At 47.1% G+C, this 72,089-nt stretch overlaps 1 protein-coding gene across 1 annotated transcript; it reads left to right on the top strand.

Annotated features, from left to right (window-relative positions):
- The first annotated feature begins 26,093 nt into the window (after nucleotides 1-26,093).
- Nucleotides 26,094-67,021, top strand: LOC138528295 (pepsin A-like). Its single transcript, XM_069639759.1, has 9 exons — nucleotides 26,094-26,149; nucleotides 34,881-35,037; nucleotides 36,132-36,249; nucleotides 41,218-41,336; nucleotides 41,423-41,619; nucleotides 43,408-43,524; nucleotides 59,040-59,191; nucleotides 59,544-59,635; nucleotides 66,893-67,021. The coding sequence occupies exons 1-9, from the start codon at nucleotides 26,094-26,096 to the stop codon at nucleotides 67,019-67,021; spliced, it is 1,137 nt and encodes a 378-aa protein (XP_069495860.1).
- The last annotated feature ends 5,068 nt before the right edge of the window (nucleotides 67,022-72,089 follow it).

The following is a 72,089-nucleotide window of genomic DNA, read 5'->3' as shown; positions in this document are numbered from 1 at the left end:
TTCTTCTTTGTAGAGTAATTGTGATTGAAGCGTTTGCCGTGATAGTGCCATAGTGTTTTCCATAGATGTTCCGTTATAAATAAATACCTTAATATCTTTACACTGAGCCTCGTTGCGTGTTTGCTTGTCTTACTGTGAAGAATTGCCCTATATTGTATACTCCACATACTGCTTAACTCTTCTTGAGGGAAGTCTGACTGCTCAGCCACAGCTACCAAGTGAATTTGTGTGGTACAGACTGCTACCAAGTGGGTTTACTGCCAAACACCTGTAGTCCTAAATCTTTTGCAGTGGTCCCAGAGGGAACTGCACAGGTTTCCGCCTAACACGACCCACATCTCTTCAGTGTCTAGGGAGCAATCTTGCCTGTACTCCCCACACACGCCACATCTCTTCAGTGTCTAGGGAGTAAATCTCGCCACATCTTTTCAGTGTCTAGGGAGCAATCTCGCCTGTACTCCCCACATGACCCACATCTCTTCAGTGTCTAGGGAGCAATCTTGCCTGCACTCCCCACATGTAGCATATCTCTTCAGTGTCTAGGGAGCAATCTCACCACATCTTTTCAGTGTCTAGCGAGCAATCCCGCCTGCACTCCCCACACGCGCCGCATCTCTTCAGTGTCTAGGGAGCAATCTCACCTGCACTCCCCACACGCGCCACATTTTATTTATGTATTTATTTATTTATTTATTTATTTATTTATTTGTATAGTGCTGACCGCCCGCGGGCATCGGGGCACTCACATGAAGACAGAGGACAATGGCCCTCATTACGACCCTGGCGGAAAGTGACTGACCGGACCGCCACAGCGTAAATAGCGTTTCCGCCATTGCACGAAGGAGCAAAGAGCGGCCCATTCCGACCCATCGGGCACGAGCACCACGGCATGGCGGAAGTGCAAAGTCCGCGATGGCGGAAATGACCCCAAAACGGCCCACACCGCTGCCGTACGGCGCCCTAGGTGCAATACCGCCACCCATCACAGCGGACACCGCAGTGTGCGCCTACCGGAAAGTACGGTGACCGGAAATATACGGAAACGGAAGTTAAAACATGGGCCCGGAACGGGAAACATCCCGCCGTACACCTATAAAACCACTAAAACCACACAACCACTAAAACCACTACCCTGAGACACACCCCAACCCGTCATCCACCCTAGCGAAACCAAGAAAAATGGGAAAAGTAGCGAAGAAAGCGTGCGACCGCAAGCGGCAGGTCCACTTCTCCCGTGAGGAACTCACCGTGCTAACAGAGACCCTCCAGGAGAATGCTGCCGTCGTCTTCTGCACGCAAATGACCTGGACGGCACTTGCAAACAAGAAGGCCATATGGGCTCTGGTGGCACAGCGGGTAAGTGCGGTGGGGACCGCACCCCGCACCCCACAGCAATGCCGTAAGCGATGGGACGACCTGCGGATACGCGTCCGCAGCATACTCTCTGCCAACCGCAACATTGCCACAGCCACCGGGGGAGGTCCTGAATCACCCATCAAGTTGACCCCCTGGGAAGAAATCTGTGCCTCCACCATCGGAATGGAGAGCATAGAGGGAGTCGGAGGGATGGAGAAAGGAGTGCAGACATCCGAAGATTCAGGTAGGTGGCCCAAATAAAACAATGCCAAATCCACAAAGTCCATCCATGTGAAGTACCATGCGTCCACATAGTGCAACAGAAACACATGTCCAGGAGAACGGCCACACACATCGGCCTGATAGCGCACGTTAAAACCCACAATAAATACATAAATAATTAAAAACCCCTAAAACACGCACTACACGTGCAGCAGGCACACCCCAACTGCAGGCTGCCAAACAACTGCACCCTCACTCCACACACAAATGAGAGCACCTCCAAGGCCCCGACCCAAATCACCCTCAGGTACCACCCCAATGCATGTGATACAATGCCATTCCAATTCCCACAGACCCATCAATAACCCTCGCCCTCCTTTACTCCACCACAGGGTCCGATCCAAACGACGAGCTCCAGGACACCCCTACCAGCACACCTGCAAAGAGGGCCAAGACCGACGGCCAAAGACCCTCCACCTCAGCTGCACGCATCAAGACACGGCAGCAGCACAAATCAGGTGGCAGCACAGAGGAGGGAACATCAACAGGCACCCCAGCAGCCAGCATGCCCACAACACCACCACCACAGGTCCCCCCAACGGATGCCACAGAAGGCACTGCCTCCGGTGGCAGCAGCACCATAGGTGACACCCCATTGATGGCAGCATGCTCCGACACAGAAGACGGGGATGTCGAAGTCAGATCCATCCATGACCTGTCCCAATCCCCCTGTCTGTCCCATCCCGTACAACATGAGGATACCACGCAGGGGCACCCACAAGACGACGACTGGCCATCCCCCACAAGCCCTGTGGCAGGGCAACATGAGGACAACAGCCCCTCTGTGACACCACCGCAAATGGCCATGGCCCAGCAGAGGCAACAGTCCCTCGACCAGTTAATCGTGCAACAGCAGCAACTGGCCACGCTCCTCAAGGACCATGCCGATGAATGTGGGGGCACAAAGGCAGACATAGAAACATCAACTGAGACACTTAGGGCAGAAATGGAGAGGAGTACAGAGACACTAAGGGCACAAATGGAGAGTAGCACCGAGAGCTTGAGAGTCCAAATGGAGAGAAGCACCGAGAGCCTGAGGGGGGAACTGCATGCGACGTCCAAGGACGTATGTGCCGAACTTGCCGCAGTGCGCCGTGTGCTCACTGAGCTCTCGCAAACCCTTAGGGACATGCATGGACGTGAGCAGGCAGAGACATCATCCGTTGCAAGTTCCGTCCAGGGCAGCCCCCAACGTAGATCTGGGAGGAACCTGCGCTCCACAGGCAGGGGTGCCCCTGATACCCGCAGAGGGGGCTTGCAATAGCGACTGCCCACTGACAATGAGCATCTGCGGACACTGGTGTTCGGGGGGGAGGTAGGAGGGTGGAGGGGGTGTGTTGGGCTCACTTGGGTGGCGGGTCGATAGGGTGTACAACATGATATCACATATGCCATAAAAAGTGCACGATCAACCAATGAGATGTGTGGACATTGATCTTTGTGTACTAGGCCATCATAGGCGTACAGTCCATATTGTGCATGTCCCAGACACACACAGTGCCACGAGTCCCGTGTCCATGTATCAGCCACCAGGCGTGAGTGCTAGAAGCATACATCAATGAGATGCTGACGAATGTCACGGCCCTCCGGTGCCTCGCAGACTCCTTGAGGTGCTGCCACATCCCCACCCTCATCATGACCATCATCAGGTGCTTGCAGTTCTGCGTCAGGGGGCATGGGCACATTTCTACGTACGCACATGTTGCGGAGCATGACACATGCCATCACCATCTTTGCAACCTTCTCATGGCGGTACAGGAGTGCCCCGCCAGACCTGCTGAGGCAGCGGAAACGACCCTTCAGTAGGCCGAATGCCTGTTCAATGACTACACGGGTACGTGAGTGGGCATGGTTGTAGTCCTCCTCATGCTGGTCCCGTGGGTTCCGGACTGGTGTGAGGAGCCATCTCTTCAGTGGATATCCAGCATCACCTGTATGTGGACGAGAAACGTATGATGTGGAATGCCATTGCTACGTACGCACACCCCCCCCCCCCTTCCTGCCAGGTCATTGCCGAATCACATACCCCACATTATCATGCATGTAATGAGACTCACCGAGTAGCCAGGATCTGTTCCCTGCGTGTCGCTCCATGTAGCGTGGTATTGTAGAGTTCCTCAAGACCATTGAATCATGGGTTGATCCAGGGAATCGGGCACAACAATGTGTAATGATCCTGATGGAGTCACACACCATTTGTACATTCAGTGAATGAAATTTTTTTCGGTTGCGGTACTGGGCCTCCATGGCATGTGGGACGACCAATTCCACATGGGTGCAGTCGATGGCACCAATGCAACCAGGTATGCCGGCAAGTGCATGGAATCCCACTTTTGTGTTGGTAATTTCCTGCTCCGAGCGTGGTAGGGAGATGTAGTCGTCTGCGTGCTGCAGGAGGGCATCGAGCACTTGCAATAGTGTCCGTGAGAACAGTGGCTGAGAAATGCCATGCAACTGTCCGACTGTGTGCTGGTAGGTGCCTGTGGCCAGGAAGTGGAGTACAGACACCACCTTCAGTAGGGGTGGGATGGCGGTTGGGCTGTCTATCATGCTGACAAGGTCAGCCTGTGTCATGTCCACAATGGCGGCTATGGTGTCCCGGTCCAGACGGTAGAGGGTGTGGATCTGCTCATCAGTGAGGTTGAACGGATGTGCTCGGAGGCGTGGGATTGCGGGCTGCCTGCGTGGTGGTAGTGGCTGTGCTGGCGGCCCTTGCTGGCCCTGCCTTGGCCTCCTCCTCCTGCGTCTCCTCCGTGCGGCCGGTTGTAGTTGGTGTTCGTCTTCTTCTTGGAGTTGGAGTACTTGCAGTGCTATCAGGTCCCCCAGGGCCAACATCGCGAGTCCTGCCGGTAGCATTTCGGTGTGGTTGTGGGAGGAGACTGGCTGTGCAATTTATGTGTTTTCAGGCTGAATGGCCTCAACCTGTGGTGATTCATTCCACCTGTGCAAACTCCTCTCCCCTTTGGCCGAGCACGTCCCGCGCACAACGCTGCAATTCGTGGAATGGCATCTTGCTATTGCAATCATGTATTTGTACCCGATGGCCGTGTAACATTGGTTGATATGTTCATTCTGCTGTGGTCCCATTGTTTCACATACTATCTGTGCAGTCGCGAACAGAGTTGTGAAGGGTCAGTGGAACGTAGTACTCGAGTAACGGTGGACCCTCATGCATCACTGTACCGAGGTTCACCGACGGGCGGGGCGTGCCATTTGTGAGTGAAGGCAGTTGCCATTTTCACACACAGCCGCACTAGATGGATTAATTTGTGATTTCAAGCGGCCACAGATGCCTTTTCGACGTGATGTTGCAAATGAGGAATTCGGAGGGCGGCGCTTTCGGTTTTCAGCTAGCGGCGAGGAAATGCCCACAGGTCTGACTGCAAATATAACGTACTATTGTACAATGTCCTTGAGACAGGGGCCATGGCGAGAATGCAATGATTGATATGAATGGTTTGGGATGCGCAATAGCGACGTGGGCGATGAGGCCGGACGTTCCCAAATACATGTTACTTCACTACACTGGAATTACGGGCTGGGGCACTGTGTATTTTGCAGGCTGCATAACGCACAGACTCAATGGATATTTCTAATGTTATGTGAGTAAATATTCAGGCGTTTTTATACCGGGATGAGGGAATGATGAATGGATGCATGGACAGATGATTTGATACGGAGTTTGCCATGTACAGGGCTTCTTGGAATCTGTCCGCCTCCCCTGCGCTATGTGATGCAGGGCTGCCATAGTGGGACCATCGTCTATCTGGCCTTGTTGAGCCCTCCCTGTCTCGACGCGCCTTCAGACACTTGTGTCCATGCACGTTACCAATCCCATCAGATGGATTCTGTATTCACAGACGCATGCACAGGTACACTCGTTTGTGATGGTGTTTACACCTCGATATAGATAGTTATGAGTCGCAAGTGGTTTTGGGGTGGTGATGATCCTTTGGAGTGGGCTAGCATGCATATGGCTGTGGATTTAGTGTGATCATTGCAGTGAGTTGTTGGAATGTAGTACTGATGGCCATTCTGTTCTTTTTCTTTTCTTTTGGTTGACAGGTATCTCCTCCCCTTTTGCCACTGCCATCTGTATGCCACTCCTGCAGATGGGTTTTACTCCCGACACCTGCTGCTTCGTGTTAATCAGTGGAGCAGCATTACGATCTTATGGGACGATCGCCAATGGGCCACATGCCCTTACGCAGTACTGGTGGCTCGGAGCAACATTTTGGCCTTTCAGCTGGACTAGTGCCTCCCCATTGGGACGGCCCTGCGGTTCTGTGCGCTTCCATGTTGCCTTTTCGTACGTGAATGTGGCTCTGTGTACCATGAGGGAACAGGGCGTCACACAAGTAGTGGCTGGTCATTTCTTGCGGATGCAGCCCACAATGGTGAAATGTGTTTTGGAGTTCATGGCCTGATGGCTGTATGGGCTTGGTGATTTTGATGTGCATTAAATTTCTATTCTGATTTGGCCCGTGTAGCGTTCTTCTTTGCAAGTGATGTGGCATATGCCTATTTGGGGGGCGATGTATTGTGAGGAGATCTGCACTGGGTTCCAGCTTCGGAGTTTAGTTGCGTGGTACTGTACTGGGCGCGTTTGCCTACGAAGCCCGTGAGGTCAGGGATGGGGGCTGCCAATATGACAGTTTGAATGTTGTCATGCTCAGGGGCGGGGGATTGGGTTTTGTGTAACAGATGCCGGTCAGCCAGGTGGACTGGTGGAATGATGTGATTTTCGGAATATTGCTGGTCACAGGTGCCTGTGTTTGCGTGCGTTTCTTGGTGGGGGACTGTGGTCATGTCCATTGGGATGGCTTCTGTATTCGTGCCATCTGTGCCCTGCAGCTCCCATTGGCCCCTGTTGTGTTTCTTTTGTTCGTTGGCATGCATGGGTGACTTGTACATTTCAATGGTTGCATTGTGACTTCATTGCACCTACGGGGAGTTGTACTTTGTGGGCAGGGAGCGGTGTACGGGCACTCAGTGGGGCCGTTTACGGTTGATTCGCGATGCCGTACTTCTCACCATGGCGGAATGGTGCATTCCGCCATGCTTGATGGCGTTAGGTACATGTCCGCTAGGGTCGGAATTGGCGTACCCTTGCGCCATGGTGGTGTTTACGGTTTGGCATGGCGCGCGCGCGCGTGCTTGGTGCAGTTGGCGTTGGCGTTCACTACGGTGTCGCTAATGGCATCGTACTTTGCGGTGACGGGTCATAGTCGCACCGAGCGCTATTCGATGGCGGTATTGCATTTCCGCCATTGTTTTCCGGATTCCGCCAGGGTCGTAATGAGGGCCAATGACTCAGAGGGAGCCTAATGTGATGCAACAGGACTGGTACGAAAATACTGGTAACCTAAAATTAAGTGGGTCTCGACAGAAGGTTACTTAAAAAGTTCGCTTTTGAGCTTTTTACGGAATGCAATAAGGTTTGGCTCCAATCTAATGTACTTCGGCAATTTGTTCCAATTGGCTGCCGCACAGTTGGGGAAAGCTCTACCCATACCGAGTTCCTTCTTGTATTTCTGGGGGGTCATAAGTCCATTTGATTCCAATCTTAATTCCCTGGGGGGATGGTAGAAGGTAAGTTTAGACTTCAGATAGGCAGGGGCCTTACCGTATAAGCACTTATGAGTTAGACACATGATTTTGAATTGAATGCGATCCTCTATTTTCAGCCAATGACGATCACGTCTGGCTTCACTAATGTGTTCACTTCTTGCTTTCTTTTTGACCATTCTGATAGCGTTATTTTGGACCATGTGGAATGTTTGGTTGCTTTGCTTACTAGCTCCTACCAGGAGGGCATTACCATAGGCCAGACTTGACATGACAGTCGCTCTTGCTATTGTGGCGCAATTTTTCTCGCTCAATAGGGGTTTGATAGCTCTAAGAAAGCCTAATGTAATAGTTACAGTGTTTGCTAACGTACATAGTCTGAGCATCGGAGTTGAGGGAGGCATCCAGTGTCATGCCTAGTATTTTGACTTTGTCTGCCACTGGAATTTGAGTTTTTTTAATTTGGAATGCCTTATAGTCAGCATAGAGTTTAGCATGAGCCTGAATGGATCCAAAAACCATTAATTTGGTCTTATTGCCGTTCAGGCACATCCAGTTGTTGTCCATCCAATCTTCGATGTTTTCGTATAATGTGTTAAGGGTCCTACTGTCTTTAGTATGATCCCCACTCAGTTCTCGAACCAACTGAGTATCGTCAGCATAATTGGTAAAATATACCTGGATTTTTTTTGTAGTAGCTCACATAGGAAGCAAATGTATAGGTTAAAGAGCAAAGGGGACAGACTGGCTCCCTGTGGTACCCCACAAAAGATGTTAAACTCGGATGAAAATTTGTTGCCCCAGTGTACTCTGGATATCCTGTTTTCCAGGAATTATGATAGCCAGTTTATGGACTCTTTTGAACAATTAGCAATTGCGTGTCGGAAGCGGCCTCTGAAACGTATTGCCGCTGACGAGCAGAGGTGCGGCCTGACACGTATGTGATATGCGACGTACGGAGCAGGAGCGAGGGTCCTCTCCTCTAACTGAACGTGCGGAGCCGAAAGACGCGAAGGAGCAGACGGAGTCAAGCTCCGTGGTACAGCGAACAGGGAGCCTTGTGCTGTGCGGGTGCACCCAGTTCTGGGCGCTGCCGGCTCTTAGAAGGACGACGCGAGGAAGGAGCGGTCCTCTAAGTGTGCGGTGCAGGGGAAGGGCCGCGACGAACTGGGCAGAGCTGGATAGAGTTGCTCTGTGCACCTATTAGGTGAGGAGGTTTTACAGCCAGAAGGGGCCTTGGAGGTGCCTGGTGTGGGTGCGGCACCTCCCTTTTTTGCCCTGTTGGTGTTTCTACCGAGTGAGTGCAGGGATTGACCTGCCTCACTGTATTTTTGTGGGTGACCCCTCCCCCCCTTTTTACCCTGTTGGTGTCCCCGCCTAGTGAGTGCAGGGATCGACCTGCCTCATTGTGCTTTTGTGGGTGATACAGAAGTAAGGAGGGGGTGAGTGGAGGGTGGAGGACTATTGTTGCTCCCTCCCGTTCAGCCTCCGTGTTGGGCTCCGGAGGTGTCTGTACGACGGAATCCTCCGTGTACGAGCCTGTTGGGGTGCGCTGGGGGATTGATATTTGGTGCGCAGATCCATAAGTCCCCTTCTCTACGCCCTGACTAAGATGCGAAAGGGGTATATAAGCCAGGGACTGCAGGCTACGGCCTTTGACCCGGTATTTACTGCTAACGGTCTCCCCCTTATTGGAGGGTTGGCGGTAACGTTGGACAAATCCTCCCCCCCCCGTACTGCAGGGTTGGACCGGGTGATAGCAGTTCTTTCCCCCTTTTTGGCTTTAATTTGACTGGGCAGTGCCTTTTCAGTCGGCTTAGTAATTAGCCGTTCGAAAGAGTGAGACAACGCAGAGATGCAGCGGGGAAAAAGAGCGCAGCATTCGATCTATAACTTACGGAAAAACAGGACCCCTGCTATAAAAGAGCCAAAGGAGACCCACAGAAAGGGAGGTAAAGCTAAGAAAAACTCGAAATATGCTCTACCTGTAGTACAGGGAGCTATTACGGAGTTCTTCCCTGTGAACCCCCCTCCAGAGACCAATTCAACTACAATTGAGGAGACGACTGAACCGGCAAACACAGGAGGCACCTCTCTAAATTCTTCCAACTTTGATGACATTGATAATAAATCTCTTTTGGATCTGTGTTTGACAATACAGAGAGGGATGCAGACACACACGCCACAGATAATATCCAAAGTCTTTTCGCCCCAGAAAGAAAATAACATGAATATTGATTTAGGGGGACATAATATAGCTGGAAGTGGGGAACGTCTATCCCTCTCCCCGAACCTTGCAATGGCCTCAATGGAGGACGAGCCAGACCACGAGATGGTGGAGAGCACTGAGGCCTAGAGACCCAAGCTACTCCTCACTGATGAGCCCCAACAAGGGCGAAACATGTTTGGGGATGCTTGTGGTCTCGTGCAGAGGGAATGTGACCTAGCAGTTTGGGCTGGACTGCCCCTTTTGGGCTGGGGCCAAGCCTGATTTGCATATGGTCTTTTCCCTTCTGTAATGGCTTGGCAGGCGAAGAACGGTGGTCTGGAGGGTTGCCCAGAGCAACGCCAGTGGTTAAGATTCATTCTAAACCTTCCAGCCATCACCTCTTTGTTTTTGCTGTGTCACCCCGAGTGGGACGGGTATGCCCAGACGTGGGTCCCGTGCCTGCTGGGCCTAGAGACCCAAGCTACTCCTCACTGATGAGCCCCAACAAGGGCGAAACATGTTTGGGGATGCTTGTGGTCTCGTGCAGAGGGAATGTGACCTAGCAGTTCGGGCTGGACTGCCCCTTTTGGGGTGGGGCCAAGCCTGATTTGCATATGGTCTTTTCCCTTCTGTAATGGCTTGGCAGGCGAAGAACGGTGGTCTGGAGGGTTGCCCAGAGCAACGCCAGTGGTTAAGATTCATTCTAAACCTTCCAGCCATCACCTCTTTGTTTTTGCTGTGTCACCCCGAGTGGGACGGGTATGCCCAGACGTGGGTCCCGTGCCTGCTGGGCCTAGAGACCCAAGCTACTCCTCACTGATGAGCCCCAACAAGGGCGAAACATGTTTGGGGATGCTTGTGGTCTCGTGCAGAGGGAATGTGACCTAGCAGTTCGGGCTGGACTGCCCCTTTTGGGGTGGGGCCAAGCCTGATTTGCATATGGTCTTTTCCCTTCTGTAATGGCTTGGCAGGCGAAGAACGGTGGTCTGGAGGGTTGCCCAGAGCAACGCCAGTGGTTAAGATTCATTCTAAACCTTCCAGCCATCACCTCTTTGTTTTTGCTGTGTCACCCCGAGTGGGACGGGTATGCCCAGACGTGGGTCCCGTGCCTGCTGGGCCTAGAGACCCAAGCTACTCCTCACTGATGAGCCCCAACAAGGGCGAAACATGTTTGGGGATGCTTGTGGTCTCGTGCAGAGGGAATGTGACCTAGCAGTTCGGGCTGGACTGCCCCCTTTTGGGGTGGGGCCAAGCCTGATTTGCATATGGTCTTTTCCCTTCTGTAATGGCTTGGCAGGCGAAGAACGGTGGTCTGGAGGGTTGCCCAGAGCAACGCCAGTGGTTAAGATTCATTCTAAACCTTCCAGCCATCACCTCTTTGTTTTTGCTGTGTCACCCCGAGTGGGACGGGTATGCCCAGACGTGGGTCCCGTGCCTGCTGGGCCTAGAGACCCAAGCTACTCCTCACTGATGAGCCCCAACAAGGGCGAAACATGTTTGGGGATGCTTGTGGTCTCGTGCAGAGGGAATGTGACCTAGCAGTTCGGGCTGGACTGCCCCTTTTGGGGTGGGGCCTATCCTGATTTGCATATGGTCTTTTCCCTTCTGTAATGGCTTGGCAGGCGAAGAACGGTGGTCTGGAGGGTTGCCCAGAGCAACGCCAGTGGTTAAGATTCATTCTAAACCTTCCAGCCATCACCTCTTTGTTTTTGCTGTGTCACCCCGAGTGGGACGGGTATGCCCAGACGTGGGTCCCGTGCCTGCTGGGCCTAGAGACCCAAGCTACTCCTCACTGATGAGCCCCAACAAGGGCGAAACATGTTTGGGGATGCTTGTGGTCTCGTGCAGAGGGAATGTGACCTAGCAGTTCGGGCTGGACTGCCCCTTTTGGGGTGGGGCCAAGCCTGATTTGCATATGGTCTTTTCCCTTCTGTAATGGCTTGGCAGGCGAAGAACGGTGGTCTGGAGGGTTGCCCAGAGCAACGCCAGTGGTTAAGATTCATTCTAAACCTTCCAGCCATCACCTCTTTGTTTTTGCTGTGTCACCCCGAGTGGGACGGGTATGCCCAGACGTGGGTCCCGTGCCTGCTGGGCCTAGAGACCCAAGCTACTCCTCACTGATGAGCCCCAACAAGGGCGAAACATGTTTGGGGATGCTTGTGGTCTCGTGCAGAGGGAATGTGACCTAGCAGTTCGGGCTGGACTGCCCCTTTTGGGGTGGGGCCAAGCCTGATTTGCATATGGTCTTTTCCCTTCTGTAATGGCTTGGCAGGCGAAGAACGGTGGTCTGGAGGGTTGCCCAGAGCAACGCCAGTGGTTAAGATTCATTCTAAACCTTCCAGCCATCACCTCTTTGTTTTTGCTGTGTCACCCCGAGTGGGACGGGTATGCCCAGACGTGGGTCCCGTGTCTGCTGGGCCTAGAGACCCAAGCTACTCCTCACTGATGAGCCCCAACAAGGGCGAAACATGTTTGGGGATGCTTGTGGTCTCGTGCAGAGGGAATGTGACCTAGCAGTTCGGGCTGGACTGCCCCTTTTGGGGTGGGGCCAAGCCTGATTTGCATATGGTCTTTTCCCTTCTGTAATGGCTTGGCAGGCGAAGAACGGTGGTCTGGAGGGTTGCCCAGAGCAACGCCAGTGGTTAAGATTCATTCTAAACCTTCCAGCCATCACCTCTTTGTTTTTGCTGTGTCACCCCGAGTGGGACGGGTATGCCCAGACGTGGGTCCCGTGCCTGCTGGGCCTAGAGACCCAAGCTACTCCTCACTGATGAGCCCCAACAAGGGCGAAACATGTTTGGGGATGCTTGTGGTCTCGTGCAGAGGGAATGTGACCTAGCAGTTCGGGCTGGACTGCCCCTTTTGGGGTGGGGCCAAGCCTGACTTGCATATGGTCTTTTCCCTTCTGTAATGGCTTGGCAGGCGAAGAACGGTGGTCTGGAGGGTTGCCCAGAGCAACGCCAGTGGTTAAGATTCATTCTAAACCTTCCAGCCATCACCTCTTTGTTTTTGCTGTCCCAATCCAATGCTACACAGCTAGCTGAGCTCCAAACGACTGTAGCTTCCCTCCAATTTGCTTTGAAGATACTGCTACAGATGACGGGACGTATCTTATCTAACACCAATTCTATTTCCACGATATTAAACTCGAAGGATATTCTGCGAGAAGAAGCTGAAGTTAATTTATCGGACGCTCTCCAAATAGCCGAGGAGATGGAAGAACAAGCAGACGAGAAGGTGAGGGAAACGGTGCAAGGGACACCTCATAGCAACATCTTAATTGAAGATACTCCCACAGAGACAGAGGAACAAGATTTGGAACATCGTCCCCAAGCCCCCCTCACGCGTAAACAACGTAGATTGGCCAGAAAGGCCCTCAAAAACAAGTCAGCTATAATACATGCCCCATCTCCTACGGCAGGGTCAGGACCTATATTCGAAACTCGCTCAAAAAAAGCCAGAAAAAGACTGACGAGAGCCTTGCGAGCAGCAACAAAAAAAGGTCCGCTTACAGATTGGTTAATACCTGAAGATAAGTCCCAGGCCATGGACCTAGAGGAAACTGCATTGGAGGACTCGGTGCTTGTCTGTGAAGTAAGCACGCCCTCCCACCTTGAGCCTGCTCCGGAGACACGGTCCTCGGAGGACCCGACTGAGCATGTTCTCTTGGAACAGCAGAAGCAAGTGCCTGAAATCAAGAATAATCGCTTATGCTTCATCAAGAATCTGTACCCCAGGAACAAGAACTCTTGGTTGGCACGCTCTGAGCTATTAACTCGCCTACACCACATTCCACAACTCCGTATTTTAAAATCTGATGACTTTCTTTTCATTGAACCTCTGTCGGGTCCTAATCCTAATGTATCTGCCCTACATTGTACTTTTTTAAATATTGTGCAATTATTGAGAAAATATAAAGAAGAACTGAGAGCAGTGGATATTGATATTGATGTGGACCCGCAGGAGAAGGATCTCTCAGTTATCTCTGAGGAATCAGTTGGGATATCATCTTCTGGAAATGAGTGCAATACAGGAGCAGGAGATAGTCCACTATTGGTAGAAGTACAACTAGCACGCAAGGCCCTGTTAAATTCCTTACCCAAGCTGTTACAAAGTCATTGATATCTATCATTACTGTCATGGAACTGCAGAGGTTTCTCAAATCTTTTGAGGACAGATGGTTCTTCTGCCTTCCTATCGCAACATAGCTATATTTGTCTGCAGGAGACATGGTCATTGGACTCCTTAGTGTTAGATGGTTTTGTTATACATCAATCACCTGCGAAACAAGGCTGTAAGGGTCGCCCTTTTGGTGGCCTACTGACGGGGGTTACCAATACTATCAAGTCCCGGAAAATACAGTGTAAAGCTGAAGACCAGTTATTGGCAGTGGAAGTAGAATATCCTACTGAAAGTGGCTGTAGCAGGTTTCTATTAATTAATCTGTATAACCCTCCCGGAGCAGTAGCAAGGGACACCTTACAAGAGGCCATACAGGATTTACTGTCTACCTGGACATTAAGAACTAGTAATGTTGCTATCACTGTTGTGGGGGATTTTAATTGCCATATGTCTGACGATACTCTTATACCCACCAATTCAGGTCTCAGTGCGAAGTGTTTGATGACCGATAGCAGGAGGGAGAATGAAGGACTTGGGTGGTTACAATTGTTCGAAACTTGGGACTTGGCGATGATTAATGGCCGCACTTTTGGGGACAGACCAGGGAAGCATACTTGGGCAAATGGATCATCACTTAGTACATTAGACTATATATTTATGAGCCCCGAGATGCAGTCCAAAGTAAGGGATATGTGGGTTAAGCCTAATGGATGGAGTGACCATACTGCGCTGCATTGCTCAATATTTATACCGATCCCCCTCACTCCCCTAGCGCATATTGGAGATATTCAATCTAATTGTTTAGGAACTAGAATTATATGGTCAGAGAAAAACATCAGAGTGGCATCTGAAGCTCTCAAACCTACCACCATACAGGGCCTTTACGATGTTCATGATATGACGATAAACGAAATTGAAAACTGGATATCGGGCTTTTCAGGTCAACATGCTTCAGCCAAAAAGGGTCACATGTTAAAAACGGGTGGCACTCTACCCCCTTTTAACAGAGAAATCAGAGATGCCAAGAGAGGGCTCAGAAGAGTGATCTGTGGTTTAAAATCTTTGAATCTTTCTGAAACCCAGTACCGCGAGAAATTAAGAACTGCTAAAACTCTATATAGAGCTGAGATTAAAAATATCAAGAGAATAGAGCGAAATAATAGGGATCAACGACTCATAACGACGATTTGTGCTAGGAATTCACACAGCATTTGGGCACTTCTCAATGAGAATAGAGGGAAAGTCAAAGGCCCTATGGTCAACCCAATTGACGAGAATACTTGGGTAGAGTTCCTATTAAATCGTAATCCGAAAGAAGAAGAGTCCTGGATTATATCTATTGAGAAGGCCCCGATTCATCCCCCTTTTGATGTCTCTTCGGAGGCAATCCTCGATAAAATTGCCTCCCTTAAATCCTCGAGAGCTCCTGGCCCAAATGGGCTAGCGAATATTGTGATCAAAAATAATTCTGTATTCTGGGCGGAGTTATTTTCCTTACTCTTTAACAAGATTTTAGCCCAGGGAACTATCCCCAGTTCCTGGCAAACTGCCATTCTTATTCCAGTATTCAAAAAAGGTAGGTGCTCAGACCCCAACAATTATAGGCTTCTATCTATGTTAGATATCACAGGGAAACATTTTGCCTCTTTACTGTTAACTGAGCTGCAAAAATGGGTAGATAACACTAATATACTTAGCAGATTCCAATGCGGTTTTAGACGGGATTTCTCTACATCACATAATCTACTGGTAATGGATATATTACGCACTAGAGCGCTTAGTAAAGGACAGCCCCCGTTGTATGCCCTCTATATTGACTTCAAGGCCGCCTTTGATTCCATCCCTCGTGAGCGGCTTTGGGCCAAGTTGGAAACAATGGGATGCCCATCAGGATTATTATACTATCTTAGATTACTCCATCATGATACCTCGGTGTGCCTTAGACTTAACCAAGAGGGCAATACGACTAGAAATGTGCCTCAAAATAGGGGGGTTAAGCAGGGCTGTGTTACAGCACCTCTTATTTATAACTTATATGTTTATGACATCCCCGCGGCACTTACAGATGTGGACAATTGCCCACCAAAATTGGGGGATGTACTGTGTGTCGTTCTGGCCTATGCTGATGATCTGGTAGTCCTAGATAACACCATAGGTGGCCTTAGGCGCTCAGCACATATTCTTTGGGACTATGCTATGACCAATGGTTTGTCCATTAACCTGGATAAAACGAAAGTACTTAGATTTACCAGGAAAAGGGTAGCCCGTGTGAACTTGGTGGTACATAAAAATCTTATCCTCTATGCCCCTTCTTACTGTTATTTAGGAGTGGAAATAGAACCACTAGGTGATAATACATTATGCAAACAGGGGCGGACCATTCGTGCATTACAAGTAATTTCATTAGTCTCATCTTTCACTAACAAGCAGGGCGGTTTCACTCTATGGGGGACCCGCCATCTCTATATGCAAGTCTTTGTCCCCATGGTTATATATGGCCTCGAGTCGCTATTAACAGCTGACTTAGAGTGGCTTCAAGTGATCGAGGGCAAGTTTTGGAGACGTATTTTGGGTCTTCCCCCGGGTGTGCCGATGGCTGTAATAACATTGGAATTGGGCCTTCCTTCATTGAAAGCGTTAATATTGAAAAAAAGAGCTGGGTTTTATCTGAAGATGATAAGTGGCTCCTCTAATCCAGTATTGTCGGTTATTCAGCAGGAACTGACTAAAAAACATACTACCTCACCTTTTTATAAAGATATGAGTAAATTCTTTGCCGACATTGGCTGGACTCATAGAGGGGCTTGTGTATCTAATGAAATTTTAAATGCACTTGAGAAAAAAGTAGAACTTTGGGACTGGTTAGAGAATTTCTCCCATTTGAGTAGTCTCAAGTCATATAATTTTGTGAAATACCGAATATATCAGTTTATGAAACCACAGGCCTATTTATATCTCTGCCCTACCAGAAGACTTCGACGATTTATCATTCTGCTTCGGTTAGAACAATTGCCTACTCTAACCAATAGAGGAGCTTGGAAAAATATCCCTGCTAATGAGCGGACATGTCGGCTTTGTAAATCTTTGTCGTGTCCAGAAACAGCTAGGCATCTTTTGACGCAATGCCAGGCTATGAAGGAGCCGATTATAAACTTCTTGGGTGAATTTTTGCATGATCTATTAGCTATCCACGAACTGTCGTTCTGGCATTACTGTACCAACACTTGCAACATGCACCTATTCATAGCACTTTATAATGTCTGGCAACAGATTGAATTAGGCTTAGGTCTCTAATTAGATCTGAATTATAACTGCCTAGTCATTTGTTTATTATATTTTAAATTTAATATGTATTGTATATTGATGAATTTCTGATCTTTGAAATGGATTTAATATTTGATGTGGATATTTATGATTTTATTTTTATGTTATGTTTGAAAATGAAATGTGTAAAGTTTGAATTTATTTTCAACCTATATCAAATTAAAGAATTTGATTTGATTTGATTAGCAATTTTCTCGAGCACTTGCTGTAGGAGCTTTTGGTCTAGCAGGTCAAATGCAGCGCTTAGGTCTAACAAGACCAATAGGCCGGCCTTACCCTTGTCCATAATTTCCACCATTCTGGACTGTACGTCCAGCATAGCAGTCTTGGTGCTGTGAGCTGCTCTAAAGCCAGATTGTTGGGTGTGTAGGATCTCATGGCTTTCCTCAAACTCCTGGAGTTGGGCTGTTGCTATTTTATCCAAATTTTTGAGAGTAAAATTACAATTAGTAATGGGTCTTAAATTGTTGGGGTCTCGAGGGTCTAGGCTTAGCGGTGTTATGGTGACCTTTTTTTATGTTACTAGGCCCTACTTGGTCCCGAAAGGAAGTGTTACCAATTTTAGTGAAGAGTGGGGCAAAGATTTCAGGATGTTGTAGGATAATCTTGGGAGGGAGAATGTTTTCGGCACATGAGGATGGTTTCATGGAGGCTAAGGTTTTCAAAATGGCTTCTGTGGAGATAGGTTGAAATGGAAACTTCTCTTTTCCAATTATCAATGATTGTTCCCCAAGGATGCTACATGGACGTTTTTTTGCTTGTGCTAGTGCAATGCGATCTCCAGCTTTGGCTATTTTGTTAGCAAATGCTGCCTGGGTGTTTTCGCATACAAATTGTGATGGAATAAATGCCGGGGCCATTGCCTTGAGCTTCTCTATGGATTTGAGAATATCAAAGAGCTTGCTTGCTGAATTATCAGAGGCTTCAATTTGACTGTTAAAATAGTTCTTTTTAGCCTCAATGATCTTGGTTTTATAGGATTTCTCAAATAATTTCCAACTTATTTTTTTATCTTCTGTTTGGTTTTTAAGCCATTCAGCTTCACTATGTTTTTTTTCTTTCTTGAGAGAGGTAAGTTCAGGTGTGAACCATTTTTGGTGGTTGAGGTTGGGCCTAACAGTTTTTTCTTTATTAAGTGCTTTCTGGTTGATTAACAAAAGCATCTGCTGGTCATATTTTTTGATAATAGAGTCACACGTGTCACTTTCATCAATGTCGGCCAGGATGCTATTGATACAGAGTTGTAAGTCCGTACTTTCGATGTTTTTAAAGTTTCTGGAAAGGACCTTACTTAGCTTGTTAGACTGTTTTTTGCTGGAGTTGGTAGATACAGGACAAATACTATTTTGTAATGGTCAGTCCATATACAAGGAGAGGTAACATAGTTATTGGTCTCAATGTTATTGGTTATGATCCAGTCCAATTGGTGGCCATTAGCAATGGTGGGTTTGTGGTTCATAACGTTAAAGTGTAGTTTATCCAAGGTTTTTCAAGGATGAGAGCTTCTTTATCTTTTGGGGTCTCCACGCCACCGGTTTAGATCACCAATAATGATTGTGGATTTGTTTAGACCTGTGAGTGAGTCTGCGAGGATGGTGAGTTCATTGTTGAACTCAGATTCGAAGGAGGGAGGTCTCTAAATGAGGATGAAGTTAATGCAGTTGTTGTCCATGAAACAATGTTTCAGATGTACAATTTCACAGCCTGAACAGGAGAGTGTAGATGTAAATACGGGCAGTGAGTCTCGGATTACTATGGCTACCCCACCCCCTTTCCCATTTCCTCTGTTTGTGTAGTGGATTGTGTAACCCGTAGGTACTGCCAGAGCGCAGGTCAGTCCTATTGGATCTTGTAACCACGTTTCTGTGATACAAATTATGTCAATATTATCAGACACAATTAAGTCGTGTACACATGAGGCGTGTTGATTAAGGGAGCGTGTGTTTAGAAGGCATACTTTCAGTTTCTTAGACAGGAGTTCTTTGCCATAAAATTGTTTAATTTTTGTCCTGGGCGGGTCACTAAAAGGTACCTGGTCTGCAGGAATCAGTCTGCAGGAGAGGATTGAGGTATTGTTCTTAATGGGGTCATGGTCCGGGAGCACCAGAGCGCTGTGGGCCTTGTCCAAGGTACCCTGTGCTTGTGCGTGTATGGCTCCTATTTTCTGTAAGTCTTGTAATTTAGAAAGAAGATCGTTGAGCTTTCCTATTCCCATTCTTACCTAGGTAGGAAGGCTGGACTAAGCCTAGAGAAGAAGATGCAGAGTTTTTGACCACGGACAGTGGGATCGGTGAGGACCGACACAGACCGGCTTGCCTCTGAAGCACCAGTGTCTCTTCAGTGTCTAAGGAGCAATCTCGCCTGCACTCCCCACACGCGCCACATCTCTTCAGTGGCTAGGGAGTGAACTCACCTGCACTCCCCATACGCGCCACATCTTTTCAGTGTCTAGGGAGCAATCTTGCCACATCTCTTCAGTGTCTAGGGAGCAATCTCGCCTGCACTCCCCACACGCGCCACATCTCTTCAGTGTTTAGGTAGCAATCTTGCCTGCACTCCCCACACGCGCCACATCTCTTCTGTGTCTAAGGAGCAATCTCGCCTGCACTCCCCTCACGCGCCACATCTCTTCAGTGTCTAGGGAGCAATCTCGCCTGCGCTCCCCACACATGCCACATCTTTTCAGTGTCCAGGGAGCAATCTCACCTGCACTCCCCACATGCGCCACATATTTTCAGTGTCTGGGGAGCAATCTCGCCTGCACTCCCCACATGCGCCACATCTCTTCAGTGTCTAGGGAGCAATCTTGCCTGCACTCCCCACACGCGCCACATCTCTTCAGTGTCTAGGGAGCAATCTCGCCACATCTTTTCAGTGTCTAGGGAGCAATCTTGCCTGCACTCCCCACATGCGATACATCTCTTCAGTGTCTAGGGAGCAGTTTTGCCTGCACTCGCCACACACGCAACATCTCTTCAATGTCTAGGGAGCAATCTTGCCTGCACTCCCCGCACGCTACATCTCTTCAGTGTCTAGAGAGCAATCTCGCCTGCACTCCCCACATGTGCCACATGGCTTCAGTGTCTAGGGAGCAATCTCGCCTGCACTCCCCAAATGTACCACATATCTTCAATGTCTAGGGAGCAATCTCGCCTGCACCCCCCACACACACCACATCTCTTCAGTGTCTAGGGAGAAATCTCATCTGCACTCCCCACATGCGCCACATGTCTTCAGTGTCTAGGGAGCAATCTCGCCTGCACTCCCCACACGCGCCACATCTCTAGTGTCTAGGGAGCAATCTGGCTTGCACTCCCCACACGCGCCACATCTCTTCCATGTCTAGGGAGCAATCTCGCCACATCTTTTCAGTGTCTAGGGAGCAATCTCGCCTGCACTCCCCACACGCGCCACATCTCTTCAGTGTCTAGGGAGCAATCCCGCCACATCTTTTCAGTGTCTAGGGAGCAATCTCACCTGCACTCCCCACATGCGCCACATCTCTTCAGTGTTTAGGGAGCAATCTCGCCTGCACTCCCCACACACGCCACATCTCTTCAGTGTCTAGGGAGCAATCTTGCCTGCACTTCCCACAAGCGCCACATCTCTTCAGTGTCTAGGGAGCAATCTCACCTGCACTCCCCACATGCACCACATCTCTTCAGTGTCTAGGGAGAAATATCACCTGCACTCCCCACACGCCCCACATCTCTTCAGTTTCTAGGGAGCAATCTTGCCACATCTTTTCAGTGTCTAGGGAGCAATCTCGCCTGCACTCCCCACACGCACTACATCTCTTCAGTGTCTAGGGAGCAATCTCACCTGCCCTCCCCACACGCACCACATCTCTTCAGTGTCTAGAGAGCATTCTTTCCTGCACTCCCCACACACGCCACATCTCTTCAGTGTCTGGGGTGCAATCTCGCCTGCACTCCCCACACGCGCCACATCTCTTCAGTGTCTAGGGAGCAATCTCGCCTGCACTCCCCACACGTGCCACATCTCTTCAGTGTCTAGGGAGCAAGTTCACCTGCACTCCCCACACGTGCTACATCTGTTCAGTGTCTAGGGAGCAAACTCACCTGCACTCCCCACACACGCCACATCTCTTCAGTGTCTAGGGAGCAATCTCGCCTGCACTTCCCACATGCGCCACATCTCTTCAGTGTCTAGGGAGCAATCTTGCCTGCACTCCCCACATGCGCCATATCTCTTCAGTGTCTAGGGAGCAATCTTGACTGCACTCCCCACACGCGCCACATCTCTCAAGTGTCTAGGGAGCAATCTCGACACATCTTTTCAGTGTCTAGGGAGCAATCTCGCCTGCACTCCCCACACATGCCACATCTCTTCAGTGTCTAGGGTGCAATCTCGCCTGCACTCCCCACACGTGCCACATCTCTTCAGTGTCTAGGGAGCAATGTTGCCTGCACTCCCACATGCGCCACTTAGCTTCCATGTCTAGGGAGCAATCTCGCCACATCTTTTCAGTGTCTAGGGAGCAATCTCGCCTGCACTCCCCAAATGCGCCACATCCCTTCAGTGTCTATGGAGCAATCCCACCACATCTTTTCAGTGTCTAGGGAGCAATCTCGCCTGCACTCCCCACATGCGCCACATCTCTTCAGTGTTTCGGGAGCAATCCCGCCTGTACTCCCCACATGCGCCACATCTCTTCAGTGTTTAGGGAGCAATCTCGCCTGCACTCCCTCACACGCCACATCTCTTCAGTGTCTAGGGAGCAATCTTGCCTGCACTTCCCACACGCGCCACATCTCTTCAGTGTCTAGGGAGCAATCTCTCTTGCACTCCCCACACGCGCCACATCTCTTCAGTGTCTAGGGAGCAATCTTGTCTGCACTACCCACATGTGCTACATCTCTTCAGTGTCTAGGGAGCAATCTTGCCTGCACCCCCCACACGCGCCCCATCTCTTCAGTGTCTAGGGAGCAATCTCACCTGCACTCCCCACACGCGCCACATCTCTTCAGTGTCTACAGAGCAATCTTGCCTGCACTCCCCACACGTGCCTCATCTCTTCAGTGTCTAGGGAGCAATCTCACCACATCTTTTCAGTGTCTAGGGAGCAATCTCGCCTGCACTCCCCACACGTGCCACATCTCTTCAGTGTCTAGGGTGCAATCTCACCTGCACTCCCCACACGTGCCACATCTCTTCAGTGTCTAGGGAGCAATCTCGCCTGCACTCCCCACATGCACCACTTTTCTTCCATGTCTAGGGAGCAATCTCTCCACATCTTTTCAGTGTCTAGGGAGCAATCTCGCCTGCACTCCCCAAACGTGCCACATCCCTTCAGTGTCTAGGGAGCAATCCCGCCACATCTTTTCAGTGTCTACGGAGCAATCTCGCCTGCACTCCCCACATGCGCCACATCTCTTCAGTGTTTAGGGAGAAATCTCGCCTGCAGTCCCCTCACACGCCACAACTCCTCAGTGTCTAGGGAGCAATCTTGCCTGCACTTCCCACACGCGCCACATCTCTTCAGTGTCTAGGGAGCAATCTCGCCTGCACTCCCCACACGCTCTACATCTCTTCAGTTTCTAGGGAGCAATCTCGCCACATCTTTTCAGTGTCTAGGGAGCAATCTCACCTGCACTCCCCACACGCGCTACATCTCTTCAGTGTCTAGGGAGCAATCTCGCTTGCACTTCCCGCACGCGCCACATCTCTTCAGTGTCTAGGGAGCAATCTTGCCTGCACTCCCCACACGCGCCACATCTCTTCAGTGTCTAGGGAGCAATCTCGCCTGCGCTCCCCACACGCGCCACATCTCTTCAGTGTCTAGGGAGCAATCTCACCGGCACCCCCCACACACGCCACATCTCTTCAGTGTCTAGGGAGCAATCTCACCTGCACCCCCCACACACGCCACATCTCTTCAGTGTCTAGGGAGCAATCTCACCTGCACCCCCCGCACACGCCAGATCTCTTCAGTGTCTAGGGAGCAATCTCACCTGCACCCCCCACACACGCCACATCTCTTCATTGTCTAGGGAGGAAACGTCCCTGCACTCCCCACACTTGCCACATCTTTTCAGTGTCTAGGGAGCAATCCCGCCTGCACTCCCCACACGCGCCACATCTCTTCAGTATCTAGGGAGCAATCTCGCCTGCCACTTCCCGCACGCACCACATCTCTTCAGTGTCTAGGGAGCAATCTCGCCTGCACTTCCCGCACGCGCCACATCTCTTCAGTGTCTAGGGAGCAATCTCGCCTGCCACTTCCCGCACGCGCCACATCTCTTCAGTGTCTAGGGAGCAATCTCGCCTGCACTTCCCGCACGCGCCACATCTCTTCAGTGTCTAGGGAGCAATCCCGCCTGCACTCCCCACATGCGCCACATCTCTTCAGTGTCTAGGGAGCAATCTCCCCTGCACTCCCCACACGCGCCACATCTTTTCAGTGTCTAGGGAGCAATCTCACTTGCGCTCCCCACACGCGCCACATCTCTTCAGTGTCTAGGGTGCAATCTCACCTGCACCCTCCACACAAGCCACATCTCTTCAGTGTCTAGGGAGCAAACGCCTCTGCACTCCCCACACTTGCCACATCTTTTCAGTGTCTAGGGAGCAATCCCGCCTGCACTCCCCACACGCGCCACATCTCTTCAGTATCTAGGGAGCAATCTTGGATGAGCACTTTGATTACCATATACGTCTAGGATGGCATTTTTGGCTGACAGTCTTGAGGGGCTGCTCATGGAATGGAGTGATGGGGGGCTATTCCTTCATGCTGGGCTTTGTAGTGATTGCACCGCTATCATGGTCTGTGCATGTCGCGTATGTTTCAGCAGGGCTCTTAAATCTTGCCTGTTGTTGTTGGATATCCCACATTCCTTTCACTTGATTTCAAGCCACTTCCTCAAAAGTGGTTTCTCTTGAAAGACTCACTGGGAAGTTGTAGACTGACATGGAGTCAATTATGGAAGTCTAGCTGTGGTACCCGTCATTGCTCATGTCCTGATAAAGTAGTGTCTCATGTGCCCTGGAGGATGTTGCTCTTGCACTCTTGTCGCCAAGTCTTCTTTAGTTTTCTCTGGTGTCTCATGTGCCCTGGAAGATGTTGCTCTTGTCCGCTTGTTGGCAAGTCTTCTTCAGTTTTCTCTGGTGTCTCATGTGCCCTGGAGGATGTTGCTCTTGCACTCTTGTCGCCAAGTCTTCTTCAGTTTTCTCTGGTGTCTCATGTGCCCTGGAAGATGTTGCTCTTGTCCGCTTGTTGGCAAGTCTTCTTCAGTTTTCTCTGGTGTCTCATGTTCCCTGGAGGATGTTGCTCTTGTCCGCTTGTCGGCAAGTCTTCTTCAGTTTTCTCTGGTGTCTCATGTGCCCTGGAGGATGTTGCTCTTGTCCTCTTGTTGGCAAGTCTTGCTTCAGTTTTCTCTGGTATCTCATGTGCCCTGGAGGATGTTGCTCTTGTCCTCTTGTTGGCAAGTCTTGCTTCAGTTTGCTCTGATGTCTCATGTGCCCTGGAAGATGTTGCTCTTGTCCGCTTGTCGGCAAGTCTTCTTCCGTTTTCTCTGGTGTCTCATGTGCCCTGGAGGATGTTGCTCTTGTCCTCTTGTTGGCAAGTCTTCTTCCGTTTTCTCTGGTGTCTCATGTGCCCTGGAAGATGTTGCTCTTGTCCGCTTGTCGGCAAGTCTTCTTCAGTTTGCTCTGATGTCTCATGTGCCCTGGAAGATGTTGCTCTTGTCCGCTTGTCGACAAGTCTTCTCCAGTTTTCTCTGGTGTCTCATGTGCCCTGGAAGATGTTGCTCTTGTCCGCTTGTCGGCAAGTCTTCTTCAGTTTTCTCTGGTGTCTCATGTGCCCTGGAAGATGTTGCTCTTGTCCGCTTGTCGGCAAGTCTTCTTCAGTTTTCTATGGTGTCTCATGTGCCCTGGAGGATGTTGCTCTTGTCCGCTTGTCGCCAAGTCTTCTTCAGTTTTCTCTGGCGTCTCATGTGCCCTGCAAGATGTTGCTCTTGTCCGCTTGTTGGCAAGTCTTCTTCAGTTTTCTCTGGTGTCTCATGTGCCCTGGAGGATGTTGCTCTTGTCCTCATGTCAGCAAGTCTTGCTCCAGTTTTCTCAGGCATCTCATTTGCCCTGGAGAAAGTTGCTCTTGTCCTCTGATCGGCAAGTCATGCTGCTGTTTGTTGTTGTATTTCAGAAGCTCTGATATTGATTTTCGCTTTGCATCAGATGGAGCTTTTCCAAGTGATGTTTGTTACTTGTGCGGAATGTTTCAGTCAATCAATGGCTTCAAAAGAAAGATTGATTGATTGTGCTCTCTTCTCGTGAATGAACTTAAGTAAACTGTAACCATGCTATTTCCCATATATGGACTGTTGTGGTAAAAAAAATCGAACTCTTTTTTTCTTCCCTTTAAAAACTGCTTATATAAACAGTTTCAAACTATATACAGTAGTAATACATTTTAAAGGAATTTTAAAGGAATGAACAAAATATCAAACATTTTGCTTCAGACCCTTTTCCAAATTGTGCCTCCTTTTAGTACCTATTGTAGTGAATTGGGGTGAGCATCAGTAATGAGGGTGTCTACAGAGTGCATTTTTTGCATCCAAACAGACTACGATCTTGCCCCGGACAAAAGAGGAATCCATGCAAAATTTGGTAGACGTGGGTTCAAGGATGTGGATTTGTATAGCCTGGACAAACATACAGACATACATACATTCAGCTTTATATATAAAGATTTTGAGTTGCATGCATACTTGAGACTGGTCTGTAATTGGCAGGACTGCTTGCTTGAAAATGGAGCATTTTCCTGGACTGGGGTTTGTGGAAATAGAATCTAGTGTTCTTCCCCAAGTAAAAGTTAAAGGGAATTTGTATGTTTGTTGGAAACCACCTGAATCAGGGGCCTTATCCCAATGTGCAATGCCCTTCCAATCACAAGATATCATTGGCTCTACCATTTTCCAATGGAAATGTAATCCTTTTAGGCATCGGTTCCAAACTATATCGAATGCATGCGGTTAACAATGGGCTTTGTGTACTTTATTAGAGATTAGGGAAAAACAATGAGATTAGAAGCTCTGGAAAAGCCCACTGGACACGCTCCAGATGCGTTATCAGAGTCCGGCACTTGTTTTCGGAGGCTGAAGGTTGTCCCAGGGTCAGGCACGGCGGTATTTAAGGTCTTGCCTCTCGTGGGCCGGTGCTGTTGCAGCTCAGAACTCGAGTTCCTTCGTAGATACCTGCAGGAGAAGAGAGGACCATGAAGTGGCTATTGCTTCTGCTGGGGCTGGTGGTGCTTTCTGAGTGCATGGTCAAGTGAGTACTTATCATACCAACTGCGTACCCTGGAGGGTTCTATGATCTGAACCCAAGAGTAAGTGCCGGACACTAAACTTCAGGAATATCCAACTCCTTGCACACAGCTAACACTCAGGTCTGAGAAGAGAGAGCGACGGTGAGTGCCTATCCTCACACAGAAAGGTCTCATATGTGGGTCAAGCAAGGTTTAGAGTAATTCATCCTCTGGTCCTTTACATACGGTGAGGTGAGCATGGCAACAATGGAGAGTTTATAAATGACAAGCCTCAAGTGTCTTCTTTTAGATAGCTATGCTGTATTTTTGTTTTCACATAAATGGGTCTTTGAATTAATTGCTCATACACACTAAACCAAAAACCGCTATCAAAGGGGATCCTTTCAGTAATGTGAGTGCGAGGCCACTTCAGACCCTCATACCATGAGCAAAATATGTGACTCTTGATGAATAGCCTGTCTCATTAAACAGCCTGTTCACATTATATCTGGTCCTTTGCAGGAAGACCATTTCAATTCAATTAATTACAATTTCAAAGCTTTGGGTTTGGGGAGGATAGCTCACGGGCAACACGCTTGCCTTGGAAGCAAGAAAAAATGGTGCAACACAGGTTCAATCCGTGGGTCTGCGCTTAGAAACCTCTGGGTGTTAAGCGTGTTGTAAATAACCAATCACAATTTCAATGTTTGAAAAGGACATATTTTTCAAATAATACTATTGTATTTTTCAATTGTGGTCGACTCGTCCCTGGGTGATTTTTTACTAAAGTGATTTATAAGGATCCAGTGAACCTGAAAGGATAATTTTATTTTTTGGGGGGGAGTGTGGGGGCTGTCTGGGAGTGTTGGGCTCCCATAGATTTTTCTCAAGGATCAAATGATATTTATTTTAAGACTCACAAATCCCCTGGAAAGATCTGGAAGTTCAGGGGCAAACCTGTAGATGGACATATTTCAAAAGGCTACAGGAAAACGTGCAGGCAGTGGAGTAAAATGTGGGGGGATGTGAAGCTTAGGAAGGAATTCGGGAGAGGAAATAAGTCATGTGTTTGCTCGGCCCTGGCTGCACTTTAACATAGATATCTCAGTAGGCCACTGTATCAGTTTCAGACATGTGTGCTTCACAGGTTATTAGGACAGTTTTTCTGAAGTCCAACTAAGTGCTTAGTAAAACCATTCAACTGAGGCAGTACAAGACTCCATTCTTAGTATAAGGCTGCACCACCTGAGTTCATGGTAGCGTAGACAGAGCGGCCAGGCTTATCTTAGGAGGGAGAGAGGGCTGTAGAATCAGTACAAGTGAAATTGTAATACAAATTATCCAAAGAAACACGGAAACACTGTGTATTGTAAAAATAAAGGATTTATTTAAATACAGGTAGGCCCAGATACATCTAGGGGTTAAGTAAGTACTAACACATTGGGCCTCATTACGACCCAGGCGGTAAATTACCACCTGGGTCGTACCCTTACCACCACGGCGTAAACTATGTTTACGCCATGGTGGTTGGCGGATTTACCGCCCCATTCCAAGGTGAGTGGGGCGGTAAATCCCCATTTCCCATTTTACCCTTCCCCATTCCCATTTTTGCCCCATAGGGCATAATGGGAATGGGGAAAGGCACTAATTACGCCACCGTAAATTACGGTGGCGTAATTAGCACCAAGGTCCCGTTGCGGCATGGGTATTAACGCCTGCAAAAAGCAGGCGTTAAAATCACCATCCTGCAAAGGGATCTTGGAATCAGGCTTTAAGGGTCGGCGCTGTTTACGGCGCCATAAACCCCTTAACGCCTGGGTCCTAATGAGGGCCATTATATGAAATCACAATATAAACACAACACTATACTTGAAAACACACAGGCCCAAGTATAAACCCTATTTGAAGTACCCAACAGTAGTTCTAGGGAAGTCAAAACCTTTTCATACACATTCAGGATAGGTCAAGCCTATTCTTGGGGAGTAAAAAACAATGGTTACTTTTTACAATTACATTCAGTAATGCTAGGGCAGTAGAACCTTTCAGTTGTATAATGACTCTCAGTACAAATCACATAATCAGCCAACTGGACAATATACGTTTGGTGAATAGTGGAACACTTATTCTAGGTGCAGTAAAAACCTAGAACTACCTTTGTGATAACACACAGTTATACTAGGTCAGTAAAAGCTAAGGATGTAATATACAATTACAGGTGCTTTTGAAATCAGGGAACCCCGGTTTGAGGTAAGCAGTAACTTATGTAGCTTATTTTCGATGGTACACAGCTAACACAAGGTAAGTAAAACCCACATACTGTTTTAATCTCCCAATGAAGGGGAAAGCAAAACCCAATTTCACGCTTTAATGAATGACTCAAAGTTATTTTAGGTAGGCAACAACCTAGTACAGACTTATTGTGGACAGGCTCGCCGCAAGTCAGGGGAAGCAAGACCCAGTTTGGCGACACTCATTCAATTATCCTCAAAGGACTAATCTGGTGATACCAACAGTTGCAAGACACTCATGCAATTATCCTCACAGGAATAATCTGATGAAACCGACACTTTACTTTTCGTAAGAGGCACAACCTAATCACAGGAGAGTAAAATACCTTCACATCTACTTTCTATTCGGATGGCAAAACAGTGGCTAAGGGAGAAAAGATGTTAACCATACTTTTAAGAATAATGCATCACACATTCAAGATCAGTAAGAACTTTTGTAACTGTTCACTCTTAGAATTACAGTTACCAACCAACTCTTTACAAGTAAGTAACTTTGAAACACTTATTTTCTTTTCTAGGCAGAAGTCCCAATCCTTTGAAAGTGGTTCCCTTATTCTTGGAGCATGATTGTTCTCAGTGGCAGAAGTGGGGTTGGGGGAGGAGGGGTCACCAGGACTAGTGACCAACAGGCAGTGTCCGAATTACAGAATTGTTACAGTTTTAATGTGAAAGAGGATACATTGTATCTCCCCAGCACTCCACATAAGGTGGGGTATGCTGGTTTCACAGAATAAAATGTAAAAATGTAAAAGGGATGCAAAGATCCTTTCCACCCTTGGGAACTGTAGTTCACCCAAGGATAGGAAAATAACGTTAAAAGGGGAGCTCTAGAGCAACCCAGCAACAACAGACACTTATTGCTAATAAGTTGTTAAAGAGGATACATTTAAAAAGACACTATGGAGAGTCTTAAAAATGACACCCATAAAAAGACTTAAAGATTATGTGAAGGTGGAAAAAGGTTCCCACTCACTGAGGTATTAAGGAAAAATATCAAAAGGTTCTAGGGTTGACCAAGGTCAGGAAGATTTACCAGTTCTGTGCATCTTACTTAACACGGGTTGAATCTGATTTTCAAAGACCTAACCATTCATCCTTCCGAAGTTGTTAATGCTGTTGCAGTGGTGAGAAGGGAGCTTTCATATCAAACATGCACAGACACTCACGCACCCGGCCTGTCAGGGTCTGATTACCACTGTATGGAGCCCTATGTGTTTTGAAAACAACAGGGAAAGCTTCAAAGAGCTAAAGGACACGGTACAACCGTGATCATCCTTTTAACCGTTAACAAGGAAACATACGGTAGCACAAAAACAACGGTTTTCTAGGAAGGCAGGTATTCAGACAGCATATTAGATAAGCAAAAAATGGGTCAAAGGAGTGCTCACACTCTAACACAAAGGAGGGCCACCCGGCTCAGCGTATCTCACCCTAAGGAAGAACACCCTGTCCCTGGCGGGGGTGCCTGTCCCTGGGTGGCACGTGTTGTATCGCCTATCTAACAGATATAGAGGAGAGTTCTGTCCCTCAACCTTCTATACTAGTGGCAGTGTCTGTCGGCAGACAAAATTATCCAATTGTGTAGAAAACTCTTAAAAATGGTATTCTCCAGAGTGGTATAGCAGTGTTCAACAGAGCTGTGGATTAGATCCTGTGGCTGCTAGGTCTTAGACATGGGTACAACCTGAGAAGCAGGTCAACTGTTTGTATTCCATGCAAAGTGTACAAATTTAATACAGCCTGTAGGTCACTGTGGTTAGGGTTTGAAACAGTACAGCTGGACCACTGGTGGGTGAAGCAGTAAAACACAGCCAAAGGGCTGGAGGACTAAAAATTGGCTCTTATAAAAGCAGCTCACTCGGTGGTAATGAGTGTGCTAAAACACACGATTTCCAGAAAACAAAGTCTCTTTGTTGATATAAGAGAGATCAAAGGTAGGTCATGAGAGCCCTCATGACCAAAAGGGGTCGACCGGTTTCAATGGCATAGGAGATTGGAGCCATCTTCGTCAGGACCGTGATTAGAAGTACAAGCTGAAATTCCTGGAGTTCAAAAATGCTGAACTTGTAGAGAAGTGCTGTTGTCTCCTGTGGGGAGACACAAAGGGGGTTGGGGGAGAGGGAGAAAGGCAAGGGGAAAAGAATTAGAGGAAACACTGGCAACAATAAATGAGTGCTGGCATGGGAGTGGAGGTCTTCATGCATGCGAGTGAACATGTGGAGAAACCAAATGAATGAGTCAATTAGTTCAGGAGAGATGCACCTGTGAGAGGTCTCACCGCCAAAAGGGGGGTTAGGGGGTGAGGGATACAGGGGGGTGAAGGAGACCGCCTCGTGAGATGACTGATGGAATCAACCGAATGGTGAGGTACGGCGTGCTCGCGGGCCAGTGGAGGGTGCACCAGGGGTGCAGATTGGGCAGTTCCAGTAAAACCACTGTGTTATGGGGGCAACAGCCTCCAAAGGTGCTAAATGTCCGCTAAAGAAGTGGAGAGGTAGAGACCATACCTCTAAACGGGCATCCAAAATGAGGAGGGAGCAGGGAGGCGATCAATGGTCAGAGGTCGCTCAAAGGACAAAGACCAGATGGAAAAAACAGCAGCCATTGCACAAGCCCGTCAAAACTGTAGGAATCAATGCATACAAAGGCTGGTGAAGTAGGCAGCAAACGAAAACAAAGGATAAATACATGCGTCAGGCCCATGAGGAATAGGTCACGTCTACTCATAGCCTCAGGCAGGGAGCGCAAGCTGGGGGCGGAATGAGTCACATGCCACCATACGTGGTGTCACCCCCCCTCTGATATTGCTTACATTAGTGTCATGTGACACGGTAATTGTAGCCCTTGCTAGTACTGCCTCACAAAACATGGCAGCTCTCTGACGAAAGTGGTTGTTATGATGTACTTCTAGACAGCACATCACAAAGAGTTAATCTTTCATGCTGCCTGATGGCCGCTTCTAGGTGCTAGCGACTAGGCCCGCGCATGGACACGTTGTTTCCTTGGAAGGTTTCTGGCAAGAAGTGGATTATTCCTTCTGGAAGCACTGGGGGCTCATTTCGAATAGCCGATAATTTTAGGTGAAAATAGCTCTTCTCTGTAAATGTCACTGTTTGCATACATGATCTGCAACGGCATACCATTGCACGCCGCCGCGCCAAATGAGTAAACCCTGCGTGCCATTTACACATGCTAGGCAGCATTTACAGTACTCTGAGGGAATCTGGTTGCCTTTTGTGGGTGTAAAAAGTAGACGGATGTATAGGAATCGTCAGCATTCATGCCACCACATGACTGTCATCCTGTTGTAAATGCTGGAGCATTTGCAAGGTGGAGAGAAAGGGACGGTGGAGTAGAACATTACAATTTGTGACCTCAATCTGACCTCTAAATGAAGGAAAATATGGTGTGGCGTGGAATGCATGCGTAACAGGATTGTGCCCGGGTGTTACCCCTCCACATCATCCCTCATCATACTGCACAACTTCCGTCAGCTTGCATGTGTTATCAACCCACATTGAACGTCAGGGAGTTTCTTCCTTTCTGAAGACCCCAAAGAGTTGGCAGATCTGGGGTTCAGCGTCCGGGTCCCTTCAGCTTTACCCACTGGCTTGAGATGCTAAGGGCTTGAGGTGTCACTGTGTCCTTGGTCTATGGCGCGGGGGTAAAGCTACCATTGGCTGCAGGACGCTTCCATGCTGTGTGGAGGGAAACAGAACATGAGGAAACTAGACCAACTTCTACCAGAAAACAGGTCCTCAGAACCACGTGTATGTAAGGAGCGATATCAAGGTCCACAGGGCCTGCTTGGTCTCCAGCGTTTCTCCTGCTGCGGCCTCCTGGGACTGTCCTTCAAATGATCTATAGCATAGAGCCCCAGAACCGGAAGTGTGTACTTTTCTTCTAAGAAAGTATATCTTATGATCACATTGAGGAAGCCCCCCGCGCCCCCTCAGACCCCACTGCAAAGCTCCCGTTAGGACATGTGGCGGGCTTCTCTCCCACCTATTCACCTTTATCTGCCCCTCTGCCTGCAGTGTTACACTGCTCCAGTGCCCGCCCTGTAACTCATCCTTCACACCATCCCTCTGGAGCCATGTGCTCCACAGCTGGACACACCGCTATAGAAGAGATGTCATCATGAAGGGTGCAGATGTTACACACTGTCCTCTCTTCGACCAATCACACATCTGCGCTTGAGTAACTATGGTTGCTCTGCACCTCCACAGCCAGGCACCACTGATTACTTGATGATCCTGCGTCCATGCGCTTCCTTGCAGCTCTCACCATAGCTGGTAATTCATAGAAGTCAGGGCTTCCGTGTGCTAAGCCTTCCCCTGTACACAGCCATGCTAAGAACATTCAACATGCCACCGCCCTCACCTAGTTGCCCTTTAGAGAAAGAGACATGCCCTACACAGCGGCCTGCATGAGTGCTTTGAAGAGCATGGCACCTCACATCAAATCATGTTAACACCTCTATAAATGGACATGGCTATTACATTTGAAGATTGTGATATGCTCTGAAAAAGCACAAATGAGCATCAAAGACCACAAAAGCACAAATTAACATTGGATAGCACAGGGGCAACGCACTAGTCTTGGAAGCAAAACAGCAGAGAGCAACGCAGGTTCGAATCCTGGATCCATGCTTAGACACCAAACTCGGGTATGGTATTAGGAGTGTAATACAAATTCCATTAAATTAAAGTAAATCCTTCAAAGTATGGAATTCATCAATCTGCAACTGAGTACCAGATACTGGATCCGGATTCCTTATTCTGCCATACTGTCCAATATATACTGTACCCACGTTGCAATTTCTCCTTGTAATTTGCTTCGAGACATGCTAGTGCTCAGTGATTTGAGCCTAAACTATTTGCTTTGATTGTGCAGTCGTTGTTCAGTACCTTCATTGCATTGTACAAACACCAACACCAGTTCTTAAAAGAACTTGGCATGCCTTACGATTGCAGATAATGTTCGTATGTCCATTACGAGTTCCCAACTTTAGCATTTGCATCCGGGGAAGGGCACTCAGCCAATCAGGCGGCTGGAACAGCAGCAGGAATATACATTCTCCGACCCAGACCCAGCCCCTTCCCCATGCCATACCTGCTTACCTCCTGGTCCAGAACTTTGTGTTCTGGTCCCGGCACTACTCTCACTCCCGGGCCGCCATAGACATGGAAAATGGACTTAGTCCCTTTTCCCTGCGACCATCTTGTTTCTATTGAATTTTTTCAGCTCAGGAGATTTGCATCGCTTGCGCAGCCAATCTCCCAAAGGCAAAAAACAAAAAAACATTTCCACCACGGATATACACTGGGTTGCAAAATGCTTTCACCCCCACTGTGGGGGGGAAGACACGGCTGGTAACAGCCCACAGCCCTCACCGAGGCCTGCATGAAAGTTGCCGTCCCATAGCAGGGGTGATAGCCATATTATTTAATGTTTTTTTAGATACTGCATTAAAACTTTTTTGCGAAATTGTGTACTACATTTTAATAATTTCAAGAAAAATATAGGCCATTTTTAAAAATGCCTGTTTTCAGAAAAGTTGTAGTATGTAAAGTCCAAAAATATGTGCTCTGTCCTTTACCAAACCAGAAACATTGCTTCAAAAATGTCATATAAGGGACCGATACTCCACATTTGGTCATCCAAATAAGTATTTAGCCTTCACTTAATTTGGGGAGAAAACCTGCATCAAAATGTGGTCAACCATTTTCTTTTGCAGCAAAGTGAGTAATAAAAGCCCATGTAAGTAGTTTTACAGCAGTTGCCTGAGTTTCCATGTACATCGCTGACACCAAAGCCGGGCGAGGATCCACACTCATCAGCACACAACATTATGGTGTTTATTAGTACTATCCTGATCAAGTATTTAGCACCTTACATTTCTGTTGGCCTTCTTTTCAGAAAACCAAATGGAAATCTATTTACTAGAATGTTTCACTTAGATTGCTGGAAAAGAAAATCTGCAAATTCAGCTGTTGCTGTTTGTTGTGCAAACTAGTCTCATAACTAGAATTCAATTAAATAGACTCAAAATACATTTTGTGTTGGATTTGTTAAGTAATCAGATCATTACTACACTTATTTTGCTGATTAACATTTGCCAAAAAATCGATTTTTGAAGGATGTTTTTTTAACATTCTTTCTGGAGGTGCAATAGGAAAAATACATTTATAATGCATATATGTTGTTAGGAGAACATTTAAATATGTCACACAATTATGCCAGCAGAATGTAAATTTCGCAACCCTGAAAATTCTGTATTTGCTGAAGTTATGGGTCTTGTGTTTTGTTCCCTTAGACGTGATCTTATAGATGGCGTCGGCTCCTGTATTTATTGTTTTCCAAGAGGAGGAATCTGGAATAATTGACAGTGGATAGACTGCATGGCCCTCCTCTTCCTCTCCTGATCCACTGCAGCACTTTCACTGAATCCCTTGCTTTTTAGGGTCCCCCTGAGGAAGGTGAAGCCCCTCAGGGATCGCTTGAGAGAAGATGGCAAGCTCAAGGAATTCCTGGAAAAGTACAACGTGGACCCAGCCACCAAATACTACCCCAGCATGTACGCTCAAGTGTCCAATGAGCCCATGACCAACTACATGGATGTGAGTGTCCATTGTTTAAGACCTTGAACCTGCCTGCACCTCTCAGCGTATGTGCAACGTTGGGAGACATCCACCTTAGTGCTTTGCAACTGCTGTGTAATTGGAGGTACATACAGGATGATCAGGTAGAATTGAAGAGTTTTCTTGAACAACAGAATGTTATCAAGGTGAAACCACGCCTTTCAAAAGATGGCACCTTGATTTCTTTGATTTTCTTTGTAAAATCTGTAAGATTCTTACTTTTTAGAAGTCAGGTTGTTTCAACTATTAGATATATGCCCTTGCAAGCTTCACTATGGTGTGTACGTCACTATGACGCTGGAACGTTTCCTGGCTTAATTCTCCTCAATCCCTCTATTCCACGGCCACCTTGTGCAGCACGCCTCTCCCACCACAAGAAACACCCTGTCCTATTAATGTAAAACACACTGGAAGCACGTGGGCCCTCAACACCATCTCTCAGAGGGTTTGCTAGGTCCGGGGCTACACTAATGTCGGGACTGTTCGGACTCGGGCATTACTAGCTTTTTGGTTTGAGCCCCTGAGCTTCTATCCGGGACTACAACCAACTGACGCGGGGCGATAGCTCCCTCAAACCACCCCTAGCAACGCCTCTCTCTAGCTGAATGTCTTCTTGGAATTTCAGGGACAATGGGACATTCTGCAACATCCCAGAACTGGTGGCGTTGTGTTTGGCTTCCCAAATGGTTGTCCCTGGGGATCAAGAGTGGTGCAGCTGTCCCAGGATCCCTGTGAGAATGTACTGAAATGCGTTTGCCTGCGCGGTCTCTCCACAATGCCTGCCTTGCTCATGGCGGCGTGATTGTGAGGAGCACCAGTAGGCATGCAGCGTCTTCAGGAAAGCGCCATGGATACCCTCAGCAAACGCCCAGGGAAACATATTCCGGAAATAGCAGAATGGGGTGACTTGTAATGAACTTGAACTGTGACCAAAATGTCTTTTAAAGTGTTGGTTTTGGTAGCCCCACTCATCTCTCATGTTGACTATAAATTGTAGGATACGTAGGAGGCTAATTTCCCTGGTGTCTTGTAAATTGTGCATGTCTGTAAGATGTTCCTTCTGTCGCCCACAGATGCAGTACTGTGGAACTGTCTCCATTGGCACACCACCCCAACAATTCAACGTGCAGTTTGATACTGGTTCCTCTAACTTCTGGGTCCCATCAGTCTATTGTAACAGCTATGCCTGCTGTAAGTATCCCTGAAGCTTCATTCACACACATTCTTAGCATCATAAGTCAAGATAATGGGTCTTCTTATGTAGTGCTTCCTGGCAGGTTGCTCACACTTCTAAGCGCAGTGATAAGCAGTATCACCCAAGCAATCCTTCTATTCTCAAGCACCCACCTTCAGGAACTCGATCGTGTTATAGTCTCGGAATGCTCTCAAAATCCTACACTTTCCCAAATTTCTCAAAACTTGACTTTTTCAACAACACCTGACCAAGGACTATTCCCAGTGGGCGCACAGGCACAACTCACAGTCTAGGCTTGTGTTAAACGATGCCAGGCCAAACACCGTGCACCCACACCCGGTACACCTCTGCTATCGAGCTAGCGCCGTGATTAAAATAGTTTTTTTTTAAAAACAAATTGTAATCATCCTCATCTTCACATGGTTCCTTCCCATGTTGTGCATTTTGCTAATCTCCCAGGGACTGCATCATCATTAAAAACCTTATCTGTCTGCTCATGTTTTAGGTCTGTTTTCCAGTCCAATTGTATAATAGTCTCAAAGAAATCACACCCCCTCTTCTCCATCATTTCACCCACCTATCATTGATCCAATACTGGATCTGTATTACCCTAACATTGCCCTGGTGTGGCGTGAAAGAGTAAAATTCCCAGGGTACTACGCACCACTTGTCAGCTTTACAGCTTTTTCTACAAGATATATTTTTTCCAAACTAGTAGCCACCAAAATCTCCAAAGTGATTGCTGTCAGGTTTTTGCTGCTTCAGTTGCATTATAAACAGCCTTTGTCTCTACATACACAATTGACTATGTTTAGGGACAGGCTCTCCTACCTATCCCTCTTAGATAGGCGCTGCACCATCTGCCATCTAGGGGCAGGCACCCCCGCTAGGGCCAGAGTGTTCTTTCTGAGGGCCAGGCAGCTCATTGCTCTTCTCCCATGTTTTTCCAAAAATGTCCTTATCATTTTGTTTGACCTATGTAACTCAGTATTTTGCTCCCCAAGAACCGTTTATGGTGTGTTTCATTATGGTTATTTAATGGTTAGGGAAGGCAGTCGTCTTTCTGGCCTAGAGCCCAAATACCCCTGTTGTTATTTAGGGTCCTGGTCATTCCGCAGAGACGGATCCTCTTCAGTCTCCGATTCGAGCTTCATCAATTTCGCCGCAAGCGTTTGTCTGCTTTGTTGTTATGAGATCGTTTTACACCTCTAGGTTCTCTGTTTTCACTTTACACCTCTAGGTTCTCTCTCTTCACTTTACACCTCTACGTTCTCTGTCTTCACTTTACACCTCCATGTTCCCTGTCTTCACTTTACACCTCTAGGTTCTCTGTCTTCACTTTACTCTTCTAGGTTATCTGTCTTCACTTTACACTTCTAGGTTATCTGGATTCACTTTACACCTCTAGGTTCTCTGTCTTCACTTTACACCTCTAGGTTCTCTGTCTTCACTTTACACTTCTAGGTTATCTGGATTCACTTTACACCTCTAGGTTCTCTGTCTTCACTTTACACTTCTAGGTTATCTGAATTCACTTTACATTTCTAGGTTATCTGAATTCACTTTACACCTCTAGGTTCTCTGTCTTCACTTTACACCTCTAGGTTTTCTGTCTTCACTTTACACTTCTAGGTTCTCTGTCTTCACTTTACACTTCTAGGTTATCTGTCTTCACTTTACACCTCTAGGTTCTCTGTCTTCACTTTACACTTCTAGGTTATCTGAATTCACTTTACACTTCTAGGTTATCTGTCTTCACTTTACACCTCTAGGTTCTCTGGATTCACTTTACACCTCTAGGTTCTCTGTCTTCACTTTACACCTCTAGGTTCTCTGTCTTCACTTTACACTTCTAGGTTATCTGGATTGACTTTACACCACTAGGTTATCTGGATTCACTTTACACCTCTAGGTTCTCTGTCTTCACTTTACACTTCTAGGTTATCTGTCTTCACTTTACACTTCTAGGTTATCTGTCTTCACTTTACACTTCTAGGTTCTCTGGATTCACTTTACACCTCTAGGTTCTCTGTCTTCACTTTACACTTCTAGGTTCTCTGGATTGACTTTACACCTCTAGGTTATCTGGATTCACTTTACACCTCTAGGTTCTCTGTCTTCACTTTACACCTCTAGGTTATCTGGATTCACTTTACACCTCTAGGTTCTCTGTCTTCACTTTACACCTCTAGGTTCTCTGTCTTCACTTTACACCTCTAGGTTCTCTGTCTTCACTTTACACTTCTAGGTTATCTGGGTTGACTTTACGCTTCTAGGTTATCTGGATTCACTTTACACCTCTAGGTTCTCTGTCTTCACTTTACACTTCTAGGTTCTCTGGATTGACTTTACACCTCTAGGTTCTCTGTCTTCACTTTACACCTCTAGGTTCTCTGTCTTCACTTTACACTTCTAGGTTCTCTGGATTGACTTTATACCTCTAGGTTCTCTGTCTTCACTTTACACTTCTAGGTTATCTGGATTGACTTTACACCTCTAGGTTATCTGGATTCACTTTACACCTCTAGGTTCTCTGTCTTCACTTTACACTTCTAGGTTCTCTGGATTGACTTTACACCTCTAGGTTATCTGGATTCACTTTACACTTCTAGGTTCTCTGTCTTCACTTTACACTTCTAGGTTATCTAGATTGACTTTACACCTCTAGGTTATCTGGATTCACTTTACACCTCTAGGTTCTCTGTCTTCACTTTACACTTCTAGGTTATCTGTCTTCACTGGGTATTTCTGGTATTGTTCTTTAATGGTTTTCATCTAATCTCTAACGATGCTCATTTTAGGTTTAGTGGAAAGATTGTTTTATGGAGTTCCTCAAGGGTCCAGACTTGGACGTGGACTGCTCCTTCTCACCATGTATGTGTTCCCATTAGATCTCTTATACGTTCATTTGTTTTAAGGTTCATTTTTATGTTGCCGATACCCATATTACCACGTGTCAGGGTTGGTGTTGGTACCCTTGTTCAGAGGAGAACTGCCTAGCATTTCGGTGCTGGACTGACCCAGGGCAGGACAAAGACTGATATGTTTGGGATATTTCTCCTCTGTGAAAGATAGTGAGCTAAAGACTCTGGGTAAGACTCTCGTACCCAGGACTAATGTCCGGCAGAGAGACTCCCAGGAACCCCCTTTTAAGGCATGAAGAGGCAATTCCTTTGGTTTTCCGTAAAGGCTGAAATGAGGGTGGGAGGGGAGCTAACTATACGCCTAAAGTGGCAGTAGTGACCACAAAGCTACCACCCTCCTCAATGAATTAGGTGCACTTTAGGTCGGTCAGTTTATTGATGGTGAGGGGGAGCTCCTGCACCTGCTAATTAACCTGCATCAGCATTCTTGCAAGCAGTGCTGAAAGGAGGAATAATCCGCCTTCCTCCCACCTACATATCACGGTCCAGTGGTCGCATCTGAAGCATACGCTAAGGGGGCAGGAGGCGTCACCGCAGCGGTCTCCTCATCGCTGCAGCCAGTGCAGCCAGAACCACGGGAAAAGAAGCAGCGGCGAAACAAGCTTCGGTAGCCGCCCAAGGGCTGTGCCAAGCCCGGTACAGTTTAGGGACAGCAGTGGAGCTCCCACTGAGAGTTCCTCCAGCACCTGCTGGACCAAGGTAGCCCCGCCATGCTGCACTGGTCCTGCATCAGATGTTAGAGAGCCGCCTGAAACCCCAAGGGCACCAAGTACGGGAACGTGTCCCTCCTGCCAGGGCCAGGCAGCAGCTCATACTCCTCCTCCAGCAGGTCCACCTCCTCCTCTAGCTTACAGACCACCCTTGAGGGTCGCGTGAAGACCCTCTCTGAAGGAGGCATGAAGCCCCTCTTGTGGCAGGGCCGCAGCACCACCTCCTCGGATTGAGAGGGGCAGCAGGCAATCTGGGAGCAGGAGCAGAGCTGGGCCAGGGACTGCCAGGGACTGCGAGGGACTGCGGAGTCTGAACACACCCCGTGAGGGGGTACAGGTCTGGCGGGACAGGAGGGGCCGGATGAGGAGAGCTGTGTCCAGACCTGAACATGGAACCATCAAGATGGAAGAGCTGTGGGCTCAAATGGAATCCTGCCTTGGCTATCGATATTTTTCAGGACAGCAGCAGCTCCTCTGCGTGGTAACACTTTAAAGGGGGCCCTGACTGTCTGTCTTTTGTCGACGTTGTCCCCCTCCCTCGCTGCTATTGAAGCTGGAGGAATGGATAGTCTGTCTCTTGTCCTGCAGTGCTCACATTAATGCTGGACCTTAATTTCTCCTGTTTTCTGATTCATCATTGCATTTCTTTTTTATGGTTCCTTTTGTTCTTTTTCTGTCTTTTATTCTTCTCTGTAAATGTATTTAATCATGTCACCTCATGTACCATCTGACTAATTTATTGTAAGGCGCTTCAGCATAAATCAATACAGAAGCAAAAGAAACAAATACACACAGATAGGGTAGAACCCTTGCATTCAAGGCTCTGGGTCAGTGGTTCTGTTAGCTTAGATTGCTAATCTTTCACAAGTACTCTATTGAGTCCAAATAGATTAGGTCAGATGATAGATGTAATGGTAAGTGCATATCCAACACGTGTTTCGACCTTCCTGGGTCTTTTTCAAGGCATCTGGTAAAAAAATAGCACCTTGGTGTGGTCGAGGCTGCTGTTTGTTGAGGTGTCCCGGTGGCTGGCACCCTTGTGGACTTCAATAGGTCTACTGGAAGTAGTAGTACAGTTAATTCACTGTCCCTCTGCATTTGTGTGTTTATTTCCATCACCCCAATTCATGACTTTACAGATATCCTCCAAGCCAGAATCCCATTGGTCTCCTTCAGGAAAGGATCCAGCTATCTACATGCAATGGTGGAAATACCAAATGCAGAGAGGTTTAGTAGTCAAGGCTGGACCACCTCAGATCTCTTATAGATGGCAATGAAAGGCCCTTCTGATATACTGTGTTTACATGAAGTCTTTTCGTTGTACCCACAGCAAACCACAACAAGTTTAACCCTTCCAGTTCCTCCACCTTCCAGTCCACGGGCCAAAGTATGTCAGCTGGATACGGCACAGGAAGCATGACCGGAGTCTTTGCATATGACACGCTCCAGGTAAGAGGTGTTGATAGTCTGGGACTCTGTGCTAAATGGCTTCATTCAGACCTTGCTGACACTTGTCTTCCTTGCACTCCTCAAAGGTCGGAAGCCTCAGTATCAGCAACCAGATCTTCGGTGTGGCCTACACTGAAGCCAATTTCTTCTATCAAATGCCTTTCGATGGCATCCTGGGCCTGGCGTACCCCAGCCTTGCTGCGGATCGCGCCACCCCTGTCTTTGACAACATGTGGAGCCAGGGTCTCCTGTCTCAGGACCTCTTCTCTGTCTACTTGAGCGAGTAAGTTAAAACTGTCCATTTTAGGCTCACCTAGAGCTGCAGAGAGTGCATGAAGTGTCCAGCATTATTTAGATAAGATGACCAAATATATCTGCCTGTATACCTTCAGATGGCTCTGGACCCCATACTCATGGGCTCGCGCTTGGAGCAATGCCAACAAATGAGAATAGGGGGCTCTGTTTCGAGATTTGACTAAAGTGAAAGTGACTCAGAAAGAGTTCTTTCATAGTTCACTCATGGGAATTTGCAGACAAAATGGAGGAGAAATACTGTTGTAAGTTTGTCACAGAAAATGATTTACCATGAATTACTTAAGAGATGCAGAACGAAAGCCAACGGAAGTGGTGATGGATGGATGGATGGATGGATGGATGGATGGATGTGTGATGGGTACCCAACCCCCCAGGAAGCGATTGAATCATACATGTTTTTGTGCAGCGTGGAGTTCCACACGTCCCACGCCAACGGCTTCCGTATGTTCGAGAGCGGACTGGGCTGGAAACGCATTTTGTAGAACAAAGTTTGCAAACAAAGAGTGAACGGGTTTTGATTGAAGCAGAGAACAAGAAACTAGAAGATACGTTTCGAGTAGAGAAGATCATGAATTAGAATTAAAAGGAGGAAAGTTGAAATGCGTTGCTTTCTGGCAGACAAGCCATTCTGCAAATGTTTTCCACCATCTCAGCACACATGTATGACCGAACATGGGAAGGAAGCTAGCAAATAATACTGCTCCTGTGACATCAGGCCATTGCCCAAACAACTCATGCTCTTGCGATTCTGCAAGTAAAGAATGAAAGAAGGAGAATTCACAGCAGAAACTGGAAGGAAACATGACCATGCCCACACATGGGAATAACAATAGCTCCATAGAAGCCAGATCATGAAGGGCACCCACATACATGGCCTGTGCGCCACATCTCTGGCGCGGGGCATTTCATCTACAGCCAGAGGCAAATCTCGGAGAGCAACATGTGACGGTACTGCCAGAAGGGATGTGTGAAACATTCAGACAGACCTCGGCTATGAGCATAGCATCTGGGGCTAGACATAGCTGGTAATACCCACACAATCAAGCCTAGGGTAAGGGCAAGGGTAAGGTGGGGCTCAATGAGGGCTAAGGGCCACTGCAGGGCCTGTGTGACCCCCACGCAGGGGGAGGGCACCTGTACGCACCCTGGGGCCTTCACCTGGGAGTAACTAGACGATTTACTCTTTGCTTGAAATGGCACACTCTACGCATGCAGAATTCTATTTTTCTTAAAAAAATACAAACTTAAAATGACTGAAGGGGAAAAAGAAAAGGGATTAGTTAATCTTCTATTTCCACTGGGAGCTAGTATAATAATATCAGTTTGTATTTAGCAACAGCTCAACCAAGGGCATCAAAGGGCTGTAATAACAGATGATATCTTTACCTACCGCTGCCGGGATTCGAACCTGGGTCATCAGTGTATCCAAAGATGCCAGAAATGAGCGCTCAGCTAGCGGTGCTATCTGACCAGCTACCAGCCGTGAGACAGAGCAGGAATGTGAGTCCTCCGGACACAGGTAATCTGAGCAGAAGTGTAGTTTGTGGAGGAGAATTCAGGGAACCCAGGGGATCCACATATGGGGGCGGGGGGAGGTGGGGTGCAGCAGACGCACTGCGAGAGGCTACAGCAGACCATGGAGGTGCATGGTTGGGTAACGTGGACTCCCCAGGGTTGCTAATGTAGGGAAAGGGGCTCATGGAACGTCACTTTCTTGATGAATACTTTCCAAGTGAATGCATTCTTCTTCTTACAGGCAAGGGGACAGCGGGAGCGTGGTGACCTTCGGTGGCTATGACACTTCTTACTTCTCCGGCACCATGAACTGGATCCCTCTCTCCTCCGAGAGCTACTGGCAGATCACCGTGGAGAGGTGCGTATTACCTGCCTTAGGGCGCGGGTGAGCAACACCACTGGAGGACAAGAGCCCAGAGCCTAATTCAGCATTCTAGTAATAGAAGGGAATTACCGGTAGATGCTGGGTACTTTGATTCAAGTGCAGCTTTCCATACTGTAACCAGAGCTAGGTTCAAGTGCAGAATTCCATACTGAGAGCTAGGTTCAAGTGCAGCTTTCGATACTGTAACTAGAGCTAGGTTCAAGTGCAGCATTCCATACTGTAACTAGAGCTAGGTTCAAGAGCAGCATTCCATACTGTAGCTAGAGCTAGGTTCAAGAGCAGCATTCCATACCGTAACTAGAGCTAGGTTCAAGTGCAGCATTCAATACTGTAACTAGAGCTAGGTTCAAGTGCAGCATTCAATACCGCAACTAGAGCTAGGTTCAAGTGCAGCATTCGATACTGTAACTAGAGCTAGGTTCAAGTGCAGCAGTCAATACTGTAACTAGAGCTAGGTTCAAGTGCAGCTTTCGATACTGTAACTAGAGCTAGGTTCAAGTGCAGCATTACATACTTTAACTAGAGCTAGGTTCAAGTGCAGCATTCAATACTGTAACTAGAGCAAGGTTCAAGAGCAGCATTACATACTTTAACTAGAGCTAGGTTCAAGTGCAGCATTCAATACTGTAACTAGAGCTAGGTTCAAGAGCAGCATTACATACTTTAACTAGAGCAAGGTTCAAGTGCAGCATTCAATACTGTAACTAGAGCTAGGTTCAAGAGCAGCATTACATACTTTAACTAGAGCTAGGTTCAAGTGCAGCATTCAATACTGTAATTAGAGCTAGGTTCAAGTGCAGCATTCAATACTTTAACTAGAGCTAGGTTCAAGTGCAGCATTCAATACTGTAACTAGAGCTAGGTTCAAGAGCAGCATTACATACTTTAACTAGAGCTAGGTTCAAGTGCAGCATTCCATACTGTAACTAGAGCTGGTTCAAGTGCAGCATTCCATACTGTAACTAGAGCTAGGTTCAAGATGAGCATTCCATACTTTAAATAGAGCTAGGTTCAAGTGCAGCATGCCATAATGTAACCAGAGCTAGGTTCAAGTGCAGCATTCAATACTGTAACTACAGCTAGGTTCAAGTGCAGCTTTCAATACTGTAACTAGAGCAAGGTTCAAGTGCAGCATAAAATACTGTAACTAGAGCTAGGTTCAAGTGCAGCATTCTATACTGTAACTAGAGCTAGGTTCAAGTGCAGCTTTCGATACTGTAACTAGAGATAGGTTCAAGTGCAGGTTTCAATACTGTAACTAGAGCTAGGTTCAAGTGCAGCATACAATACTGTAACTAGAGCAAGGTTCAAGTGCAGCATTCAATACTGTAACTAGAGCTAGGTTCAAGAGCAGCATTACATACTTTAACTAGAGCTAGGTTCAAGTGCAGCATTCAATACTGTAACTAGAGCTAGGTTCAAGTGCAGCATAAAATACTGTAACTAGAGCTAGGTTCAAGTGCAGCATTCTATACTGTAACTAGAGCTAGGTTCAATTGCAGCTTTCGATACTGTTACTAGAGCTAGGTTCAAGTGCAGCATTACATACTTTAACTAGAGCTAGGTTCAAGTGCAGCATTCAATACTGTAACTAGAGCTAGGTTCAAGAGCAGCATTACATACTTTAACTAGAGCTAGGTTCAAGTGCAGCATTCAATACTGTAACTAGAGCTAGGTTCAAGAGCAGCATTACATACTTTAACTAGAGCTAGGTTCAAGTGCAGCATTCAATACTGTAACTAGAGCTAGGTTCAAGAGCAGCATTACATACTTTAACTAGAGCTAGGTTCAAGTGCAGCATTCCATACTGTAACTAGAGCTAGGTTCAAGTGCAGCATTCCATACTGTAACTAGAGCTAGGTTCAAGAGGAGCATTACATGCTTTAACTAGAGCTAGGTTCAAGTGCAGCATTCCATACTGTAACCAGAGCTAGGTTCAAGTGCAGCATTCAATACTGTAACTAGAGCTAGGTTCAAGTGCAGCTTTCAATACTGTAACCAGAGCAAGGTTCAAGTGCAGCATACAATACTGTAACTAGAGCTAGGTTCAAGTGCAGCATTCAATACTGTAACTAGAGCTAGGTTCAACAGCAGCATTACATACTTTAACTAGAGCTAGGTTCAAGTGCAGCATTCCATACTGTAACTAGAGCTAGGTTCAAGTGCAGCATTCCATACTGTAACTAGAGCTAGGTTCAAGAGGAGCATTCCATACTTTAATTAGAGCTAGGTTCAAGTGCAGCATTCCATACTGTAACAAGAGCTAGGTTCAAGTGCAGCATTCAATACTGTAACTAGAGCTAGGTTCAAGTGCAGCTTTCAATACTGTAACTAGAGCAAGGTTCAAGTGCAGCATACAATACTGTAACTAGAGCAAGTTTCAAGTGCAGCATTCTATACTGTAACTAGAGCTAGGTTCAAGTGCAGCATTCAATACTGTAACTAGAGCTAGGTTCAAGAGCAGCATTACATACTTTAACTAGAGCTAGGTTCAAGTGCAGCATTCAATACTGTAACTAGAGCTAGGTTCAAGTGCAGCATAAAATACTGTAACTAGAGCTAGGTTCAAGTGCAGCATTCTATACTGTAACTAGAGCTAGGTTCAATTGCAGCTTTCGATACTGTTACTAGAGCTAGGTTCAAGTGCAGCATTACATACTTTAACTAGAGCTAGGTTCAAGTGCAGCATTCAATCCTGTAACTAGAGCTAGGTTCAAGAGCAGCATTACATACTTTAACTAGAGCTAGGGTCAAGTGCAGCATTCAATACTGTAACTAGAGCTAGGTTCAAGAGCAGCATTACATACTTTAACTAGAGCTAGGTTCAAGTGCAGCATTCAATACTGTAACTAGAGCTAGGTTCAAGTGCAGCTTTCAATACTGTAACCAGAGCAAGGTTCAAGTGCAGCATACAATACTGTAACTAGAGCTAGGTTCAAGTGCAGCATTCAATACTGTAACTAGAGCTAGGTTCAACAGCAGCATTACATACTTTAACTAGAGCTAGGTTCAAGTGCAGCATTCCATACTGTAACTAGAGCTAGGTTCAAGTGCAGCATTCCATACTGTAACTAGAGCTAGGTTCAAGAGGAGCATTCCATACTTTAATTAGAGCTAGGTTCAAGTGCAGCATTCCATACTGTAACAAGAGCTAGGTTCAAGTGCAGCATTCAATACTGTAACTAGAGCTAGGTTCAAGTGCAGCTTTCAATACTGTAACTAGAGCAAGGTTCAAGTGCAGCATACAATACTGTAACTAGAGCAAGTTTCAAGTGCAGCATTCTATACTGTAACTAGAACTAGGTTCAAGTGCAGCATTCTATACTGTAACTAGAGCTAGGTTCAAGTGCAGGTTTCGATACTGTAACTAGAGCTAGGTTCAAATGCAGCATATAATACTGTAACTAGAGCTAGGTTCAAGTGCAGCTTTCAATACTGTAACTAGAGCAAGGTTCAAGTGCAGCATACAATACTGTAACTAGAGCAAGGTTCAAGTGCAGCATTCTATACTGTAACTAGAGCTAGGTTGAAGTGCAGCATTCTATACTGTAACTAGAGCTAGGTTCAAGTGCAGGTTTTGATACTGTAACTAGAGCTAGGTTCTAGTGCAGCATACAATACTGTAACTAGAGCTAGGTTCAAGTGCAGCATTCTATACTGTAACTAGAACTAGGTTCAAGTGCAGCATACAATACTGTAACTAGAGCTAGGTTCAAGTGCAGCTTTCGATACTGTAAATAGAGCAAGGTTCAAGTGCAGCATTCAATACTGTAACTAGAGCTAGGTTCAAGTGCAGCATTTGATACTGTAACTAGAGCTAGGTTCAAGTGCAGCTTTCGACACTGTAACTAGAGCTAGGTTCAAGTGCAGCTTTAGATACTGTAACTAGAGCAAGGTTCAAGTGCAGCATTCAATACTGTAACTAGAGCTAGGTTCAAGTGCAGCTTTCGATACTGTAACTAGAGCAAGGCTCAAGTGCAGCTTTCAATACTGTAACTAGAGCTAGGTTCAAGTGCAGCTTTCGATACTGTAACTAGAGCAAGGTTCAAGTGCAGCTTTTGATACTGTAACTAGAGCAAGGTTCAAGTGCAGCATTCAATACTGTAACTAGAGCTAGGTTCAAGTGCAGCTTTCGATTCTGTAACTAGAGCTAGGTTCAAGTGCAGCTTTCGATACTGTAACTAGAGCAAGGTTCAAGTGCAGCATTCGATACTGTAACTAGAGCTAGGTTCAAGTGCAGCTTTCAATACTGTAACTTGAGCAAGGTTCAAGTGGAGCATTCCATACTGTAACTAGAGCTAGGTTCAAATGCAGCGTTCGATACTGTAACTAGAGCAAGGTTCAAGTGCAGCATTCCATATTGTAACTAGATCTAGGTTCAAGTGCAGCATTCGATACTGTAACTAGAGCTAGGTTCAAGTGCAGCATTCGATACTGTAACTAGAGCTAGGTTCAAGTGCAGCATTTGATACTGTAACTAGAGCTAGGTGCAAGTGCAGCATTTGATACTGTGACTAGAGCTAGGTTCAAGTGCAGCATTCAATACTGTAATTAGAGCTCGGTTTAAGTGGAGCATTCCATACTGTAACTAGAGCTAGGTTCAAGTGCAGCATTCCATACTGTAACTAGAGCTAGGTTCAAGTGCAGCATTCCATACTGTGACTAGAGCTATGTTCAAGTGCAGCATTCCATACTTAGAGCTAGGTTCAAATGCAGCATTCGATACTTAGAGCTAGGTTCAAGTGCAGCTTTCGATACTGTAACTAGAGCAAGGTTCAAGTGCAGCATTCCATACTGTAACTAAAGCTAGGTTCAAGAGGAGCATTCCATACTGTAACTAGAGCTAGGTTCAAGTGCAGCATTCCATACTGTAACTAGAGCTAGGTTCAAGTGCAGCATTCCATACTGTGACTAGAGCTAGGTTCAAGTGCAGCATTCCATACTGTAACTAGAGCCAGGTTTACGTGCAGCATTCAATACTGTAACTAGAGCTAGGTTCAAGTGCACTATTCCATACTGTAACTAGAGCTAGGATCAAGTGCAGCATTGGATACTGTAACCAGAGATAGGTTAAAGTGTACCATTCCATACTGTAACTAGAGCTAGGTTCAAGTGCAGACTTCGATACTGTAACTAGAAGTAGGTTTAAGTGCAGCATTCTATACTGTAACTAGAGCTAGGTTCAAGAGCAGCATTCCATACTGTAACTAGAGCTAGGTTCAAGTGCAGAATTCCATACTGTGACCAGAACTAGGTTCAAGTGCAGCATTTGATACTGTGACTGGAGCTAGGTTCAAGAGCAGCATTCGATATTGTAACCAGAGTTAGGTTCAAGTGCAGCATTCTATACTGTAACCAGTGCTAGGTTCAAGTGCAGTATTGCATACTGTAACTAGAGCTAGGTTCAAGTGCAGCATTCAATACTTTAACCAGAGCTAGGTTCAAGTGCAGCATTCCATACTGTAACTAGAGCTAGGTTCAAGTGCAGCATTCCATACTGTAACTAGAGCTAGGTTCAAGTGCAGCATTCCATACTGTGACTAGAGCTAGGTTCAAGTGCAGCATTCCATACTGTAACTAGAGCCAGGTTTAAGTGCAGCATTCAATACTGTAACTAGAGCTAGGTTCAAGTGCACTATTCCATACTGTAACTAGAGCTAGGATCAAGTGCAGCATTGGATACTGTAACCAGAGATAGGTTAAAGTGTACCATTCCATACTGTAACTAGAGCTAGGTTCAAGTGCAGAATTCGATACTGTAACTAGAAGTAGGTTCAAGTGCAGCATTCTATACTGTAACTAGAGCTAGGTTCAAGAGAAGCATTCCATACTGTAACTAGAGCTAGGTTCAAGTGCAGAATTCCAAACTGTAACTAGAGCTAGGTTCAAGAGCAGCATTCCATACTGTGACTAGAACTAGGTTCAAGTGCAGCATTTGATACTGTGACTAGAGCTAGGTTCAAGAGCAGCATTCGATATTGTGACTACAGCTAGGTTCAAGAACAGCATTCGATACTGTAACCAGTGTTAGGTTCAAGTGCAGCATTCTATACTGTAACCAGTGCTAGGTTCAAGTGCAGTATTGCATACTGTAACTAGAGCTAGGTTCAAGTGCAGCATTCAATACTTTAACCAGAGCTAGGTTCAAGTGCAGTATTCCATACTGTAACTATAGCTAGGTTCAAGTGCAGTATTCCATACTGTAACTAGAGCTAGGTTCAAGTGCAGCATTCAATACTGTAACCAGAGCTAGGTTCAAGTGCAGCATTCTATACTGTAACCAGAGCTAGGTTCAAGTGCAGCATTCCATACTGTGACTAGAGCTAGGTTCAAGTGCAGCATTCAATACTGTAACCAGAGCTAGGTTCAAGTGCAGCATTCTATACTGTAACCAGAGCTAGGTTCAAGTGCAGCATTCCATACTGTGACTAGAGCCAGGTTGTGGAAGAAATTAGGGGCATTAGAACTATTAGAACTACCAGATGGGCTATTGACGATGTGAAGGGCGCTACACACAGAAACACGGCTCCGGGTATGCCTTAGCAAGGAAGGGAAAGTTACACATTGGCTACCAACAAGCAGTGGGGACAAGCAGGGATGTGTCTTGGCACCCTGCTTGTTTGACATGTATGTGTCAGTCCTGAAGCGGGCGATGATGGATCATATCAGGTTAAATCTGGAAGTTGGTCTCCATCCTGGTTCGGATATGCAGCTGACTTAGCAGAGTTAGATTATACCCCTGCAGGCCTGCAAATCAAATTGGATGTGTTGGGAGCCTACTGCAAGGATAACAAGTATTACATAAACACCAATACAAGTAAAATCATGGGATTTAATGTGCCTGGGAAAAGTATGAACTTGAGGAGGACGGCGTGGCAGCTTCATGTGGGCACTGCTCTTTTGTTCCAGTGAGGGGGTTCTCCTTTCTAGCGGAGCCACCCTTTCAGTCTACTTGTCAAACCTGCCTCCAATCCTGACATGGACTGCTCTATCCAGCCTAACGCTGCCATGACAGGGTCCTGGGGTGTGGGCTTTTGCAGACTCCGTCACCCGCAGCGGGGCGCAAAAAGACAGCGTCTTGAGGAACGGGATTTTCCCTCGACTTCCCTGACTCCAGATTTCTATACCACTTATTTAAATGCAGGTCCACAGATACATTTCACAGAAAGGTCAGGCCCCCCACTTTACTGCCTTGAACCGCAATGCCTCCACATGGAGCTAGAACATGATGTAAACCTTGCATGTGCCACATGTGATATGAAAGGAGGGCATCCAGACAAGGATATTGTGTCACACTGTTGCCTATAAGAGAGGAAAGAACTCTTTTCCTCCCGGTAGATCCATCCCCTCCAGTATTCTGCATGACTTGCTACCGAGGGGCCCCCTCCATCTGGCCCTCCCCTGCACCCGTATACCTTGTTAGAGGAAGGGACCTCCTGCCACCACCAAACCAACACGGACCGTCACGTGACCCCCTTGTTCACCCCTTCATAGCTCCAGCTTACAGGCGTCCTTGCCCGGGTCTTCCTTGCCCAGGGCGTCCTTGCCCGGGGCATCTACAATCAAGGGCTCTTCACACCCTGTGTGCCCCCGGTTGTATCGAGTCCACCCTCCTTTCCATCTACCCATGTCTCCATCATCTATTCTCTGCTCTGGTGCGTGATCAGAATCATTCTTACTCTATGCTATACTCGCTCCTTACCCATATCTTTTTTCCTATTCTACCCTCTCATGTCTTTCTGTATCCCTTCACTTTCCACTATATACACTTCTCACCCTCTCCCCTCTCGTCCTCGACCCCCCACAAACCTTATCTATCCCCCTGTTTCCCCCTCGTGTACTCCTATTCTCACTGACGGATTCTGGAATGCCTGCGCCTTGTGTAACACGCCCCACTCCATCCTGTTCTTCTGCCTTAACTTACAATGTCTTTGCCTGACAGAAACTTGTCTGACTGCTCACAATACCTCTACTCCTGCTTTTCTCTCCACAATCTCCACTAAATTCTCCCACTCTCCAAGTCTCATTGGTCCAGGTGGCGGACTGGAATCTGGTGACAGACATTTTGGACTGCCTCTTCTCCTCCTTCTAACCTCTTGACGTACTCTTCTTTTGAATACCACTTTTCTTCCTTCTCCAATCCATGTACCTTTACTTTTCATACAATCTACCTATCCCCTGGTTCTAACAGCACTTTTTACCATGACCTGGACTCTCTTCTCCCTTTCAATCTCCGTCTCCCTTTCTAGTATTAGGTGACTTCAATCTCCCCATCTTTTGCACCCATTTGTCATTCCCACTTATCCCTCTTCTCGAACCTTACTCTCTTCACCAGCTCCCTGCCCCACCTTCCCACATCTCTAGTTCATCCCTTGGCTATATGTTTTCCTCTGTTCCACCCAATCACTCGCTCTCTTTCAGCCCCATTTATTCTTCTAACCATCGCCTACTATCCTTCTCCTTTTCTGTTCCTACCACTCCTGCTTCTTCCTCTGCCACTTTCCATCGGCGTGACCGCTCCTCATTTTCCTCTCCCTCCTTTCTTTCTTCCCTTTCTGCCTCTGTTCTTTCACTCTCTACTTTTTCCACACTCCCAGTTGGACTTGCTTCTACTACTCTTCATAATTCTCTTTCTTCTACTCTTGACACGTTCTACTCTTCTGAATCTTTTCTCCTTTCTTCACTACGAAAAGTGAACCGTCTCTCGGGGGAAAGAAAACTCTCTCCCTCTGATCTCTCTTCATCTGTATTCCATTCTTCCTATGATGCTTCTCCCCTTGTCCCTAGAAAACACTTCTTCTGTTCACTTACCTCATCCCTCTCACGTCACCCTTCTCACCTGGTTCAGGTTATAAACAAAATGCTCTGTCCTCCTGCTTCCGACCCCTCAGCCTCTTCGCCTCTATCCTCATTTGACTTTGCTGACTTTATTATTTGTTTGTTTGTTTATTTATTTGTTATGCGCACCAGACCCGTAGGTAAAAGGGCGCATCAGAATGAAAATGCAAGGCTTACATATTTACAAACACAAGTTCCAAAATTAGCATAAATACAGAATTTTACAGAAGGTCAAAGTATACACATATATACAGCGGTATCAATATATACAGAAGGGAAAACCCTTTACTCGTGCAAGAGAGGAGCCAAGCACATAGTCTTACAGGTCACAGCTAGGGGGTCTGTAGCGATGATATGTTTTATGTTGGAAGCTGTGACACTTAGCCTTAACCCGTCAGAAACCAATATTAATTATTGTTTACCCACTTCCTACACCCTCTTCTCCTCCTTCTGGCCTTCTCTTTCCTCTGACAGTTCTCCCCTCTTCCTCTTTTGCTCGCATTCTTGGCGTCACCTTTGATCCATCACTATACGTGTCCTCACACATCTCTATGAAAGCTTGTACCTGACGATCTCTTTGGTTCAATATTCGTGAAATGTGTCCTTATTTATCCTTCCATGTGACCGAACTTCTCATCACCTTTGCTATTGTTTGTCGTCTTGACTACTGGTGCGCGCTTCTTAGCGGAATCTGCCCTTTTCATCTTACCCCTTTACAGTCTGTATTCCATTCAGCTATGCGTCTTCTCTGCTCCGTCCCCTCTCGCTCCTCCATTTCCCCCTGACTTAATTCCATGTCTCTTCTCCCCTACGACGCTTGTCTTCTTCCCCACTTCCTTCGTCTAACCTTCAACTGCTACCATGGCTTTGTTCCTTCTTGTCCTGCTTCCCTTGGCTCACTCTACTCTCCCTCACGTCCTCTCTGCTCCCAGTATCTTCATCTTCTCTCTACACCAAAACCTCCCTGTGCCCCCTCTCATTTTCCTTCTTTCTGTCTCCTTTCCCCTAAATTTGGGAATGACTTTCCACCCATCTATGCCTCCGCCTCATTCCATGTTCTCCATTCCCTTTGACCTCTCTTGCTTCCTCTGAACTCTCTCTACCATCCCAATAATTTCAGAAATTGTTGTACCGTTTGAATCTTCGTTGGATGTACAGCGCTTTAGCGAAAGCGCTCTATAAGTTGCAATAAAATCCAACTACAAATAGGCACGCATTGGGGCACAAATTGAGTGATACCCATGGAATAGACTAGCATGTAGGGCATGGCTTGGCAACAGGTACTCAGCGATATAGAAGGAGGAGCTGCAATGCCAGGGCCTTGCCAGCCACCTGGGTAGGACCAGTCTCAGCACAGCAGGGTGGCTGGAAGCTGCAACACAGGGTATAGTGCAAGCTGTTGCAAGCTGTTGCAGTTCATGTACTCTGTGCCAGTACGGTGTTTGGCAGTATTTTTCAAATGAAAGTAAGGTGAGTGATGAGCAGTCATTGGAAAAGGTATCCTGGTCTATTTTCATGTTTTTGAGGAGGGATAGATAGGAATTGCCCAGCTTAAGGGCAGACGGGAGAAGGGCGAGTGAGCGTGACAGAAGAAAGAAGGGGGATGGGTTCAGGAAGTTAATGATCGTGTAGGATCCTGTCATTATGATTATAGAGAAAGAGGGTGTCTATATTGAGGGGTGTGAAAGGATGGGTAACCTGCCAGTGAATACCATATTACGAAGTGATTGGAAGTGAATGCTTTTCTGAATTAATTCCCTTCGCAAAACTCGTTTGAAACTGAGGCACTTTTCGGCCTCTCTGGACACCCCCTGCAGAGTGATAGGAACCTCAGAAGTGTCATGAGTTAAGCACACTCCAACATCCTATGACCGTTGGAAAAAGGCAACTGGATTGAACAGGATACCATGTGACCGCTAACTACGTGACTGAAAGTAAAAATATGTCTAGTCTTGTGCAAAAAAAACCTGCCTCCGTGTAAATCCTGTTTCAAAACAAACACAACACTGAGATGGCCGAGCTTCTGTTTGGACTAACAGCGCTGGGAAAGGCATCAGCCTTGGGATCCGGACACCTTCTTCTTCAGATGGTACCAGGAAGACAAGAGGCGAGGCAAACATTGGGAGGGTCTATTCAAGGCTGGCATGCAAGGGGTGCAGTGCTGTGATTATTGCACCTCGGTGTCGACAATGCATCGCACAGGACTGTTAGCAGAAGAGATGCTTGCCGTCACCTGTTCAAAGCTCGACAGCTGTGCCAGCTATCCCATATGTTTCGAAAGTAGTAGCCAAGGGAAAGGACCCCTGCAACAAAGTCCAACTTCATGGAGTGTAGAATTCGAAGGTTACTTCAAACAAAAGACGCCAGACGCCCTGTACCGGGAGGATAGCTCAGCGGCAACGTGCGCGCCTTGGAAGCAAAACGACACTAAGCAACACAGCTTCGCTCCCAGGCTCCGTGCTTAGAAACCTCTAGGTATTCAACTAAAACAAGTAACAGCGCCTCGATGCCCATGGTTAAACATGCAAATAAATAAATAAGCATCCATGCAGGCATTACACAATATTACAATGTGAATGGCTATGACATATGTCCCTACTTGTATCTTGCAGGTCAATACACCTAATAGCAATGAAAATAATAGCAACATTTATGAGGCATGGGAAAAACATACCAATCTACATAAACCATATGATAAAGAGATTTGATGCTCCAAGTGAAATATTTACTGGATTTAAGACATCTCATAGTCACTAAACTTCAGATGTGCTCTCCTTTCCCTACCACACCTCTACCTCCTCAACATCCTCTCTGCCACTGTCCATATTCTCTTCACTACCAGCCTCCAACGTGTGTAGATTCTCACTGGACTTCCATCATCGCCCCTTTCTTGATACCAATTACTGCACACCCCATCAGAAGCAAAGGATTTAAGACATCTCATAGTCACTAAACTTCAGATGTGCTCTCCTTGTCCTACCACAACTCTACCTCCTGACCATCCTCTCTGCCACTGTCCATATTCTCTTCAATACCAGCCTCCGACGTGTGTAGATTCTCACTGGACTTCCATCATCGCCCCTTTCTTGATACCAATTACTGCACACCCCATCAGACGCAAAGCTGCCTACATTTGTTTCTAACGTCATATTGGCAACACCACAATATATGGCAACTCTGTCCATACTCCATTGCATACCATGATGTGTTACAATGTGTTTCCTACCTACTTTGTTTACCCTTATAGGATCAAAATAATTTGGACATCTCTTTGGGAACCCTATATGTTTGTTTTAATAGGTACCAGATCACCCACATTCAACTGAACTGTACTACCAGTACCAGTATTCAAAGGGGTCAACTTTTATTCTTCACACAACCACTGAGTACACATTTGAGAGCACATCACCCTGCCACTCATCTTTTCAAAAGGGGAAACCCCAGTTAAGACATGTGGCGTATCTCGAATATGCCTTCAACATTTCCTGCACACAACCTTTCCATTCCATGCCATTAGCAAAAGCAAGTTGCATTTTTTCCTGGATGATACCATTCAACCTTTCAACCTAGCCATTTGCTTTGGAGTTATATAGTGTTGTCCGGTGATTCTTTATTTATTGACTCTTCAAATAACTGCACATTTCCAAAGAGAGCAACTGCACCCATTACCTGACATAATAGTGTTAGGGTAGTCCTCTCTCTCTCTAGAAAAGGGTTTCAGGTATTCTATTATGCACTTTGTGGGAATGGTAGGAACACATTCTACTTCAAACCATAGTCTACAATGACAATTGCAAATCTTTGTTCTGGCCTCCAAACACTCATAGGGCCCATAAGGTCAATAGCTATGTTATCAAATGCCCTTTCCCGAATCTCCACAATTCCCAACTCTGTCATCTGAGTCTGTGGAGACTTATTGCTGGAAGAACAGGGAGTACAATGACTTACTTCACACTCAAACATAGGGTCCATACTTGGCCACCAAAGCCTCGCCCTCAATCTCCTCTTAGTCAGACGCATGAGCACATTTCACAAGTTCACTACACAGAGACAAAGGAGGAACTAACCTCTCCTCCTTTGTCAAAGCCTATTGCGAGCTGCACAACTCTTCCCTTACTTTGTAAAAAGGGGAACCAACCCTCTCTCCAGACCTCCAACCCCATTCGATCCTAGTGATGGCATCTAACAACTCAGCATCCTCACCAATACCTTTAATCCACAAATCCTTAGAGAATACATTGTTTACTGTATTCCCTATTTGGGCTATCCACCCACCACCAATCTCTTCAACAACTCTCACCCCTTCTCTTGGGGACCCAAACAAACAGTCTGCAACTGGAGTACAATGTCCAGGAATGAACTTGACCACAAAATTAAAACTGCAATGCCGACAACCACCTGGCAATTCTAGGATTAGCCAACCCCGATCCTCTAGTGGTAAACACATGCACTAATCCTTTATGAGCACTTCTTATGATATACAGGATGCCTCACACATACATTTTAAGATAGTTTCATGCACAATAGTACGCCAGGCTACTCTCTCAATTGTGGAATACCTTAACTCTACTGGAGACAATGTCTGTGAAGGAAAAGCCACAGGCACCAACACCCCCGTCTGTACTGGGACAAAGCTGCACCAATGCCCTTGGCACAGGCATCCACTGTGATCGTAGTTCCATAAGCAGAGTCAGACTTGTAAAGAGTGGGTTCATTGGCCAAGTCTGATTTCATCACCCTAAATGTATCCTCTTCTCTCCTACCGCACACACACTCTCGCTGTCTCTTCAAATCCCTTAAAGGTGCACACAACAAACTTAGAATAAAATTCTCAAACACTGAGATTTGATGATCTTCATTCATCCCTGTTTGTGGGAGACTTGATCTGCATGATTGCATCCACCATTTCCGGCCGGGTCTCCACACCCTTGTGAGTAATTGTGTGTCCTTGGAACCTAACTTGGTGCACCTTAAACTGCCCCTTTTGTCTTTTTACAGTCAAACCAGCTTTCTCCAATCTCCTTAAAACCTCCACCACTTTGGGATCATGTTAAAGTTCACCCTCTGCCCCCACCAATATGTTGTCCAGGAAACATCGAACACCATCCAGGCCTTCAAATAAATCCTCCTTGATTTTCGAGAAAGAACTGAAGTGGCAGAAGCTAGTCCGGAAAGATAATCTCCTGTACCGGCAATCCCCCTTGGGAGTTATACATGCTGTAAAAGCTTTATGAAGAATCATGAAGATCCATCTGGTGGTTTGCCGAAGATGAATCTAGAGAAGCATAGCATTCAGCTTTTCCATCATGGATAGCATTTCACTCACTTTGGATAAAGGGTGCCTGTTCACTGGAATGTTCTTATTTCATTCCTGCAAATCTACAAATAATCTGATTTTGCCATCAGGACATTTTGGGTTTAGACTGTGTTTTATAAATCCACAGCGGGGACAGTGCCCTTGTGGGGAATTATTACTGTTCCCCCCCAGGCCTACTGGTCTTCTTTAATGCACGTACGTTTCACTCTTCCCCGACACCTCCCCTTCCCCTTGGGGGCTTGGCTTGCCACATCCTTTCCTGTTTTTTGGAGTTACATGTATGCATATTTAAATAATCCCTTATATATTCCTCCTCCATTCCAGTAAATTCACAAGAAGATACCCCCTCAAATCAGCAACAAAAGGTCCACTGTCTCCCCCACACCTTGTGCTTCCTTGCCATATTGTGCCTTTAATTCTCTCGTAGCTTTGCAATACACACCGACCCCATCCCCTCACCCTCCCTCTTGCTCCTCAGTAGCTTTAACATCTGGTCACTTTTTGATTACCCTCACTGCCTCAGCACCCACAAAGCACCTCAGAGTAGTAGCCATGGGAAAGGAAGCCGCAACAACGTCCAACTTCAAGGAGTGTAAAATTAGAAGTTTATTTCAAACAAAACACCCCACATCCTCCGTGCTGAGGGCAGGGCAAACCAACGGATGAATGAAAGTGCGTTGCTGTGCACACAATGACATTCTACATTGGATACGGAATGCCATTGCGCGCGCATGCCACAATATTACAATGCAAATTGATATGACAAAAAGGCAGAGGAAAGATGTTTTCTACTGTATTATTTTTTTTACTGGCACAATTGCATTGCCCAAAAGCTTTGCACCAACAATTAACATGTTCCAATCCAGACTGCTTGTTCGGAAGGTCCAGTGCTGGCTGACTACAGAGGTTGTGACACTTAATAACACTTCACAAAAAGGCCACTGGCATTTTTGAAAGCTAATGGGTTTTCCTTCACAGCATAGTACTCTCAGTTTGTCCAATAAAAGGTATCAAAACTCAACAAGTTTTCATTTCCAGGCTTCATAGATGGGATAATTTAGATCTATAAACCACCTGACATTATCCGAGCATTAATAAATGTAGTCATCCTAGGGACTCTGGTGGCCATCTGTGCCTAGCAGATGGGCGGGCGATGGCTCCAATATAAAGCTCCCCAGCACCAGCACCAGCACCATTGTGTATCTCTTTAGTTTCTAGAGGTGAGCAAGTTCAGCTCTTTGCAATGAAAAACTAACATGTGTCTGCACGTTCAATAGCAATCCCTAGAGTCTCATATATCTGAAAAAAGTGCATTTCTTGCCCTCAACCTCAGCGTCACCATGAACGGAAACGTTGTTGCCTGCAATGGCGGCTGCCAGGCCATCGTGGACACTGGGACGTCTCTGCTCGCCGGCACATCCTCTGGAATCGCAAACATCCAGAGCGCTATCGGAGCTTATCAGAACTCTAACGGAGAGGTAAGTGGTGCAGGTGATCTCGCCGCGTGCGTGGTGTCAATATTTCACAGAAAAAGAATTGGAAAGGAGCCGGGGAGATATTGGGCAACTGTTGGCTGTTCTTCAAGAACCATGATTCCACTGGCACAGCATTTAAGTTGATCAGTTTAGGCTTAAATGTCTGTACTGTTAAGAATTAAGCCATCTCGTGTGTGGGGCTGCTTAAGATATTATCTGTGAATATTTGTGTCTATATTAGTTCATTTTACCTGTATTCAGTCGTTCTTAAGTGTATGCTAACAATACCAAAAAAAGCCAAGACTTGTCTAATTTCTGGTCCTAACCAATGGTTTGTCCTTTTCTTATTTCTTAGTATCAAGTAAACTGCAACTCAATGGGCTCTCTGCCGGACATCGTCTTCACCATCAACGGCGTGCAGTACCCAGTGCCGGCCAGTGCCTACATCAACCAGGTAAGAGCGCTGAGCCTTGAATGTTTTCTGACACCGGTTTAACTCGGCACAATGACTTTTGAGTGAGCTGGGGATGCTGGAGGGAGCAGAAAAGCCAGCAGGAAGGAGCCAGAGCTGGAAGATCTCTGTAAGACTTAGAGGCATGAGGACGGCCAAACCCCTGAGCCTGTGAGCACCAGAGAGGCTGCAGAGTGGTGGGAAGCCTATGCCTCCTGAAGGCCTACCCAGTGGCAGTTGGGACAGCCTGACAGTGCCTTAAACAGAGCTCCTCCCCTGAGTCAGACTCATAGACTCAGGCCTTTAAGGGGCAGGTGTGCAGGAACCTGCCCTCACAAACAAGACCCACTGGAAAACAGGGTGCCCTCTGGGACTTGAAGTTTAAAAGGCATTTATTTTGACATTTGTGTTTAAAGTGTCCGAGCCCAGAAGAGGGAAGCCCTTTTCCTTGAGTCTTAAGAAAGGTCCGCACCCAGAAGAGGGAGACCCTTAAAGCAAGGCGAGAAGGTCTGAGCCCTTAAAAGAAAGACCTGGTGTCTGCGCCCGGCAGAGGGACACCCGTAAAGCAAGGTGAGAAGGTCGGACCCCAGAAGAGAAGGGCCTGGGGTCCGCGCCCGGCAGAGGGAGACCCGTAAAGCAAGGTGAAAAAGTCTGAGCCCGGAAGAGGGAGGCTCTTTTTTCTTTGAGCCTTGCTAAGGGTCCACGCCCAGAAGAGGGAGACCCTTAAAGCAAGGCAAGAAGGTCTGAGTCCAGAAGAGGAGTACCTGGGGTCTGTGCCTGGCAGAGGGAAGGCTTTTTCCTTGAGCCTTAAGAGGGGTCCACGCCCAGAAGAGGGAGACCCTTAAAGCAAGGCGAGAAGGTCTGAGCCCGGAAGAGGGGAACGTAGGGTCTGCACCCGGCAGAGTGAGACCCTGAAAACATGGAAAGAAGGTCAGACCCAGGAAGAGAGGGCCCTGACTGGAAAAGAATGATTCAAGCCTGAACAACTGGTGAGTCGATGAGCTAAACAAAAGTCTGGTTTGTGAAAGGCGAATGGAATGCTTTGAGAGTATATTGAAAGGAAAAGGGATGGAACAGGATGAAAATAAAACGCAATTCTGAAAGGGCTTATCATGAACTTTGCAAATCCAAGAAGTGCTAAGAAAGGAAGATTCAAAAGGAACTTCAATATCTAAGATGCAAGGTGCTAGAAGAGTACGGTTGATAAAGATTTTTATCAAGGACTTTCAAAGTGGTCATACAAGTGTGCAGTCAAGGGCATAAGCCCCCTTGTACAATTGAAGGTCTTTGATGAAGAAGAATGAAGTGAATGATCGAGGAGTGGTCCATTAATGGGGAATTAAATTGTCAAAAAGCCTCCGTAACTTGTGTGAATCAAAGGGGCCTAGAGAGGGGCAATTGTAAATAGAGCAAAGTGAAAGTGCTGTGCACTACATTTACCAGAAAGCCCTGGGAAAGGTTGCTGTGAGGTGACAAAGTGGTCATATGAGGGGCAAGCCAAACCCCTTGTATAGTCGAAAGTCTTTGACACATTGTGGGACTAAAGGGAACTTTGCAAAATGGGTTAAACAGTATCCCATGGGAACTCATTGTGATGATATAACTGTATGAAGCCTGACTGAGGGCTTAAGGGAAAGCCTGACTGAGGGCTCAAGGGAAAGCCTGACTGAGGGCTCAAGGGAAAGCCTGACTGAGGGCTTAAGGGAAAGCCTGACTGAGGGCTTAAGGGAAAGCCTGACTGAGGGCTTAAGGGAAAGCCTGACTGAGGGCTCAAGGGAAAGGAAAGCCTGACTGAGGGCTCAAGGGAAAGCCTGACTGAGGGCTTAAGGGAAAGCCTGACTGAGGGCTCAAGGGAAAGCCTGACTGAGGGCTCAAGGGAAAGCCTGACTGAGGGCTCAAGGGAAAGCCTGACTGAGGGCTCAAGGGAAAGCCTGACTGAGGGCTTAAGGGAAAGCCTGACTGAGGGCTCAAGGGAAAGCCTGACTGAGGGCTCAAGGGAAAGCCTGACTGAGGTGCCTGACAGGGGGCTGAGACCCAGACTTAGGTAAGAGAAGAACCTAAGGGGTCTAGAATGACTTTCTTTTGAACTGTGTTAAAATGGCAATGTGAACCCGACGGAGGGATGCCTGGAGAAAGCCTAGGGAAGTGAATCCTGCACCCCGAATGAGGGATGTCCACAGTGAGTGGTTGGTCTGAGCCCGATTGAGGGAGGCTAACGTTGAGAGAAGGATAGGAGCACGGATTAGGGGGTTTCAAGGGTGAAGAGTAATCACCTGATGTGAAGATCAGCAGAAGGAACTTTTGCTTTTTTGTTATTGGCATATCAGGCCCTCAGAATCAAGAGACTTTGCATGAAAGAGACTTGGACACAGAAGGTCCTGAAATTGAGAAAAGGAACTGGAATCTTGTACTGGAGAAGCCCAGGGGTGTGCTGTGCTCAAGAGTCCCGTCTTGTCCCGTGCTAAAAACATGGGGAAGGGACAGCCAAGCCATAACATCCTGGCCTATCATTTTGTGAACACTTCTTTCTTTTCTTCTGAACCTTAATACCACACTATGTTGTATCATAGCGGTAAGGATTGGCAATAGGTTTTTTAATATAGGCCCTTTTTATTTGACTAGACTGCTTGCTCCCATCTAGATTTAGGTTTAGATTAGGTGTTTATCTCACCCATTTTACAGTTTAAAAAACACCCTTAAACTGTGATCACTTGTGTCCATCCTGCTTTGATACCATGGCTTCCTTACACCCTCTTCGGAAAACATTCAAAGGTGGCAATCAGCTTCACTTAGCTACTCTGAACACTCGCTCTGCTGTCAAACACTCCTCTGACATACGTCTCCTCCTAGAAGACATTGACTTGGACATCCTTGCCCTTACTGAGACATACTTGAATGCCAGCTCTGTCACTGGTCTTGACACTCTCTGCCCTGAGGGCTACAAAATCCTCTCCAAACCCAGACCCAAATGGGCCGGAGGTGGAGTGGCCCCGATTTTCCCTGAGTGGGTCCCTGCCTCTATCATACCTACTCAATCTTACTCCTCCTTCGAATGCCTCGTCTGCAGACTCGGGGTCTCTCCGACTCTCTCACTCATCTTCAACAGAATCTACAGACCCCCAGGCCCTATCTCTCCCTACCTACCTCCACCCTTCTGACCCCTTCTTCCAAACTCCTGCTCCTCAGGGACTTCAATATCCATCTCGACTCCCCCGAATCAGCTACCTCACAGTCCAGTGACTTGTGTGACTCCCTCTTTCTCACTATCCTTCTTTCCGGTCTGACCCAATTAGCTGGACACACTCTGGATGCCTTCATCTCTGGAGAGTTCCCTGTCTCTAACCCTGCCACCACCCCCTCTCCTGGTCCAACCACTTGGAGCCCCTTGGCCCTCTGTCTGAGCCTCCACAAGCACTGGCAGCCTCCTTTGTCATCATTCGACCAATGAAGCGAGTGTCAGTCGCCGCCTTTGCTCCTACCTTCATCCCCCTTCCCTCCCCTGCTTCTGACTACCCCTCTTAGTCTGTCCTTGCTAACCTTCACCTCTCCATCTCCAACACTCTTGACGTCCTTTCCCCTGTTATGAGGATCCGCCTGAAACCTACCTCCAAGTGCAACAGCTGGCATGACTCTGATCTAGCATCCCTGAAACGCAAGTGCTGAGCTGCTGAACAGAAGTGGCGACATCAGGCTCACCCTCTGACAAACTGGCCTGTCGCCTGCTCCAAATGCAATATCGTTTCCCTATCTGCTCCAAGAAGCGTGCCCACATCCAAGCTCTCATCTCTGGAGCTACTAACAATATGGCTGAACTTTTCAAAATCTGCAAGGAACTCGCCAATCCATCGGCAGTTTCCACCTCTATGCTTCCTTACCAGATTCTCTGCACCGCTCTGGCCTCCCATTAATCATCTAAAACTCAGGACATCCTGTCCTCACTGTCCACCACCCCCACCTCCAATCCCGTTCCAGGCCGCAAACCTCCCTTGGCTCCCCTCCCTCCACCCCCCACACTCTCCTCCCTCCTGCCCACAGCACTTGATGAGAAATCTAAAGTTGTCCGCTCTATGAAGGTCTCATCCAAACAGGTGCACCCCTGCTCTACTAGAACCATTAAGGACAACCTCTCCTCTCTCGCCCTAGCTCTTGCTGATTTCTGCAACCACTCACTCACCACTGGCTCTTTCCCTTTTTCCCTGAAGCACTCTCTTGTTCACCCTCTCCTAAAAAGACATCTGCTGACCGCTCCTGCCCAGGTAACTATCGCCCTATCTGCATTATCCCCTTTGTGGGTAAACTCTTGGAGAAGTTGGTCCTCCTCCAATTGAACCTTCACACCGAACATGTTGGTTGCCTCCGGAAACTGCTCTCCTGCACACCTGCGAAGCCATGCTCGCAAATCTTGACCCTAACTCTCCCACTGTTCTCATTCTCCTCAATCTCTACTCTTCCTTTGACTTGGTCAACCATTCTATCCTCATGAAATGGCTCTGCGACACCCTCGGCATCAAGGGACAGGCACTGGATTGGCTGACCTGTTTCCTCACTAGCCACCCTTCCCAGCTGCAACTGCGACCTTTTTCCTCCACCACCATACTCTCTACCTGCGGCATCCCCAGGGCTCTATCCTTTCGCTGTGGCTCTTCAACATATATCTCGCCCCTCTTGCCCACCTAATCTCATTCTCTCTTAACTTCCAGTGTTATGGTGATAACACACAGCTTTCCTTCAAACTTCCCTCCACGACCTCCTCCTCCTCTCTCACCCCTGATTGTTTGACCACCATCCAGGCATGGTGTGCGGCTAATGATTTCTGTCTTAATGGCAGCAAAATGGAGATCCTTCTCATTGAGAAACCTGTGCCCTGTTTCCTCCCTAACCTCTGGCTGCCCTTCTTGGTTCCGCATCCTGTGAGGCCATAAATCTTGGGGTCATCTTTGACTCTGCACTCTTCTTCACCCCTTACATCTTGGACCTTGCCAAGACGGCCCATTTCTAGCTTCACTTCCTTAGTGACATTCACCCTTTCCATACCTTTACCCAGAAGCTTAACATCTCTTGAGCTCTGGTCCTCTCTAGGCTGAACTACTCCAATCGCCTTTTCCTCAATCTCCCCCTTTCCTCTCTATGCCTCCTTCACCTAATTTAGAATTGGGCTGCAAGACGTATCCTTGGCCTGAAGTCCAGTGACCCTATCTCTCCAGCCCTAAAATCTCTCTCTCTTTGCCTTCCCTGCTAATCACCCCACTGCTGCTGAGACTGGCAGCCTGGTGTTTCCTGAGTCCCACAGGTTACCAGGCCCTCTTCCTAGTCGAGTCCAGCGCCCCCCCCCCTCAGCACTGCCATCACCATGCCTGGTGACTGTGCATTCCACCCCTGGGGATCCCTCTGCCCTAGCACTTAGCCAGTGGCCTTCACCATGGGTCCCCTTGGCACTTCCCTCCCGGGCTCCAACGAGCACTTGCCCTTACCCCGCTTCCCATTTGCACTTACCGGTGCCCTTACCTTGCTCCCTCGCTCCCCCCTCCACACCTCATCCCCTCCCTATCTCCTGCACTTCTCTACCCTGCCCTTGCATGCCTGAATGTCACATGGCCTAGTAGGACCACAACTGTATATATTTACTGTTCTTGCTACTGATATTGTCCTTCCCTGTTCCCTACCCACTAAGTCTTCTGGCGCCTTGAAACACATTTCTATTGTATAGGCGCCTAACTAATGCTCAATAAATAAATAAAGCGTATGCATTAGGGGTGCCTCATTATGCGTGACTATGAAGCCTGGTGTAATAGGAGTCATGATATAAGTGTGGCACTTGCCAGGCTGGGGTGCTAATCAGTGGTGTCTTGAGCTGGGGCATCCAGGGGACAGCTTGCCCCTCCAACGCAGTGGCTCTTTTAATAGCCAGGCTGGGACATTTTGGAGTGAACCACCTCTCCCGTTCGGCACTCTCATTAGCAATGAGGGTGCCGAAGGAGAAAGGTGTCCCACTGGCAGGACCGGGAAGTTGTCGAGCAGAAGCACTGTGTTCCTGCTCAGCACCCTCATTGTCCTGGCAGCCATTCAGCAGCCTCCTTGTCAAGGAGGGTGCCGGACGGAAGAGTTGTCCCTCTTCCAAGTTAATGTCCCGCCGAGCTCCAGGCAGCAGAGCGGCTCTCCTGAGGACCTGACACGTGACTCTCTGTGAACGGAGCATTAGAGTGGGAGCCATTATGCACTGATGGGAAGAAGGTGGGACTATTAGGGAGTTTTGTACCATTAAGAAATGGGAATGGGAGTGAGTGACCAGAAGTGAAAAGGGTTGCAGGCTTTATGAAATAATGACTATGGCTTTGAAACCAAGGAGGGATTTGTTAGGCTCACATTAATCTGCATGATGCTATTGTGACTTTGCATGCAGAATGGGGAGAATGAAACTAAAGCCATACTCTTATTGCTCAACATATTTCTATGACGCTGTATACAGTGTAACGTCGGTTTATTATGCAAGGTTAATTTATTGTGTAATGTGGACTGCTTCCAAGGCATTTCAATAAAGTATTATTTAAGCACATGAAATTTATATCAATATATGTAGCAATTAAGCATGAGAAGATGTGTTTAGTTGCTTAAATTGTCCACATGCAAAGTGTGTGATCTTGGGCAAATAACGTAATCACACTGTGTCTTATCTGCAGCTCTGTGAGTGATTCACTTCGAATCATATTGTAATATATCGTGCTATTCTACGACAAATGCCTAATGGCTATAGTGGTGCTTCATATTTAACACGAGTGCAATTTAAGTAGCTTTCACCACAAAGTTATTTGCCACTTGTCTTATTTATGCGGCAACTTATTCTGAAGTCACTTCCATAATGTCTCCAGGTATCTAAGACTGGTGACGTCACTCCTGTGACGTCACTCCTGTGGGTGCAATCTATATGCACATTAGGAGGGGTGCATGCATTTTGCCCCCCGGAGCTCAAATCGATGAGTGTCCTGCATCTAAAGGTCCTGCATTTTATTTTTTATTGTTTTATGTGTATGTGTAAAATGCCACCTGCCTAGATGTGACCAGAAAAGCTGATTGGGCTGGTGTACATGATACCGTGTGTGTGGGGGAGGGGGCGGAGGATTGGGGGGGCAGCAGGACCGTTTCATGCCCTTCCCATCACACTTTTGCACAGCTGGACACTGCCCTGCTGCTAACAGCAGGAAGCAGAAGACTTCCTGTTCCTGACACCTTGTGACCCGGCTTTCTTCTCTCCTCCTTTCACAGAACTACTGCACCACGTACCTGCAGTCCACGCCGGCGGGCTTCTGGATCCTGGGGGACGTCTTCATGAGGGGGTACTACACTGTCTTTGACCGAGCTGGCAACTACGTTGGCCTCGCGCCCATCGCCTGAACGTGAAGCTTTTCAGGGGGTCATTTAATAAAGAAGCAACGGTGTGGGTGTTTATCATGGCGGCCACAGGAATGTGACTGTGTGTGTAACACACGTGATGTGCTCAATAAATGGTGGCACCCAAGAAAACACGCCTCAGGTCATTGCTGAAGGGCGGGGAGGGATGCCAGGGGCTAGAGACTCTGTGGAGGAAGGACAGCGAGGTAAGAAGCGTTCTTGGCAAGAGACCGGAAGTGGAACATGACCCATAACATTGCAACCAATAGACCTCATGGTAGGAAAGCGTTCTTGCATGATGGAGGGGTAGAACGACAGGCCCTTGCAAGGTGTTTCAAGGGAATGCAAAGGCCCAGCCAACTTCCTTTATCCAAAATGTGCTGCAGTATTTCACCTTTTCATAGGTGAGACATCAAACTTACCACAGCGCCCTACTTGTCTTTTAGAAGTCGTCCCAGGATTGGGTCACTTCACTGCAGATTTCTCACTGAGGTCAATCTTTTTGGTGAGCTAAAAAAAAGAAAAAGAAATAACAGGGTTATGGGGTGTTCCCTGCTAAATGAGGGGGATCAATGGCTTGCGACCCAGCACAGGAGGTAACCGAGGAGGCGATGAAGGGAGAATTAGCTGTGGAACCCTGAAGTCACCTTGCTCCGCATTTCAACGGATAAAATGTGCTGTTCAGATTGCCCGCTGGTGGCTGATTATTATGAGTGCAGCTCATGCGTGCGATCACGAATTCCAATCAGCAAGAGGGTCCCTACCAGATATGTCTGGAGTGAAAGTCCATTACTATGGGATTGGCCACCAAAGACATGTTCTTTAGAGTTGAGAGATTTTCAGTAGCAGTCTCAGCTGAGGCACAGGGGAGGCTGGGTCCCCGTTCAAGGGATCGTTTCAGAAGCGCCCCAGGAAGCGAGTGTGTCGAGAATTCGTCGAGTAGAAATGTGTGTTTTTATTTCATTGTTTATTTATATAGCGCTTATACACAGGTGAAGTGCCTCAATATAGCGCTTATACACAGGTGAAGTGCCTCAAAACACTTCCAGGCGGGTTTGGAACAAGGGAATAAAGGCATCATTCTTAGGTCTTGAAGATTCCGAATGATCTAAACAGAAAAACGAGCATCCTAGGCCTGATCACATTTCTCCTAGTGCACGTGCATGAAGTGGTACAGTTCAGACCAAGCTCGGGAGGGGAGGGCGGAAAACGGTGCAGGGGGTGGTACAGGACAGACAAACTAACTGGTCTTAGTACATTTAGGTCATGTATACGTACAGCCAGAGGTGCATAGACGGGAGGATTTTAGGGGGTGGACAAAAAGTCCGGTCCAGCAGGGCCCTGGATTAAGTGCAGAGAGGTTGCCCGGCTGAAGAAACGTAGGCTGAAAGTGCAGTAATGTTGAACAAAGTGCAGTGGCCCGGAGGCAAGTGTAAAAGACTGGCGGGGGAGCCTGTGACCTGTAGGCTCTGGAGGTGAACCAGGAAACCAGTCAGCAAAAACTGAACAGAGTTAAGGAGGAGAAGGAGGGTGGTGAGAAAAGAAAGGATGTTAGCAGGGGAGAGGGAGAGAAAAGGAGGAAGAGAAAATGCAGGTTTTGAGGGGTTTCCAGAACGTAAGGTGCTCCGGCTCAAGCCGAAGAGAGGCAGGTAGGCTGTTCCAGAGGAAAGCACTTCCAAAGGATAAAGAACTACCCCCAACGTCTCTGTGAAAGCGGCTCACCCGCAGAGAGTTGGAGGAGGATAAGCAGAGGACTCTAGAGGGATAGTATTTAGGAAAAGAGAGATGCCGTCCCAAGGCTTGAGGCGAAGGATAAGTCTCGAGTTCTGTTCTGGATGAGTTGTAGAGGACGGAGAGTAGAAGTAGAAAGATTGAGAAAGAGGTGTTGCAATAATCCAGCCTAGAGAGATCCAGGGCTGTCAAGGTGATGAGCCTCTGGAGGAAAGTGAGAAAAGGTAGAATACCTCTGACGAGGTGCAGTTGTTAGTTGGACTGTTTGTAGATGTCTGAGATGTGAGAAGAGAAGGAGAGAGTGGAGTCGAAGATGACCCCAAGATTTTATGCCTCCTTGGTAGGGGAGGCCAGCCAGTGAGAAAGTGGGAAAGCAGAAGTAGGGGTCCTAATGAGGACGATCTGTCTTACTGGCATTCAGGCAGAGATCGTTAGCAGCACACCAGGGCTGAATTGCGGCTGGACAGTCAGAGATGTATCCAACACCAAATCAGTAAATGAAACATAGTGTGAGCAGCGACCAGTACTTGCTAATATTATCGGGTATCCAGGACGGGGCCATGCTGGAGTTAGGCTTGCTGGCCGCCAGGCTATGTGGACCTCTTTTGTCTATTTGCAATATGGTTTCATGGTGAGTCAAATGTTTGTAAGCAAGAGTATCAACTACTCAATATGGGCAGCCCAGGAAAGGGTAATGGGGTAATACATATGACCGTCTACCCCATGGCCTCCGGCAGTGCGAATGCAAAGGATGGAGTGAGGATTATGTTTTTTTACTCAGATTAACCTCTATTTAACATCTATTGATTGAGGAGAGACTGGCCACTAATAGCACATAGAGACTGTTGGGGGAGTTGCCATTATACACAGGCAGGGAATTAAATGGCCTCTCACACACAGGTGGGCCACAACTGCTTAACTCTGGACATGAGTGCGATGGACAGATGCCTCTTGCACACTATGCACGCTGGGGAGCGAGAACACAATGTTTGAGGAGCAGGACCCAGCCAGATTACGACACAAGGAGGCGGAGGCTAAATGGGGAAGAAAACATCTCTAATTGATTCCATGAATATCGGAGATGGGTCACATATACTCATAACAAAGGGGGAACCCTTGACTGGGTAGCAGACCATAACTGCAAGGCCTATATCTCTTCCATCTCACCACAAATCTGGACGGACCATTATCTTTTATCTTTCACTCTAGACTACAAAAAATCCACTACACAGCCATCACGCGCCCTCCCGACACTCACTAGAAACAAGAAAAATATCACTATTGACAAATTACGCCCACGCATCTTGCCCACCCTTAACGCTCTTCCTGACAACACGGATCCCAGCGCTTAGTCGAATCATATAACAAAGTCATGACCAAATCCCTGGATACTATTGCCCCACTAAAACTTAGAAGTAGTAAGCCAAAAGCCACCTCAACAACTGGATTATCCCTCACCTAAAAAACTTAAGACTTGCCAAAAGACAATGCGTAAGTGCCTGGAAACGTTAGCCCACTCCAGAAAATAAGCAAAAGCTAATTTAGTCCTCAACCCAATACAAAAAGGATATCCTACTGGCCAAACAAGAGACCTATAGCAATAGAATCATGCACTCAAACTCTAGTATGAAGGAGCTCTACAGCATCTTAAAAGATTTAGAAAACCCCATCACCTCCCAAGACAATTGTGTCAAAGATAAAACTTGTTGCTCGGACATTCAGCTCGCGCTATCCAACAAAGTGTCGAACCTTCAAAATAAAATGGCTGTAAAGAAAGCGTCACTAAACTCCAGCACGATAACTGCTAAGAGAGTAACACCAATAACACCTACAATTGAACCCATCATCCAATTCCACTTTTCAAAGTCTCTATGAAAGAGGTGGAGAAAGTCATACTAGGTCTTAAACCGTCTAACTGTAAGAGAGACCAATGCCCAGCACAATTGACACTTAGAATGAACCAAACCTTCACCAAATTCAGGCTTAATCTGATCACATGGCTCTGAGAAAATGATGCCTAGTTGCTTGGCGACCGTGTCTACCGCAAACTACATATCCTGTAAATATTTGCCCATCTTCTTATATATTGCTGATCTATTTATTCCCCACCATAGTCACTTGTATAATCATGAGCATGCTCCTGCAGGTATCTGTCAGTGCTGGCGTTAGATTAACCATTGACCCTGTATCCTCTGTAACTACTGTACCAAGCTGAATGACTTCTTGCTCTGCCTGCGCCCTGATACCCTCGGGGCTGGTGCGTATAATACATGTCAAACAAACATATAGTGTAAGTCAGTCCATGAAGCAACGAGCACTCTAAGCAAAGGGCATTACAGGCATAGGGATTAATAACACGCATACAGGCAGAAGGGGAGACTGTTAAGGGTGTACATTAAGGGGCATGGGGATGGGTGGTGCAGCGAGTAGGAGGCAGCAGATGCAGGCTGGAGCAATGGGGAAGTTTAAAACAAGGGGATTGCAGTCATAGGGCTCAATAATATTCGTACAGATTGAAGGGTGAACTTTAAGGAGCTTGGGGATGGGTGATTAATTTGTTCTCCCAAATATCAGTGCACGGATATCTATATATCTTACTATTTTCCTCAACACACTGAAAAGGAAGGCAATGTACTCTTGGAATGCAAGAATTCACTAATTCACAGTGATTATATGGCCGTTTATTAACTCAAATAAGCATGATACAATAAAATGCAGAATTAGAAACAAGGTTACACAACCATTGGCATAGTTGTGCAACACTACATCCATGTCAAGAACTTCACTCGACAGCTACCCAGACCAGGTTGGCATAGAGAAAGACCTTCACAACAGGAATGGACCGGACAAGATATGTCTAACTTCTCCAGCCCAGCAGAAGTTTTGTGTGTCTCTCTCTCCCTGCCAGCCTTACCTGGTGCCCCCCCAATTTGACAGTGCTTTTTCCAGAAGGCTCATTTGATGACAACACTCCATTAGCATTCAGCCGGTATGCATGCAGAATACCGTAACAAGTAAACTCATTCTGTATCACATGGAAGCTTTCTGCGCCTGGAGCTTTATCACATAGTTATTCTAGTGAATGCAGACAGTATTCAGAACTCAAGTTAAAATGATGCCTTCACCGAGACTTGGAGAAAACGTCTGATGCTGCATCCAGGATGCATTTCAAACAGACTCCATGTTGGAGCCACAGATGTTACATGTTTTAAATGCATGACATTCCCCCCTTGTACATGTTTTCTTCCATAGCTCAGTGGCACCAACGTTGGCTTCTGAAACCTACGAAATATCATAGATGAACTAGAAATACTTAGAAAACAACAGCAAAAAAGAATAA

The sequence above is a fragment of the Ambystoma mexicanum genome, chromosome 7q, assembly GCF_040938575.1.
Source record: "Ambystoma mexicanum isolate Mex_15411 chromosome 7q, UKY_AmexF1_1, whole genome shotgun sequence".
Taxonomy (NCBI): Eukaryota; Metazoa; Chordata; class Amphibia; order Caudata; family Ambystomatidae; genus Ambystoma; species Ambystoma mexicanum.
This window is presented reverse-complemented; position numbering and strand designations above follow the sequence as displayed.

Bases quoted from the DNA above. Each gene is read 5' to 3' on its own strand.
- LOC138528295 (XM_069639759.1), top strand. From the start codon at position 26,094: ATGAAGTGGCTATTGCTTCTGCTGGGGCTGGTGGTGCTTTCTGAGTGC. The intron at 35,038-36,131 runs GTGAGTGTCCAT...TGTCGCCCACAG, and splicing joins CCATGACCAACTACATGGAT to ATGCAGTACTGTGGAACTGT. The intron at 36,250-41,217 runs GTAAGTATCCCT...TTGTACCCACAG, and splicing joins TTGTAACAGCTATGCCTGCT to CAAACCACAACAAGTTTAAC.